This window comes from Muscardinus avellanarius (assembly GCF_963383645.1).
Source record: "Muscardinus avellanarius genome assembly, chromosome: 16".
Lineage (NCBI taxonomy): Eukaryota > Metazoa > Chordata > Mammalia > Rodentia > Gliridae > Muscardinus > Muscardinus avellanarius.
In genome coordinates, this window is record NC_137802.1 from 2,362,035 (window position 1) to 2,420,838 (window position 58,804).

The 58,804-nt window shown below is 61.9% G+C and overlaps 4 protein-coding genes across 4 annotated transcripts; 1 reads left to right on the forward strand and 3 right to left on the reverse strand.

Annotated features, from left to right (window-relative positions):
• Positions 1 to 2,579: 2,579 nt before the first annotated feature.
• On the forward strand, positions 2,580 to 25,176 carry APC2 (APC regulator of WNT signaling pathway 2; the record flags this gene model as incomplete). Its single annotated transcript, XM_080713892.1, has 16 exons — positions 2,580 to 2,615; positions 9,644 to 9,793; positions 9,879 to 9,969; positions 10,067 to 10,247; positions 11,379 to 11,487; positions 11,591 to 11,707; positions 12,678 to 12,755; positions 12,874 to 12,972; positions 13,419 to 13,800; positions 14,384 to 14,479; positions 16,838 to 16,977; positions 17,212 to 17,289; positions 17,956 to 18,072; positions 18,212 to 18,426; positions 20,445 to 24,924; positions 24,985 to 25,176. The coding sequence occupies exons 2-16, from the start codon at positions 9,653 to 9,655 to the stop codon at positions 25,174 to 25,176; spliced, it is 6,516 nt and encodes a 2,171-aa protein (XP_080570018.1). The 5' UTR covers positions 2,580 to 2,615; positions 9,644 to 9,652.
• Positions 25,177 to 29,092: 3,916 nt separating this feature from the next.
• On the reverse strand, positions 29,093 to 30,993 carry LOC308275409 (UPF0449 protein C19orf25 homolog; the record flags this gene model as incomplete). Its single annotated transcript, XM_080713660.1, has 2 exons — positions 29,093 to 29,319; positions 30,864 to 30,993. The coding sequence occupies 2 exons, from the start codon at positions 30,991 to 30,993 to the stop codon at positions 29,093 to 29,095; spliced, it is 357 nt and encodes a 118-aa protein (XP_080569786.1).
• A 2,742-nt stretch (positions 30,994 to 33,735) lies between these two features.
• Positions 33,736 to 41,192, reverse strand: PCSK4 (proprotein convertase subtilisin/kexin type 4; the record flags this gene model as incomplete). The annotated part of the gene is made up of 13 exons (XM_080714188.1): positions 33,736 to 33,862; positions 34,390 to 34,569; positions 34,782 to 34,899; positions 34,971 to 35,074; positions 35,155 to 35,255; positions 38,250 to 38,462; positions 38,547 to 38,719; positions 38,940 to 39,028; positions 39,108 to 39,184; positions 39,274 to 39,402; positions 39,477 to 39,569; positions 40,694 to 40,798; positions 41,004 to 41,192. 13 exons carry the CDS (start codon positions 41,190 to 41,192, stop codon positions 33,736 to 33,738), a joined length of 1,698 nt encoding a protein of 565 aa, XP_080570314.1.
• Positions 41,193 to 53,603: 12,411 nt separating this feature from the next.
• Positions 53,604 to 58,536, reverse strand: ADAMTSL5 (ADAMTS like 5; the record flags this gene model as incomplete). The annotated part of the gene is made up of 11 exons (XM_080712360.1): positions 53,604 to 53,905; positions 54,117 to 54,423; positions 54,515 to 54,675; positions 54,778 to 54,864; positions 55,208 to 55,319; positions 55,671 to 55,798; positions 57,088 to 57,196; positions 57,323 to 57,383; positions 57,604 to 57,695; positions 57,793 to 57,865; positions 58,481 to 58,536. The coding sequence occupies 11 exons, from the start codon at positions 58,534 to 58,536 to the stop codon at positions 53,604 to 53,606; spliced, it is 1,488 nt and encodes a 495-aa protein (XP_080568486.1).
• Positions 58,537 to 58,804: the final 268 nt, after the last annotated feature.

A 58,804-nucleotide genomic window follows, 5' to 3' on the forward strand; every position in this document is an offset into this window, starting at 1 on the left:
GAGCAACTTCACACCCAGAGTGGGTGTCCCCTGAACCTGCAAGCCCCATCCCCAGCTCTGCTGCTTAGGCCCTCCCTTGGGCCTAGCCATTGCTCCTGCCTGGCTGGACCCCTGCACCTCTGACCTGGACATCAGCGTGAGCAGCGTAGCACCCTTGTCATTCCAGAACATGGGATGCTGAGACAGGACCACAGGTTCAAGGACAGCCTCGGCTACTTAGTAGGACCCTATTTCAAAATAAAAAACCTGAGTGGTGGTGCACGCTTGTAATCCCAGCATTTGGAAGCTCAAAACCAGATAGATGATTGCGGTTCTGGACAGCCTGAGCTACTTAGACCCTATTTCAAATAAAAGGGCAGGGGGTGGAGCTTGGAGGTAGAATGCCTCTGGACCCCTGGGTTCCAGACCCATATATATGTATATATATAGCAGTTTAGACCAGGCTTGTTCCAGTACTTGAGAGGCTGAGATAGGAGGTTGCAGTAAGACCCCCCAATTAAAATAAATAGGGCTGGGAGCCCAGCTCCAAGGTAGTGTGCCCCTGTGCTCAGTCTGTAGCACCACAAACATTTTTGGGGTTAGGGGACTGGAGATTGGACCCAGGGGCATTCTACCTCTGAGCTACACCCTGGTACTGGAAATAAAACCCAGGGACTTTACTTCCAGGCTACACTCCCAGACCTATTTTATATTTTATTTGGAAACGGGGTCTCACTAAGTTGCTGAGAGCCTCACTCAGTAGCTGAGGCTGGCTTCGAACCTGCGCGATCCTCCTGTCTCCGCCACAGCCTCCCAAGTATTGGGATTACAAGTGTGTGGCACCATGCCCACATCCTATTTTTTATTTTATTTATTTGCAGTACTGGGGATGGAACCCAGGGGCATTCTACCTCCAAGCTACACCCCAATGCTATTTATTTTTTGGTTTTGTTTTGCTTTTTTTTTTTTTTTGAACCCAGAGGCATTTGACCTCCTAGCTACACCCCCTGCCCAATTTTTTATTCTTTATTTTAAAACAGGGTCTCACTGAGTTATGAAGGGCCTCACTAAGTAGCTGAGGCTGTCCGTGAGCCACCATCCTCCTGTCTCAGCCTCCCGAATGCTGGAATACTGTGGGCCTGGGGATGGAACCCTTCTACCTCCGGCCTACACTCCCGGATATATATATATATATATATATATATATATATATAGTGTCTCACGCCAGCGCGGCATCCTCTTGTCCCCACCTCCCAAGTGCAGGGATTACAAGCGTGCGCCACCACGCCTGGCTATTTTAATTTTTGCAGGCCTGGGGATGGAACCCAGGGGCATTTGACCTCCAAGTAACAACGGCCGCCCTATTTCTTATTTATTTTGAGGCAGGGTATCACTACATCACAGAGGGCCTCCCTAAGTAGCTGGGGCTGTCTGCGAACTGCGATCCTCCTGTCTCAGCCTCCGGAATGCTGGGATTACAGCGTGCGCCACTATGCTGGGCCCTTATTTTAAACAGGGCCTCGCTGAGCTGCTGGGGCTGGCTGCAAACCTGCTGATCCTCCCGTCTCCACCTCCCCGATACGGGATCGCCGGCCTGCGCCCCAACCCGGGCCCGCCTGGCCGGGCTGCCTGCCCGCCTCTCCCCCCTCTTCTGTTCCTCCGACCCTGGGCCCGCGCCATCCCGACCTCCGGCCGCTCGCAGGGCCCCCTCCTCGCCATCAGCGCCCGCCTTCCCCGGCGGTCCCCCCGGCTCTCCAGCCTGAGCGCCCCGCATCCTTCCGGGCGGGCGTCCGCTTCGCGCCTGCGCAGTCCAGCCGCGGCTCCTGCTCCGCCGCGTGTGCTCGCTGCAGCCGGCAGGGGGCGCCGCGACGCCGCCAGCCCATGCACAGCCGCGGCGCTGCTCTCCTGGGTGGGAGGGAACTCAGGCCCTGGCCTGCTGGCGTCCTGGGCGCCGCCCGCGGTCATGGTAAAGCCCAAGCCCCTCGCAGGCGCCGCGCCCGGCCTGGGCGCTCGCCGCTCAGCCAGGGCTTCTCCCGTTGACTGGCCACTTCCCCCAAGGAAGGGACTGGGACTGTTCGCTGTACGGGAACCAGCGCACAGCAGGCGCTCAGTAAATGTTTAATGACGGCCGCTGCCCTGCCGTGTCACCCCTGTCGGCGGCTGCCTCCCAGCCTGGGCGCAGGTGAAGCGCAGCAGGTGTTTGTTGAGTGACTAACGAACCGCGGCTCCAGGCAGGGGCGGAGCCGCGTCCCGAGGACCACGGCACAGAGAGGCGGCCCTCTGCCCCTCCACCAACTGGGCTGCTGCGGGGTCCTCCAGCCCGCACGGGGCCTCCCCAGCGCCCCTCTGCCCCCTCGGGTGTTCGTGTCCCGCCCCCATCACAGCATAGCACCCCCGCCAGGCCCCCCAGGCTCCGCGGGCCCCCTCCTCCTGGCCTGGGGGGGAGCCCCGCCCTGGCCCGCCGAGCGGCCCCTCCCTGAGCGGCCCCTCCCGGCCTGCCTCCGCGCAGGCGCAGGGCGGCGGCCGCCCCCGCCCCCACCCGGCCGAGGGGTGCTGCGCGCTGTCCGAGCGGCCGCGGCTCCATGGGGCTCCTGGGGCTCCTGAGCCTGCTGCACTCGGCCTTCTTCGGGGACCAGGTAGGGCGCGGGGTCCCCGGGGGCGGGGGCGGGGGCGCGGCTCGGCACGCACAGGCCGGCCCACCCGACGGGATGGGTCGGGGTCCGCGCAGTCGCCCTGGAAACGGTTGCCGGGGAGACGCCGCGGTGTGGGGGCTGCAAGCCCTCCTCCGCGCTCAGCGACCCCGGCACGGTGTGCGCAGGCGCAGCCTGGGGGGCCAGCGCCGACCCCCGCCCACCCCGCGGAGGGTGGGCGCCCCGGGCGCGCGGCCGGCCCTTGGCCGAGGCCGCCATGCGTCGGTCCATCCCGCCCGGCCCGAGCGCGCCGGCCTTCGGCCTTCGAGCTAGGTCTGCGTCCTGCGGGACGGCTCCCATCCCGGGGGAAACTGAGGCAGACGCGGAGTCCAAGGTCAGCGCGGGCCGGGCGCTGTCCGCGGTGCTGACGGGCTGCGCGTCCTCCCGCCGGCCGCGGGGAAACTGAGGCCGGACGCGTGCCCAGCCGCGGTGGCCCCGGGCCCCGAGGGCGCAGGAGGGGCCAGGCCCAGGCCCAGGCTGCGGCCGGATTTGAGAGGTCCAGTGAGAGGTCCAGTGACACCCCAGGACGGCCTTGCAAACGGGCAGCGGGCTGGGAGGGAGAGGTGCTGGGCAGGGCTTAGGACGCGCCACCCAGGACCGGGGGCTCCCCCATCCCCTGAGAGTTGGGCCTGGAGTCCTGAGGGACTATGGGAGTTCCCGAGGCGCTCGTGACCCCAAATGTCCACTGACGCCTGGGCCTGGCTGTGGGTCACGGGCTGGGAGAGGCCTGAAGATGCGGGGCCAAGCCGGCGTGGTGGTGCACCCTGTGATCCCAGCACTCGGGAGGCTGAGACCGGAGGATCCCGGTTCTCGAACAGCCTCGGCTACTTAGTGAGGCCCTGTTTCAAAATAAAGAATAAATATAGGGCTGGGGGTGTCGTTCGGAGGTAGAGTGCCCCTGGGTTCCATCCCCAGTATCGCAAAAAAAAAAAAAAAGAAAAGAAAAGAAAGTAGGCTGGGAGTGTGGCTCAGAGGTCGGCTGCCTCTAGATTCACTCTCTAGTAACACAAAAATTAGTAAAGAAGCAAGCCAGACCCTGGGCGTGGCGACGCACGCTCCTCATCCCAGCACTCAGGAGGCTGAGACAGCTGGGTTCACGGCCAGCCTCAGCTACTCATCGAGGCCCTCTGCAACTCAGTGAGACCCTGTTTCAAACTAAAGAAGAAAAAATAGGGCTGGGAGTGTAGCTCGGAGGTGGAATGTCCCTGAGTTCCATCCCCAGTATCGCAAAAAAAGAAAAGAAAAGAAAGAAAAGAAATTGGGGCTGGGGGCGTAGCTTGGAAGTAGAATGCCTCTGGGTTCAAGCCTCAGACACACACAAACAAAAAGAATAAAATACCCTTTGCAACTCAGTGAGACCCTGTCTCAAAATAAAGAATAAAAAAGCCAGGCGTGGTGGCGCACGCTTGTAATCCCAGGGCTTGGGAGGCTGAGACAGGAGGAGCGCACAGGTTCGAAGCCAGCCTCAGCAACTTAGTGAGACCCTGTTTCCAAATAAAATAAAAGTAAAAATAGGTCTGGGAGTATAGCCCGGAGGCAGAAAGACCCTGGGTTCTACCTCCAGTACCACCAAAAAAAAGGGGGGGGGGGGTTTGGGGTGTACCTCGAAGGTAAAATGCCCCTGGTTCCATCCCCAGTATTGCAAATAAATAAATAAATAAATAAAAAATAATATAAGACTGAAGTTTTAGCTTAAAGGTAGAACACACTTGGGTTCAATCCCCTGTACCGCAAATAAAATAGGGCTGGTGTGTAACTCAGAGGTATAACGCCCCAGGGCTCAATCCCCAGTATGTATCTGACGCACACACACGCACGCTCACGCACGCGCACGGGGCCAGGCATGCTGTGGGTATCAGCTCCCATATTCCTTCAGCCTGAAGACTGAAGCTTCCATCCCAAGCCCCGGCCCCACCCAGAGGGGAGGCAGGGTGCCCGGCCCCACATGAACTCAGCGATGTGCGCCCGGCCCGGCCTCAGTTTCTCCCAGGGGCAACAAGGTGGACGGACTAGCCACTGGGACTCTCCCCCCAGGCCCCTGCCCCAGAGGGTCGTGAGGAGCGGGGCTCCCCGACACTGGGCGGGGAGCCGGGGCTTCATTCTGTTGGTCAGGAGGGGGTGTGGGGTGTCCGGAATTATACAATCCACTCCCCCAGGGAATAAAACAAGGCAGAGGCCTGAGGGGCCCGCGGGGGACACACAGGGAGATGTGGGCGCAGTTGAGGCAGCGTCCGGGCTCCGTGACCCCACCCAGTGTCAGCCGGCTCAGCTCTGACCTGGGCTCCCCCAGTTCCCCTCCAGTGGGACTGTCCCTGCCCCACCCTTGACGGATCGCCCTAGTCAAGCCCCATCGCCTCCCGGCCCCTGGGTGGGTACCAACCCTCCACCAGCCCGGAGCCTAACCCCCCTCCGACCACCTGGCCGACTCTTTTTTTTTTTTTTTTTTTTTTTTTTTTTGCGGGTCTGGGATGGAGCCCAGGGCCATTCGACCTCCGAGCTACACCCCCTGCCCTATTTTCTATTCTTTATTTTGAAACAGGGTCTCACTAAGTTGCAGAGGGCCTCACTAAGTAGCTGAGGCTAGGTGAACCGCGATCCTCCCGTCTCAGCCTCCCGAATGCTGGGGTGATAAGCGTGGGCCACCAACCCCTTCCTAGCTCCACCGCCCCTTTTAGTTTGTGACAGTACAGGCAGCGAGGGGAGCTGCACAGAAGCCACAGGTTTGGCTCTGGGAGTTAAACCCTCAAGTGGCCTCTGAGGACCCATCATGGCCCAGGGACAGCTGTGGACAGGCTCCCGGGACTCCAGCCCCTCCCTCTCTGGCGTGTGTCTGCGAGAACAAATTGTCTGTGAAGGAGCAGAAACATGGACTGGTAGCCGGGCATGGTGGCGCACGCTCGTCACCCCAGCATTCGGGAGGCTGAGCCCGGAGGATCGCGGTTCACGGACAGCCTCCGCTACTTAGGCCCTCTGCAACTCAGTGAGACCCTGTTTCAAAATAAAGAATAAGAAATTTCTGCGAGTTTAGCTTGGAAGTAGAATGCCCCTGGGTTCCATCCCTAGTACAAAAAGAAAAGAAAAAAAGTTAGCCAAGTGTGGTGGAGCATGCTGTAATCCCAGTACCTGAGAGGCTGATACCGGGGATTGCAGGTTCGAGGCCCGCCTCAGCAAGTAGTGAGGCTGTAATACCCTGTTTCAAACAAAAAGAAATAGGGCTGAGGGTGTAGCTCGGAGGTCGAATGCATATAGGTTTAATCCCTGTACAGAATAAAGGAAGGAAGGAAGGAAGGAGAGAGAAAAAGAAAGAAAGAAAGAAAGAAAGGGGAAGGGTCCCCCAGGCGGTTTCCGACGTGCCTGCCCATCCCCCACCGGCCCCATCCACACAAAGCTGGGGCTAGATGTTGGGGAGGGGGCTGGCCTGGCGCTGCTTCTGCCCTGGGAAACTCTACCCCCCTCATACACAGCTACACCAAGATTCTGATGTAATAATGAAGATTTGGTGTTTTACTCAAATTCTGTGAACCCAGAAGTGGGAGGTTCTAGAGGCCTTTCCCCCTTGCAGTGGGTGGGGAGTGTGGGGTCCTGGAGATGTCCCCTTCCCTTCGGAGGGGCTCACCTACACCCCCCTCCCCGCACACACACACAGAGCCCCTGATGCCTAGTAGAGGCCTGACGCCCCGCGGCCGCCAGCAGTCCCCGCCTCGGGCCTCCATTGGCTGTTGCCATGGCACCAGTCCGTCTTCCTGCGCCGCCATTGGCCGCCGCTCCTGCATCCCGCATCCCGCATCCTCCCCCGCTCGCGGTGGTCTCGCCCAGCGCCGGGAGCCGCGGCGCCGCCTGGCCAGGCCCGGATTGGGCTTTGTCCGCCCAGCAGCCCCCTGCCCGCGCCGCCGAGAGCCCGGAGCCCCGGAGCCGGCGCCCCGTGGCCGCCCGGGCCCGGAATTTCCGGCGGGGCCTGCGGAGCTCCTGGAGGGAGGAGGCTCCAGGCCCGGGGGCCCCAGCCAGCCTGGTTGCAAGTAAGCGGGTTCCTGCTCGCCAGGTGGAGGGCAGGGTGGCGACCCCCGCCTCCCCTGGGGTCTCCATCCCCATCTCTAGATACGCCTTTTGCGCAGACTCAAACCTCTGCTCGTTCAGATGGGGGAGCTGGGAGAAGAAACTGAGTCCCAGAGAGGTGGGCGTCTGTGCCGCACTGGTCCCGTGCGCACACCCACTGGCGGGCTTCCCTGCGGGATCTTCCGGACCCAGGGGAGGGCAGGCAAGGAGCGGGTGAGAGTCTGGGCCGGCTGCTGTGGGTCTTGGAGGGGGCTGCTGCACCTCTCCGGGCAAGTTTTGCAGAGAGGATTGGAGGAATGAGATGGGCCCCTTTGGGCCTGGCTGCCCTACATGTGGCCACCAGATCCGCCCCCCTCCCGAAGGCTTCAGGAGGTCACTGGCGAAACCTAGGGGCAAGGGGCAGGCAGGAGGGCTTCCCGGAGGAAATGACAGCACTTAAGCGCTCTCGGTTGGGGGTCTGCAGGTGGAAGGGGTCCCTGCGTATGCAGACAAGCCAGCTATTATTGTGGGGGCGCTGGGAAGCCATGGGGGTACCTGAGCACACCCCTCCCTCTGGCTGTGCGGGAGGAGTGGATGTGGGAGGCCGGAGCGGGAGGGCCCAGCCGGGCAGAGCCCTGTGAATGGATGAGCCCTCCCAGGCTGCATCCCACGGGGACGCAGGGGTGACCGCTGTCGGTGGGGAGGGTGAAATCGTCTGAGGTACGACCGGGGCTATTTGAGCCACTTGGGGGGACATGGCTTCCGGGGTTCGGAGGTCTGGGTGCGCAGAAGGGATGTGGGGGGTGTTGCCCTTTACCCATTTCTTCCTAGCTGGACACAGCGCGGTGGTCTTGGCTAGAACACGGGGCTCAAGCCAGACTCCCAGGATCTTACTGAGCACGGCCCCAACCCCAGACCCGGCCCTTAGACAGCTTAGACCCCTGCGGGGCCCCCGGCATGATTAGTAATGGGGTGAAGGCTCTGGTCCCCGGGCTGTCTGCCATTCCATTCGAACGGGAGGCCGAGGGCGGGTGGGCGGGCGGGCAGTCGGGGTTCCCCCACTCCTCGCATGGGCAGAAGGATGCTCGGAGGGGGTGGGTCTTCCTAGTCCCTCCAGGGACAGGGCCCGTGTCCCCCGGGCCTCACTTTCTCCCCCGGGGAACAGCGTTAAGGATGGATGATCCCCAAGGCTTTAGGACCATGACAAGGGAGAAGTCAGAAGACACAGCCAGGCATACAGTAGGTCCTCCGAGGAGGTCATGGCCTGATGCCATCCCCTCGGCTGGGGCCGGGTCCCTGGCGGCCCCTCCGCGGCATCGGCGTGGGTGAGGGGGGCGCTGGGGTCGGAGGGGCAGGGTGTGTGCCATTGGGCAAATATACGTATGGCCCGGTGGGCGGGGGAGCAGGTGTCGCCCCGCGGGCGGGGCTGATTCCCCCCCCCCCCGCAGGCAGGGGGAGGGGGCTCCCAGGAAGGGGTGGCAGAAGGGCCGACCTGCCATTGGTGCGTCTCAGACAAAGACAGAGGGAGGCTGCAAGTGGCGTGGGAAAGAACAAAGGGGTAAGGGCTCGTGGGGCCGGACGGTCCTGGCGGCCAGGCCGGTGCTGGCCGGCTGGACCAGAGTGAAGCCGGACGGCCCGAGGCACAAAGGAGCAGTTGCTGGGCAGAGCCGGGGGAGGGGCGGGGCACGGGGCCCACCGCCCGATGCCAGGCTACGAAGCCAGCTTCCCTGGACGCACGCACTGACCGGGGAGGGTGTAGGGCAGCAGGGGGCCCGGGTCACAGACCCCTGGGCAGTCATGATGGGCTTGGACCCATCCGTCCCTCTCTCTGGCTGCAACGGGCTCCCTGCCATCACCGGTGACATTATTTTTTGCAGTACTGGGGATGGAACCCAGGGGCATTCTACCTCTGAGCAACACCCCCAGCCCGATTTTTTTATTCTCTTTCTTTTCTTCTTTCTTTCTTTTTAGCAATGCTGGAGATTGAACCCAGGGGCATTCTACCTCCGAGTGACACCCCCAGCCCGATTTTTGTATTCTTTATTTTGAAACAGAGCCTCACTAAATAGCTGAGGGTGGCCGCGAACCACAATCGTGCTGTCTCGGCCTCCCAAATGCTGGCCCCCTCCAGCTCTTTTTATTTTTATTTTTATTTAGTTTTTTGTGGTACTGGGGATGGAACCCAGGGGCATTCTACCTCCGAGCTACATCCCCGGCCCTATTTTTTATTTCAAAACAGGGTCTCACTGAGTTGCAAAGGGCCTCACTAAGTACCAAGGCGCCACACCCACTTTATTTTAATTTTGAAACGGGGTCTCTTGGAATTGCTGAGGGCCTTTGCTAAGTTGGTAATGCTGGCCTCGAACATGTGACCCTCCGGTCTCAGCTTCCCAAGTATTGGGGTTGCAGGTGCACAGCTGCCCGCGGCTTCCTTGGACATTGCCCATCAGCCTTCCCCGGGTTCTTGAGCAGCTGGGCCGGCCAGGGTCTGTGCACCTGGCCTCTCTGGCCACCTGCCTCTGGGCAGGCTGGAGTCCAGCAGGGGAGGGTCCTGTCTGTCTGTTTCCTCCTCTGGCTGTGAGCCGGTGGCCTGGGCTCGCTGCTCCATCTGTGGGTTGGATCTGGGAGAGTCTCAGCTGTCCGTCTGTCTTTCTGCCTGGCTGTCACCACGCAGGAGGCGCAGGCCTACCCGCCTGCCTGCCCGTCAGGTGTCCCCGTGTCTGAACGCCCATCGGCGGCCTGTTCCTCTCCGTCCTGCCGTTACTGGGCATGTCTGTCACTCCATCTGCCTCGCCGTCTGTCTCCCAGATTCCCCGGACCTAGTCTGTCGTGGTCCACGCCCGCCTCTCCCACCTGGGGCCGGGATGGCGGGCCGGGACTTGGTTCCAGGGCTGTCTGCGGCCCGGGCTGAGCGCTCTGCCCCCGGGCCCCAGGTACTGCAGGAGCTCAAGATGACGAACTCCGTGGCGTCCTACGAGCAGCTGGTGCGGCAGGTGGAGGCCTTGAAGGCCGAGAACAGCCACCTGAGGCAGGAGCTTCGAGACAACTCCAGCCACTTGTCCAAGCTGGAGACAGAGACCTCGGGCATGAAGGTGGGGCGCTGGGGCCGGGGCGGGGGGCCCGGGCAGGGCTCGGGGCATCTCCTGAGACGCTCCACGCTCTGTCCCCGCCCCACAGGAGGTCTTGAAGCACTTACAGGGCAAACTGGAGCAGGAGGCCCGGGTGCTGGTGTCCTCTGGACAGACGGAGGTGCTGGAGCAGCTGAAAGGTGAGGCCCCCCCATCCCAGAGGCAGCGGGTGGGGGGGGACCGTGAGGGTCAGGCAGGGGCGCGCTGACCTCGGCTTTTTCCCTCCCGCCCATCTAGCGCTCCAGATGGACATCGCCAGTTTGTACAACCTCAAGTTCCAGCCACCCGCCCTAGGCCCTGAGCCCACTGCCCGGACCCCCGAGGAAAGCCCGGTCCATGGCTCAGGGCCCTCCAAAGACAGTTTTGGGGAGCTGAGCCGGGCCACCATCCGGCTGCTGGAGGAACTGGACCGGGAACGGTGAGAGGCCGTGGGAACAGGGCCCTGGCTGGCCCCTCATAACCCGCCCACAGTGGCCAAGACCCCGCCCACCTATCAGGCCCCGCCCCCTCAGTCTGACTCCTCCAGCCCCCCCCCCCCCCAGCTGGTGGACAAAGAGAAAGGGGGCCATTCCTGGCAGAGGGGAAAGCTGTCCCCAGGGTCTGCGACAGGCAGGCGTCACTGGGGACAGGACTGTGTCCAATACCAGGCCTAGGGCCAGAGGGTCTCAAGGCAGTCTTTGTAGAAAGAGGGACACAGCCCAAGAAATCCGGGATCAGGGCCAGGAGGAGGAGGCAGGCCCTGGAACCCGCTGGGCTCGGCTGGGTTGCGCGAGGTCAGGAAGCTGAGATCAGAGCAGCCTGGAGTTGATTCTGCACTTGTGTGTGGCCTCAACCAAGTTCCCGAGACCCTCCCAGCCTCGGAGCTCGGGTCTGTAAAATGAAGATGGGGTTGTGAAGCGGGGACTCTGTTGCGTCTGGGTCTGAAGCCTGCTCTGTGTAAACTGCACGAAGATGGGCAAGCGCGCAGGGTATTCATTAGTGTCCTATCAGCCCCTCACAGTCTCTGTCTGGGGACGGGAGGCTAGACAGGACCTGCTGTCTGCCGGATGTACTGCTGTACACCTGTAAGCCTAGTACCTGTGAGGCTGAGACAGGAGGATCAAGGTTCGCGGCCAGCCTCGGCTACTTCATGAGGCCCTGTGCAACTCAGACCCTGTTTCAAAAGAAAGAATACAAAATAAGACAGGGGGTGTAACTCGGAGGTCGAATGCCCCTGGGTTCCATCCCCAGTACCACATAATAAAATAAAATAAAAAATAGGGCTGGGGGTGTAGCTCGGAGGTCGAATGCCCCTGGGTCCATCCCCAGTACCACATAATAAAATAAAATAAAAAATAGGGCTGGGGGTGTAGCTCGGAGGTCGAATGCCCCTGGGTCCATCCCCAGTACCACATAATAAAATAAAATAAAAAATAGGGCTGGGGGTGTAGCTAAGAGGCAGAACGCCCCTGGGCTCCATCCCCAGTACCGCAAACAATAAATAAACAACACCCACACCCGGCGGCTGCCCGCTGCAGCCCGCTCCCGCCAACCTGCCCGCCCTTGGCAGGTGCTTCTTGCTGAGCGAAATCGAGAAGGAGGAGAAGGAAAAGCTCTGGTATTACTCTCAGCTGCAGGGCCTGTCCAAGCGCCTGGACGAGCTGCCGCACGTGGAGACGGTGAGCGCCGGGCGGGGCGGCGGGAGGGCCCTGCCCCTGCCCCCTGCCCCCTGCCCCCTGCCCCCTGCCGGGCGCCCTCTCAGCGGCCCGCCGCCCTCCCCAGCAGTTCTCCATGCAGATGGACCTGATCCGGCAGCAGCTGGAGTTCGAGGCCCAGCACATCCGCTCGCTGATGGAGGAGCGCTTCGGCACCTCGGACGAGATGGTGCAGCGCGCTCAGGTGCCGCGCTGGGCGGGGCTCCGAGGGGCGGGGCCGCAGCCGACGGGCCAATCCGAGGGCAGAAGTGATTGTGGGCGGGCCCGTGGTAATGGGCGGGGTCTGGCGCCAGAGGGCTAATCAGAAGAGTTTTCTGAGGGCGGGATCTGGCCCCGGAGGCAGGCGGAGTCAGCTCAGGGGCGGAGTCACAGCAGGAGGAAGGCGGAGTCAGCTCAGGGGGCGGAGTCACAGCAGGAGGAAGGCGGAGTCAGTTCAGGGGGCGGAGTCACAGCAGGAGGAAGGCGGAGTCAGTTCAGGGGGCGGAGTCACAGCAGGAGGAAGGCGGAGTCAGTTCAGGGCGCAGAGTCATACTAAGGAAAAGGTGGAATAAGCCCCGGGTCGGGGTGGGCGGGATCCTGACAAAGAGAAGGCTCAGTCTTCTGAGGTAGGACCAGGGACTGGGTCCTACCAGAGAAAAGGCAGGGTCAAGGTCAGGGGCGGGGCCATGCCAGGGAGAAGGCGGAGTCAAGGCCAGGGGTGGGGCATACCAGGAGGAGGCGGAGTCAAGGTCAGGGCGGGACATACCAGGGAGAAAGCAGGGTCAGGGGCGGGGTCATACAAGGGAGAAGGCGGAGTCAAGGCCAGGGCAGGGCATACCAGGAGAAAGCTGGGTCAGGGGCGGGGCCATGCCAGGGAGAAGGTGGGGTCAAGGTCAGGGGCGGGGCCACACAAGGGAGAAGGCGGAGTCAAGGCCAGGGCGGGGCATACCAGGAGAAGGTGGGGTCATGCCAGGGAGAAGGCGGAGTCAAGGCCAGGGGTGGAGCATACCAGGAGAAGGCGGAGTCAAGGCCAGGGCGGGGCATACCAGGAGAGGGCGGGGTCAGGGGCGGGGCCATACCGGGAGATGGAGAAGTCACGGGGAGGCGGGGTCGGCCCAAGGTGGGTGGGGTGTGGGGCCGTTTCTTGGCTTAAAACGTGCTTTTCTCCCTCGCAGATCCGCGCCTCCCGCCTGGAGCAGATTGACAAGGAGCTACTGGAGGCGCAGGACCGGGTGCAGCAGACGGAGCCCCAGGTATGGGGGGGTGAGCCAGGGCCGCGGAGGGCAGAGCCGGCCTGGTGGGCCCCAGCAACCCACCCACACCTGCGGGGGCTTCCACGCCGAGCCCTCAGGCCGGGCGCTCTCCCCGCAGGCCCTGCTGGCAGTGAAGTCCGTGCCCGTGGAGGAGGACCAGGACGCGGAGGTCCCCACCCACCCAGAGGATGGCACCCCGCAGCCCGGCAACAGCAAGGTGAAGGGGGGAAGGTGGAGGGCTGGCAGCCATTGGGTTGGGGCGAGACGCGGCCTGTGCACCCCGCACCCCCGCTGCAGGGGCGCTGGCCTGGGATGAGCCCCAGAGGAAGCTGCCGGGCAGCTGCTGGGCTAGGGGCCTGGAGAGGTGGGGGGATGCCGGCCTTCAGGTTGGGGTCACTCTAGACTCTGGGGGGCCACCCGCAGGGCTGCCCAGTGAGGCCAGTGGGGCGGGCACTGGCCCGCCTGGCCCCGGGCTGCACCCAGCGGCTGGCCGCTCATCGACAGCCCAGGTTGTGTGGCCACCCCGGGTGGGGGTAGCGAGCGGCTCCCCGCGCTGGGGTCTCGCCCGGTTTCTTTCGGGGGAGCCCACGGGGGAGGGGGGGCGCGGTGGTCTGGCTCGGGCGGGTGCGACCCGGACCCCGCCCTCACCCGCTCGGCCCGCAGGTGGAGGTGGTCTTCTGGCTCCTGTCCATGCTGGCCACGCGCGACCAGGAGGACACCGCGCGCACGCTGCTGGCCATGTCCAGCTCGCCCGAGAGCTGCGTGGCCATGCGCCGCTCCGGCTGCCTGCCGCTGCTGCTGCAGATCCTCCACGGCGCCGAGGCGGGGGCCGGGGGCCGCTCGGGGACCCCCGGCGCGCCGGGCGCCAAGGACGCGCGGATGCGCGCCAACGCGGCGCTGCACAACATCGTCTTCTCGCAGCCGGACCAGGGCCTGGCGCGCAAGGAGATGCGCGTCCTGCACGTGCTGGAGCAGATCCGCGCCTACTGCGAGACCTGCTGGGACTGGCTGCAGGCGCGCGAGGGCGGGCCCGAGGGCAGCGCGGGTGAGTGACCCCGGCGGCGGCGCCCCAGGCTGGCCGAAGCTTTGGGGAGGGAGGCTTAGGAGACTTTGGGAAAAGAATACCCAGAGGGAGCCGGGCGTGGGGGCGCACGCTCGTCATCCCAGCACTGGGGAGGCCGAGACCCGAGGATCGCGGTTGGCGGCCAGCCTCAGCGACTTAGTGAGGCCCTCTGCAACTCAGCGAGACCATGTTTCACAATAGAGAATAAAAAGTAAGGCTGGGGGCGTCGCTTGGAGGTAGATGCCCCTGGGTTCCATCCCCAGTACCGCAAAAATATAAATAAATAATAAATAATAAATAAATAAATGAGGGTTATGGGAGCTGGAAGGCCCCTGGGTTCTATCCCGGGACAAACTTAGAAGGCTAGAAGAAGCAGGAAACCTCCACCGCACGTGAGGGAGGTCTGACCAAGAGACCCCGCTGCTCTGGAAGGACCCGGCAGCCAGCACCTCGCAGTTCGCAAAGCTCCTGGGATCCAGGCCCGCCCTTGCAGTGGAGCTGGCAGGGGCTGGGGACGACTTCCTCAGGACAGGGACTCTGACCTCGCCCCCTCGCCCCCCCACAGCGCCCGTCCCCATTGAGCCTCAAATCTGCCAGGCCACGTGTGCGGTGATGAAGCTGTCCTTCGACGAGGAGTACCGCCGGGCCATGAACGAGCTGGGTGAGTGGCCCCCTCGGCTCCCGTACAGCTGTCCACGCTGACCGCTCAGCTGCCCAGGGTCAGAAGCACGGCCACCTGTGTTTGTCCACTCAGGCCGGGCGCTGAGGGCCCGAGCCACCCTGGGGTCACACAGCACCTCTGTGACCCCCCAGAGCCACACTCCACTCCCCCTGCCTAGCCCGCAGCCTTGGGCCTCATTCTGCCCCAAATTTAGCAATGAAGTGGGATTGTTTTGTTATGGGGTTCAAGACAGGGGAGTAGACGACTTCAAGGGCAAGGATAAACAATCCAACTTAGTGCACAGAATTTAAAAGGTCAGGGGGAGCTGGGCGTGGGGGCGCACGCTTGTCATCCCAGCATTCGGGAGGCTGAGACCGGAGGATCGCGGTTCGCGGTTTGTGGAAAGCCTCAGCTACTTAGCGAGGCCCTCTGCAACTCAGGGAGACCCTGTTTCAAAAAAAAAAGACAAATAGCTGGGTGCGGTGGCATGTGCTTGTAATCCCAGTACTTGGGAGGCTGGGACAGGAGGATGGCACAGGTTCGAAGCCAGCCTCAGCTACTTAGTGAGGCTCTCAGCAACTTAGTGAGACCCTGTTTCCAAATAAAATATAAAATAGGTCTGGGAGTGTAGCTTAGAGGTAAAAAGCCAATGGGTTCCACCCCCAGTACCGCAAAAAATAAAAAATGAGTAAAAAAATAAAAAGACCAAAAAAATAGGGCTGGGGGTGTCGCTCAGAGGTAGAATGCCCCTGGATTCCATCCCCGATGTTGAAAAAAAAAAAAGTCAGGTGGATTTGGACACTTGGCACAGCTGAACTTTGTTTTAGCTCTGGAGACATCATTTTTTGGTCAATATAAAAGAACTCAAGGGAGTGGGCAGTGAGAGCCTCGCTTGTCATCCCAGCATTGAGGCTGGGACAGGAGGACCCGGATCGGTGGCCAGCCTTAGCTACTTAGGCCCTGTGCAACTCAGTGAGACCCTGTTTGAAAATAAAGAATAAAAAATAGGGCTGTGGATGTAGCTCGGAGGTAGAATGCCCCTGGCTTCCATCCCCTCTACAGCAAAACATACAAGAAACAAACAAGGGGAGGCTGAGACCAGAGATTTGCAGGTTCCAGGCCAGCATTAGCAGTTTAGAGAGACAGCAATTTAGCGAGATCTTGTTTCAAAATAAAAAGGCCTGCCAGGCATGGTGGCACACACTTGTAATCCCAGCATTTGGGAGGCTGAGACAGGAGGATTGCAGGTTTGTGGCCAGCCTCAGCTACATAGTGAGGCCCTTTGCAACTCAGGGAGACCTTGTTTCAAAATAATAAAAATAGCCAGGCGTGGTGGTGCACGCTTGTAATCCCCGCGCTTGGGAGGCTGAGACAGGAGGATCACACAGGTTCGAAGCCAGCCTCAGGTACTTAGTGAGGCTCTCGGCAACTTAGTGAGACCCTGTTTCCAAATAAAGTACAAAATAGGTCTGGGAGTATAGCCCGGAGGTAGAAAAGCCTCTGGGTTCCACCCCCAGGACCACACACACAAAAAAAGAGCCGGGTGTGGTATAATTGTAATTCCAGCATTCAGGAGGCTAAGACATGAGGATTATGTTTAGCAGACAGCCTCAGCTACTTAGTGAGGCCCTTTCAACTTAGTGAGACACTGTTTCAAAATAAAGAATAATAAATAGGGCTGGGGGTGGAGCTCAGAGGTAGAATGCCCCTGGGTTCCATCCCCAGTACTGCCAAAAAAAAAAAGGGGGGGGGGTCCTGGAGTGGATTGCCAGATTAAAGAACATTAATATTTTTTAAAACTCCCCAACCCCAACTCCTAACATATATATTATTTTTGTGGCACTGGGGATTGAACCCAAGGGCATTCTAACTCTGAGCTACACTCCCAGCCCTATATTATTTTATTTTATTTTTGCAGTACTGGGGATAAAACCTAGGGACATTGTACCTCCGAGCTATACCCCCAGTCCTATTACTTTCAAACAGGGTCTCACTGAGTTGCAGAGGGCCTCACTAAGTAGCTGAGGCTGTCCACCATCCGCTATCCTCCTGTCTCAGCCTCCCGAATGCTGGGTTTACAAGCGCGTGCCACCGCCCCCGGCTGTTTTTGGTTTCTGATACTGGAGATGAAACCCAGAGGTATTCTACCTCAACCATCACCCCCAGCCCTATTCTTTTTATTTGGAAACAGATTCTCGCCAAGTTGATGAGAGTCTCACTATATATATGCTAAGGCTGGCCTCCCGCCAAGGCCGGGCCTCCAGAGCGGAGGCTGGGAGAGAGGGAGGCATGCCGGGGGCCGGGCTCTGCACGGGTTGGGCCGGGAGCGCTCAGAGCGGGAACATGGCGGTCCCGCAGGCGGGCTGCAGGCCGTGGCGGAGCTCCTGCAGGCGGATTACGCGATGCACAAGATGACGCGGGACCCGCTGAACCTGGCCCTGCGCCGCTACGCCGGCATGACCCTCACCAACCTCACCTTTGGGGACGTCGCCAATAAGGTGCCCGGGGACGGGGCGAGGGGCGGGCGTGGGGTCCGCTGTTCCCGTGTCTAGGAGGGCACCGGAGGCCAGCCGGGCAGGGCGCACGCAGCCGGGCCCATGGCCTCCCAGCTACCCCGCTGCTGGCCCATGGACTCTGGGGAGCCCCTGTCTGCACCCCGGGGTGGGAGGAGGAGGGTGGTCACTCTCCAGCCCACCCGCCGTCAACATGACTGCGCCGTGTCCTCCTCGCAGGCCACCCTGTGTGCCCGCCGGGGCTGCATGGAAGCCATCGTGGCCCAGCTGGCCTCGGAGAGCGAGGAGCTTCACCAGGTGAGCCAGGTGCCCGGCCGGCTGCGCCCCCCTCGCCGGCCCCTTCAAAATAAAGAATGAAAAGTGGACTGGGCGTGTAGCTCGGAGGTAGAATGCCCCTGGGTTCAATCCCCAGTGAACCCAAAAAACAATAATAGTTAAACCAGGCGTGGGGGCGCACGCTCGTCATCCCAGCATTCGGGAGGCTGAGACAGGAGGATCGTGGTTCACGGACAGCCTCAGCTACTGAGTGAGGCCCTCCGCAACGCAGTAGGCCTGGCTTCAAAATAGAGAATAAAAAAAAATAGGGCAGGGGGTGTAGCTCGGAGGTCGAATGCCCCTGGGTTCTACCCAAGACTCGCAAAACAAATAAATAAATAATAAAAACTCGGGCTGGGGGTGCAGCTCAGAGGTAGAATGCCCCTGGGTTCTACCCAAGACTCGCAAAGCAAATAAATAAATAATAAAAACTCGGGCTGGGGGTGCAGCTCAGAGGTAGAATGCCCCTGGGTTCCATCCCCAGTAGTGCAAATAAATAAATAAATAGATAGATAGATAGCAGGGGGTGCTGGTGAACACTCAGAATCCCAGTCAGTGCTTCCTGGCTAACACAGGAAGTCGCCTCTCTGTGGGGGGCGGGTGTGGCTGGCCCTGGGGTCCCACCTCACCCGCCTGGCCCCACCGCAGGTGGTCTCCAGCATCCTCCGCAACCTGTCCTGGAGAGCCGACATCAACAGCAAGAAGGTTCTCAGGGAGATCGGCAGCATGGCGGCCCTGATGGAGTGCGTCCTGCGGGCCTCCAAGGTGGGCGCCCGGCAGCCGGGGGCGGGGGCGCGAGCCTTGGGGCGGGGAGGCACTGGCGCCAGGGGGTGAGTTCCCAGTGCTGGGGGGAAACCAAGCCTCAGGCGAGCCGGTGTGACCGAGGCCGCCCCTCCCGCCCCAGGAGTCCACCCTCAAGAGCGTGCTCAGCGCCCTGTGGAACCTGTCGGCCCACAGCACGGAGAACAAGGCGGCCATCTGCCAGGTGGACGGAGCGCTGGGCTTCCTGGTTAGCACGCTCACCTACCGGTGCCAGGGCAACTCCCTGGCCGTTATCGAGAGCGGCGGGGGCATCCTGCGCAACGTGTCCAGCCTCATCGCCACCCGCGAGGACTACCGGTCAGTCCGTGTGGGCACCTAGGGTGGACGCTGGGGGCCGGGACAAGGCCCCGTCCCCTGGACACTGTCCTTCTGTGACCAGGTGTCCCGATGTATCCCCAGGGACTCATTGGTCAGGATAAATATATCCCCCAAATGCCATGGGTTATTTCTATTAAAACTTGTGCCCCAGGCATGGTGGCGCACGCCCGTAATCCCAGAATTTTTAGTTATGTGCCTATTAGGGCAACCCTCAGCAATTTACCAAGATTCTGTTTCAAAATAGGCCAGGTGAGCTGGGCGTGGTGGTGCACGCTTGTAATCCCAGCATTTGGGAGGCTGAGACAGGAGGATTATAAATTCACAGACAACCTCAGCTATGTAGTGAGGCCCTCTGCCACTTAGTGAGACCTTGTTTCAAAATAAAAAATGGGGCTGGGGTGGTGTAGCTTAAAGGTAGAATGCCCCTGCGTTCAATATCTGGTATCACAAAAAATAATAATAATAGAAAAATTAAAACAAGTTGGGCGTGGTGGCGCACCCTTGCAATCCCAGCATTCAGGAGGCTGAGACTGGAGGGTCACGGTTCGTGGACAGCCTCAGCTACTACTTAGGCCCTCCACAACTTAGTGAGACCCTTTTTCAAAATAAGGAATAAAACATAGGGCTGGGGGTGTAGCTTGGAGGTGGAATACCCCTGGGTTCCATCCCCAGACCCGCAAAAAAAAAAAAAAAAAAAAAAAATCAGGCTGGGGTTATAGCTCGGAGGTAGAATGCCCCTCAATCTCCAGTACCAGTAAAATAAAATAAAATAAATAGCCGGGCGTGGTGGCGCACGCTTGTAATCCCAGCATTTGGGAGGCTGAGACAGGAGGATCGCACAGGTTCGAAGTCAGCCTCAGCTACTTAGGCTCTCAGCAACTTAGTGAGACCCAGTTTCTAATTAAAATATAAAAGAGATCTGCGAGTGAAGCCTGGAGGTAGAAGGCCCCTGGGTTTCATCCCCAGCACCACCCCACACTAAAATAAATAAAATAAATAAATAAAATGGGGATTTGGCTCAGTGAACCCAGAACACCTCTGGGTTCAGTCCCTAGTAAACACACACACACACACACACACACACACACACACACACACACACACACGGGGGTGGGGGATAACTATTTAGCAGAGAGAGGAAGATCTTAGTTTTGTTTTTTTTTTTTTAAAGAGTCTCACTGAGTTGCAAAGGGCCTTGAAAAGTAGCTGAAACTGTCCATGAACCACAATCTTCTTGTCTCAGCCCCCCAAATGCTGAGATTACAAGTGTGTGCCACCATACCTGGCTAAAATAACTATCAATTTACTTATTGATTTGGCATCGGGTATTGAACCCAAAAGCATTCTACCTCTAAGCTACACCCCAACCCTTTTATTTATTTTTGTTTTGTTTTTGTGGGTCTGTGGATGGAACCCAGGGGCATGCGACCTCTAAGCTACACCCCCTGCCCTATTTTTTATTCTCTATTTTGAAACAGGGTCTCACTAAGTTGTGGAGGGCCTCCCTAAGTAGCTGAGGCTGTCCATGAACCGCAATCCTCCGGTCTCAGCCTCCCAAATGCTGGGATTACAAACGTGTGCCACCACGCCTACACCTCCAGACCCTTTTTATATTTTATTTGGAAACAGGGTCTCACTAAGTTGCTGAGAGCCTCACTAAGCTGCTGAGGCTGGCTTCAAACATGCGATCCTCCTGTCTCAGCCTCCCAAGCGCTGGGATGACAAGCGTGCGCCACCACGCCCGGCTCTAAAATTATTATTTTGAAGCAAGGACTCACTAAGTTCTTAAGGGTCTCACTAAGTTGCTGAGGCTGGGCCTTGAAACCTCGAGCCTTCTGTCTCAGTCTCCCAGTACTCAGACGGCAGGCCTTTGCCCTGGGGCCCAGCTCAGCTCCACCTTTTCATTTGAGACGTCCAGCCGCCCTGTGTGTGGTACGGCGGGCAGGCGCGGTGAGGGCCGGTGGCCAGCGCCTGACCCCCTGCCCACCCGCCCGCAGGCAGGTGCTTCGGGACCACAACTGCCTGCAGACTCTGCTGCAGCACCTCACCTCCCACAGCCTCACCATCGTGAGCAACGCCTGCGGCACGCTCTGGAACCTCTCCGCCCGCAGCCCGCGCGATCAGGAGCTGCTGTGGGACCTGGGCGCCGTGGGCATGCTCCGGAACCTGGTGCACTCCAAACACAAGATGATCGCCATGGGCAGCGCCGCCGCGCTGCGCAACCTGCTGGCCCACCGGCCCGCCAAGTACCAGGCGGCGGCCACGGCCGTGTCCCCGGGCACCTGCGTGCCCAGCCTGTACGTGCGCAAGCAGCGGGCGCTGGAGGCAGAGCTGGACACACGGCACCTGGCACAGACGCTCGGCCACTTGGAGAAGCAGGGCCTGCCGGAGCCGGAGGTCACATCCAAGAAACCGCTGCCGTCCCTGCGGCACCTGGACGGGCTGGCCCAGGATTACGCCTCGGACTCTGGCTGCTTCGACGATGATGACGCTCCTTCCCTGGCCACCGCCGCTGCTGCCGCCACCACGGAGCCCGCCAGCCCGGCCGTGCTGTCCTTGTTCCTGGGCAGCCCCTTCCTGCAGGGCCAGGCGCTGCCCCGCACCCTGCCAGCCCGCCACGGCGGTCCGGAGCCCGAGAAGGAGGTCAGCGGGGAGGCGGCTGCGGCGGCCAAGGCGAAAGCCAAGCTTGTGCTGGCGGTAGCACGCATCGACCGGCTGGTGGAGGACATTTCGGCGCTGCATACCTCGTCAGACGACAGCTTTAGCCTCAGCTCTGGGGATCCAGGGCAGGAGGCTCCGAGAGAGGGGCGCGCCCAGTCCTGCTCACCCTGCAGGCTCCCTGAGGGCGGACGCCGGGAGGCCGGGGGCCGGGCCCACCCGCTGCTGCGGCTCAAGGCGGCCCACGCCAGCCTTTCCAATGACAGCCTCAACAGCGGCAGCACCAGCGACGGGTACTGCCCGCGGGAGCACATGCGGCCCTGCCCACTGGCCGCGCTGGCCGAGCACCGTGACGACCCTCTGCGTGCGCAGGTGCGACCCAGCCGGCTGGACCTGGACCTGCCGGGAGGCCAGGCCGAGCAACCCTCCCGGGACACGGCAGCTGCCGATGCCCGGGTGCATACCATCAAGCTGTCGCCCACCTACCAGCACGTTCCCCTGCTGGAGGGGGCGGCTGGGGCCGGAGGGCGGCCTCTCGCTGGGCCGGGGGCCTCCCCGGGTGCCCGGAAGCAGGCCTGGATGCCGGCGGACAACCTGAGCAAGGTCCCAGAGAAGCTGGCGGCCGCCCCGCTGCCGCGGGCGCTCCAGAAGCTGCAGGAGGGACCGCTGTCCTTATCCCGGTGCAGTTCTCTGTCCTCCCTGTCCTCGGCCGGACACCCCGGCCCCAGCGAGGGCGGCCACCTGGATGACAGCGACTCTTCCCTGGAGGGTCTGGAGGAGGCTGGCACCGGGCAGGACGAGCTAGATGGGGTGTGGAGAGGCCCTGGGTCTACTTCGCTCCCCGTGGCCATCCCTGCTCCCCGCCGGAGCCGCGGCCGGGGCCTGGGGGTGGAAGACGCCACGCCATCCAGCTCCTCGGAAAACTGCGTGCAGGAGACGCCCCTGGTGCTGAGCCGCTGCAGCTCTGTGAGTTCCCTGGGCAGCTTCGAGAGCCCGTCCATCGCCAGCTCCATCCCCAGTGACCCGTGCAGCGGGCTGGGCAGCGGCACGGTCAGCCCCAGCGAGCTGCCCGACAGCCCCGGGCAGACCATGCCGCCCAGCCGCAGCAAGACGCCGCCCGCACCGCCGGGCCAGCCGGAGACCAGCCAGTTCAGCCTGCAGTGGGAGGGCTACGTCAAACGCTTCCTGGACATCGCCGACTGCCGCGACCGCTGCCGGCCGCCCTCCGAGCTGGACGCCGGCAGCGTGCGCTTCACGGTGGAGAAGCCAGACGAGAACTTCTCCTGCGCCTCCAGCCTCAGCGCGCTGGCCCTGCACGAGCTCTACGTACAGCAGGACGTGGAGCTGCGGCTGCAGCCGCCCACCTGCCCTGACCGTGGCGGGGGAGCTGGGGGGAGCCACCGGCGGCGGGAGGAGGCCAGCAGCCGTCTCGAAGGTCCGGCGCTGGCGGCGGGCTCCCGTGCCCGCGCGGCTGCTGACCAGGAGCTGGAGCTACTCCGAGAGTGCCTGGGGGCTGCCATGCCGGCCCGCCTCCGCAAGGTGGCTTCGGCTCTGGTGCCCGGTCGCCGTGCCCTGCCCGTTCCCGTTTACATGCTGGTGCCCGCTCCGGCCTGCGATGACGACTCTGGTACCGACTCGGCGGAGGGCACCCCCGTCAACTTCTCCAGCGCCGCCTCGCTCAGTGACGAGACGCTGCAGGGTCCCCCCCGGGACCAGCCCGGGGGGCCGGTGGGCAGGCAGAAGCCGGTAGGCCGTGCAGCCACTGCCAGGCAGGGCTCCGGGCACCGGCCCAAGGGCGGAGGGGCCACCAAGAGTACAGAGCAGGCCCGAGGTGGGAGCAAAAATCGGGCAGGGCTAGAGCTGCCCCTCGGCAGGCCCTCGAGCGCACGTTCGGACAGAGACCAGGACGGGGAGGGCGCACGCCCGGGCAGGGGCCGTGGAGATGGTGGGCTGCAGTCTCTGTGCCTCACGACACCCACCGAGGAGGCTGTGTACTGCTTCTACGACTCTGACGAGGAGCCGGCAGTCACAGCACCACCCCCGCGGCGGGCATCCGCTATACCCCGCGCCCTGAAGCGGGAGCGGCCGGTGGGCAAGAGAGAGGCCCAGGCCCCGTCCAAGGCCGCGCCCGCCGCCCCGCCGCCACCGCGGGCCCAGCCCAGGCTCATAGCGGACGAGACGCCCCCCTGCTACTCCCTGAGCTCCTCCGCCAGCTCCCTCAGCGAGCCCGACGCCCCCGAGCGGCCGGCCAGCGGACCGGGAGGCTGGGAGCCCCTGGTCACCAAGGACCCGGGCCCGAGCAGAGCACGGGACAGCTCCTCCAGCCCGCAGGCTGAAGAGGACCGGCTGCGGCGGTGCATCGGCTCAGCCATACCCAGGCGCCGGCCCCAGGCATCGGGCCCTCGGCGCCGCAAGGCCCGAGCCGCCCGGCCGGACATTCGGCCCGCAGAGGTGCCCCGGGAGCAGAGCGGCAAGGAGGTGGCGGGCTTGGACCCGGCCTCTGACCTGGACAGCGTCCAGTGGCAAGCCATCCAGGAAGGGGCCAATTCCATCGTCACGTGGCTACACCAGGCGGCCGCCGGCGGGGCGTCGTCGGGGTCCGACTCCCTCCTGTCCCTGGTGTCCGGGCTGTCCGTGGGTCCTACCCTGCAGTCCTCCAAGCACAGGAAGGGACGGCAGCCGGGGGCAGGGGCCGACCGTCCAGAGAAACGGACACCAGCCTCCGCCAAGAGCACCGTCAGTCCCCGCTCACCCGGGGGTCCCGAGAAGCCCCGAGGGGCTCCGAAGACCGCCTCCCGAGAGCCAGCGGTGCTCCGGGGACGGACAGTGATCTACGTGCCCAGCCCAGCCTCTGGGTCCCAGCTCAAAAGCGCCCCGGGCTCCCGCACCACCCCGAGAAAGCTGGGGCCTCCTTGCCCGGCACAGCCAGAAGCCCCGGCCAAAGCCACCAGCCCCGGGCAGCAGCGGTCCCGGAGCCTGCACCGGCCGGGCAAGATCTCAGAGCTGGCCGAACCGGGCCGCCAGCCCAGGAGCGCCACGCCCCCCGCCCGCCTGGCCAAGACCCCGTCCTCAAGCTCCTCCCAGACCTCGCCGGCCCCCCAGCCGCTGCCCAAGAAGTCCCCTCTGGCCGCAGGGCCCCTGCCCGGCCCCGGGGCCGCGCCGGCCCCCAAGACGCCAGCCCGGGCCCTGCTGGCCAAGCAGCACAAGACGCAGAAGTCGCCGGTGCGCATCCCGTTCATGCAGAGGCCCGCCAGGCGGGTGCCGCCGCCGCCGCCGGCCAGGGCCGCCCCGGAGCCGGGCCCCCGGGGCCGCGCGGGGACAGTGGGGGCGGGGGCGGGCGGCGGGGCGCGCGGGGGCCGCCTGGGCGCGGGGCGCGCGGCCGCGGACCGCGCGGGCTTCCGCCGGCAGCTGACCTTCATCAAGGAGTCCCCGCCGCGCCGCCGCCGCCCCGAGCCGCCCGCCGCCGCCCCCGCCGGCCCCCGGGGCGCCGCGCTGCCCGCCGTCTTCCTCTGCTCCTCGCGCTGCGCCGAGCTGCGCGCGCCCCCGCGGCCGCCGCCCGCGCCCCCGCGCCGCCCCAGCTCGCAGAGCCCCGCGCGCGCGCCCGCGCCCGCCGCCGTCCGGCGCCACGCCTCCCTGCCGCTCCTGCGGCCGGCCGGCCCCGCCGGCCCCGACGGCCCCGACGGCCCCGACGGCGAGGGCGCGCGCCCGGCCCCGCGCGGCGGCACGTGGCGGCGCATCCGCGACGAGGACGTGCCGCACATCCTGCGCAGCACGCTGCCCGCCTGCGCCCTGCCGCTGCGCGCCACCAGCGACGCCGTGGTGCAGACGGAGGAGCCCGCCGCGCCGCCCGCGCGCGCCCGCGCCGCCCCCGGCCCCGCCGCGCCCGCCCGGCCGCCCGCCGGCGCCCCCGCCGCGGCCCTGGCCTTCCCCGCCGGCCGCCACGGCTCCCCCAGCCGCGCCGCGCGCGTGCCGCCCTTCAACTACGTGCCCAGCCCCATGGCCGCGGCCGCCTCCGACGACGCGGCGGCGGAGAAGGCCTCGGCCCCCGCCCCGGCCGGCCTCCTGGAGTAGCGGCCTGAGGCCGGCGGCCAGAAGGTCCTGCTCGGCCCGGCCCCGTGGGCGGAGCCGGCCCGCAGCCCCGCCCCGCGCCCGGAGCCCCGCCCCAGCTCGCGGAGGCCCCGCCCCGCGCCCGGAGCCCCGCCCCAGCTCGCGGAGGCCCCGCCCCGCGCCCGGAGCCCCGCCCCAGCTCGCGGAGGCCCCGCCCTGCGCCCGGAGCCCCGCCCCAGCCCGCCCGCGATTCCCCCAAGGCCCAGCGCCGCCCCGCCGGAGGGGACAGGACCTGCGGGGACCAGCTGGGGTAGGGCGGCGCCATTCGCCTTGCCAGCTGGGGCCATGGTATCCGCCGCAGCTCAGGATGAAGCCTGTAATTATGGCTCCTGGTAATGTGTTAATGAGGGCTTTGCTGGGTTTGTTTTCCATCTCAGCCCGAGCTGGGGGAGCGGGGAGTGAGGGGGGTGGCTGCGCCCCAGAGAAAGGGCCCCGCACCCACTCAGACAGCAGGTGTAGGGAGCCCCAGCCGGGGCGCCCGACAGGGGAGGGGCGGCCAGCTGGCCCCGAACAGGGAGAGAAGGGGGTGCAGGCGGGCTTGTGGACTGATCTCTTATTCCCGCCTGCCGTCCAGTGTCAGAGGCCCCTCCCGCCCTGGGGTCAGTGAGCAGGCCCAGCCATGCTGGTTAAGATAGAAAGGTCCCCACAGGGAGCCCCAGGGGGGCTAGGCCACGGGGAACTCATCCCTGCCCCGGGCGCTGCCCCTGGCCTTCCCAATTCTCTCCTTGTAATGGCGAGTTAAGCATGAGGCCCCGTCTTGCACCACTGGGGCCTGGAGCCGGGGCAGGGCTTTGGGGCAAGGGACAAGGTGCAAAGCCCAGGTTGCTGCAGATGCTGGCAGGCAATCGGGGTGCTGAAGTGGGTGGTACCAGATATGGTGGAGATAGACTGGGATCCTGGGGCCTAAGCTGTACCATCCAGCCCGAGGCCTAGAGGTCAGAGAGGCAGCTGGCAGGGTGCTCGGAGAGCTGGGCTCCAGGGGACCTGGATGCCTGGTCTTTCTCCCCCAGCATGGGGCTCACGATGGGCCCCGCGCTGCATGGGTTTAATTTCAGCTCTAAGTGTCTTCCTGCAGAGAGAGCCTGTGACCTTTCCCCTGCAGGACCCTGGCCCTAGAAGGAGCTGTTCTTTGCAAAGAGGGCTGCTGCCACGGCCCTCTGAGAGCCGCTCCTAAGGACAGGCACTGCCTTGGGCTGAATTTAAGCCCCTTCTGTGGGAGGGAGGTGGTTTAGCATCGGCCAGGAGGCGCTGTGAAGGAATCCTCGTTCCCCATGGGCACCCCTGCCGGACCCTGTCCAGTCTCTGGCGCAGCGGGCTGAGGTCAGAGCGCCAGCAGCAGGTGCCAGCCACCCTGCGTGGCGGCTGGGCAGCGGGAGCTGACCTCAACCCAGGTCCCCTCACGATGGATGCTACCCAACACCGGAGCCGAGGCGTCCTACAGATACCACCATGCCCTGCAGGACACGTGTGGACTCCGCCTGGCCAGGCCCGACAGGCCGGACGGCTGTGCCCCTCAATCCCCAAGGACCAACTTGGCAGCAGGAGGGGGACCGCCGGTCACTCATGGGACTCTGCACACCTTACGGGGCTGCCGGGCAATTCCTGAGGGTGAGTGGCCTCTGGGTGTCCAGGAGGGGGGACCTCCCGCCTGCCAGAGACCCTCAAGGCTGGTCTCAGACACCCCCATCCCCATCTGTGGCTGCAGGGGCTGGCTCGTGCTTGCCGCAGGCCAGCTGCACCCAACGTGGCCTGGTGGTAAACACAGGGTGCAGCCCCAGCCCCACCTTCCAGCACTGTGAGACCCTGGGCGCTGCTCTCACCGCTGGGTGCCTCGGTTTCCCCACGTGGGCCGTGGGGAGAACTCCCAGAGCTACCTCTCGGGTGGGCAGAGCGGCAGTCGTGATGGGGAGGCGCCAGGTGCCGCTCACAGCCCGGTGCCAGCACGGGAGTGGGCACGCTGGCCAGCTGCCGCCTCCTGCCCGCGGCCATATTTGCCTTCCCCCACCCGGCCCAGGGCAGGAGCCCACACGTAAAGGTGGACTCCAGGGGGCGGTCACGCTCTGGACAATCAACCCAGGCCAGGCGGGAGGCCTGGGCTCGAGACCCCAGCAATGTCTCCCTCAGGCCGCCCCTCACCGCCAGATGTTGTCCTGCCTGCCGGGCTCTGGGGCCTCCCCAGGCTGGCCCCAGGGGGACGGACATAGGGCCTGGACCCCGAGGGAGGGCGAGGCCTGCTGTCCCGAGGCTGGAGATGCCTCTGGCACCCCAAGATCAAGACTGACGAGCACCACCGCCTGGGTGCTCAACTCCAGGCACCGTTACCTCATCTCCAACCCTGTCTTGTCGCAGGGGCCTGAGCCGCCCCCGCCCCCGCCTGGTCTGTCTGGGTCATGCCGCCGCCACCCCCATGTCCTCACCCCAGGTCTCCCGTGTTAAATGGACTTGTACATAGTTTCAGATCCCGGCCCTGTCCACCCTGTTAAATGTAAAGCCATTGTGTGGTAGAAAGATGAGGCCAGTCGGGGCCAGGCTTTGTGCACCTTTAATAAACGGAGCTGTTCAATCGCCCCCCACTGCCCGGCCCCGTTTTCAAGATGGGCTGAGGACAAGCGGTGACTCTTCGGGGCCTTCTGTCCTGGCCACAGGCCGGGCCTCCTGCTGAGTGGACACCTCTGGTCAGGTCCTGGGAAGCCGGGCCGGGGTGTCGAGGTCCAGGGCCAGCAGGAGCCAGGAGGGGGGACGGCCCCAGTCGAGTGGCCCCTGTGCCCGAGAATTTGTACCTGGGCACCAGTCCCCGGTTGTCGGCCGGAGGGTGACTGCTGGTCACTGGGGGCTGGGGTTGGGTGGGCCCTGGACGGGGCAGCCACAAGGTCCGTTGCAGTCACAGCCCAGTAAACAGATATGGTCGATGGTGCCCGGCTGGCCGCATCCGGAGGGCAGCTCCGTGGCTTCTCTGGTCTGGTTTGCGATAAAATGAGTTTTTCTTTCCTTTTATTTTTGTTACTGGAGGTTGAACCCAGAGGCATTCTGCCTCCAAGACACACTCTAGCCCTGTCTTCTTTTAATTTAATTTGGAAACAGGGTCTCACTAAATTTCTCAGGGTCTCCCTAAGTTGCTGAGATTGGTCTCGAACCTGGGATCCTCCTGTCTTGGCCTCCCAAGTACTGGCGTCACAGGCATGTGCCACCACACCAGGCTCAAAAAGCCCTATTCAGGATCCTCCTGCTCTGCCTCCCGAGGACAGGGCCAGAGTCTGCGTGGATGGCCATGCAGGGCCTCAGCACCCCAGGCAGGCTCTGGTCAGGGAGGGTGACCAGCCCATCTCCTTAGCCAGGAGATCCGAGCGCTGTGGCGCTCAATCCAAGCCTGGCCAGGACCTGGGGCTTCTCTCCTGGGGCCGGTGAGGTGACCACAGCGGACTGGCGTTGTGATAATCAAGCTTGGGGGAAACAGAAGGAGGTGCGAGCAGAGGCCCAGCCGGCCCTCGGCCCCGCTGCCGGGCGGGCGCTCACCTGACTGGATCACAGTCCACAGGTCAGTCCTGCACCCCGACCTCCAGCCGGGCACCGGGACCCAGGTGCACAGAAGGGCCAGCCCGCCCTAGGAGCCTTAGGTCAGGTGTCCTGGGGGAGGATGGCGTGGCCCTGCCCCAGAGGCCCCATCTCGGATCAGAGGCCAGCGTGGTCACCCTCTTCTGGAACCTCAGTAGGTCCTACTGTCCACGCAGAGGCGGGGAGCCCGCTGTGTGGGTCCCGCCAGCCCAAGGTCAGGTGTGGACCGGACGACCGGGAGCCGCCAGAGTGCGGGGAGATGCAGGCCGCGCGGCCCGCAGGTGCTGGGCCCCACGGGGGATGCCGGCCCTGGCGCTCAGGGTGCCAGTCACCCTGAGGAGGTGGCTGGGGTCCCGGGCAGTGCCGCCCGCGTCACCTGGCAGACGTCCCGCTCCAGTTCCTGGCCGGCTAGCTGCAGCGCCTCCCGTTTCTGCTGCAGCTCGTCCCTGGCCCACCGCAGCCGCTCATTCGTGGCCACGTAAGCCCGGCTCTGCTGGTACAGCAGCTCCCACTGAGCCCCAGGGTCCTCGGCCGGGATGGAGGGGTCTGGAGGGTCTGGGGACAAGACAGAGCGATGCCACTCATGGGTCAGGGAGAGGCCCTATACCCGCGAGCCTCCACACCAGGGCCACCCGTGGGTAGGGGGCTTCGTTTCCCTCAAGGGACCCCCGGGGCAGGGTCTGTCTTTTTATTTTTTTGGTGGTACTGGGGATGGAACCCAGGGGCATTCTACATCCGAGCTACACCCTCAGCCCTATTTTTTATTCTTTATTTTGAAACAGGGTCTCATTGAGTTGCAAAGAGCCTAAGTAGCTGAGGCTGGCCGCGAACCTCGATCCTCCCGTCGCAGTCTCCCAAATGCCGGGATTACACGCGTGCGCCACCACGCCCGGCTCCCCCAGCCCTATTTTTTATTCTTCATTTGGAAACAGGGGCTCACTCAGTTGCAGAGGGCCTCACTCAGTAGCTGAGGCTGGCCTTGAAATGCGATCCTCCTGTCTCAGCCTCCCAAATTACTGGGATTGACTGTAAGCATGTGCCACCTTACCCGACTATGTGAATCTTCCTTTTTTTTTTTTTTTTTTTTTTAATCTTGTGGTACTGGGACCCCAGAGATAATCACCACTAAGCCACTTCCCCAGCCCCCCCTTTTGTAGTGCCAGAAATTGAACCCAGGGGATTTCTACCTCTAGGCTACAATCCCAACCCCCCCACACACTTTTAAATTTTTGTTTGTTTTTTTGAAAGGGTCTCACTAGGTTTCTGAGTCTTGCTACAATGCCAAACAATGCAATCCTGCTGTCTCAGCCTCCTAAGTACTGGGGTTACAGGTGCACGCCACCACCCAGCCCTTTTTTTCTTTTTTTTGGTGGTACTGGGGTTCCTGGAGGCCCTCCTACCTCCGGGCTATGCTCCCAGACCTATTTTATACTTTTTTGAATTTGGAAACAGGGTCTCCTAAGCCAGTGCTCGCGGCTGGCTTCGAACCTGCGTGATCCTCCTGTCTCTGCCTCCCAAGCGCGGGGATGACAAGCGTGCGCCACCACGCCCGGCCACCCAGCCCTTTTTGAAACAGGATCTGGCTGAGTTGCCCAGGCTGATCTCCAACCTGTGATCCTCCTGTCTCAGCCACCGGAGTAGCTGCAATGACCACGCCGGCTCCAAATCCCATTTCAAATTTAAAAAGGGGGACTGGGAGCATAGCTCGGAGGTAGAATGCCCCTGGGTTCAATCCTCAGTACCAAAAGAAAAACCAGCGGGGCGTGGTGGCGCACGCTTGTCATCCCAGTACTTGGGAGGCTGAGACAGGAGGATTGCACAGGTTCGAAGCCAGCCTCAGCTACTTAGGCTCTCAGCAACTTAATGAGACCGTTTCAAAATAAAATAATTGATATGGGGTATGGCTCAGTGGGGGTGGTGGAGCGCTTGCCTAGTGTGCCCTGGGTCCAATCCCCAGTGCCACATGAAAAAAAAAATAATAAAAGTCCTGCCTTACTTCTGGCGGCGGGCAGGGTTTGGGGATGGTATTTTAGGCCATCTGGAAGGTTACCCACTTCCCGCAGGCTCCCGCCTCCGGGCTCAGGCCCAAATCGCCCTACCTTCGGGGCCCAGCGCGGTGAAGACGGGGTCCTGGGCCGGCGCCCCGCGCACGTCCTCCAGGATCTGCTCCACCGTGGGTGGCGCCGGGCGGGTGGGCAGCACCACGCGCTTCTTGGCCTTGGATCCCATCCCTGGAGGGGCCCCGGGATCGCCCCCCCCGACGCAGCCCTCTCTCGAGGGGGCCCGCCGCGCCCCGGCCTCCCTTCCGTCCGACCGCGGGAGGCCCGAGACTCCAGAGTCCAGCTCGACGTCCGCCCGCGTCCTCGCCCAAACCCTGGAACCTAACCCTGCTCGGGCGCTGCACTCCACTTCCGCTTCCGGCTGCAGCGCGGCTCCGCCCCGGCTTGTGACGTCGGCGCTCGGCTTCCTCCGCTGGCCGCGAGGCTCCGCCTCCTCTTAAAGGGGCCGGCCCTCGAGAATGCGGTGTCCGCACAGTGGAGATGCGAGTGGACCAGAGCGAGCTCACCCTTTCCGGGGCGCAAGCCGGCTCGGGGTGTAGCTCACGGGCAGAATGATACTGGGCTCAATGCCCGGTACCAAAACTAAACTGTGCAAAAGTTGCCGGGCATGGTGGCAGGCACCTGTAAATCCCCGGTATTTGGGAGGCGGAGACAGGAGGATCACAAGTTTGAGACCAAATGTAGCAACTTAGTGAGGTTGTCAGCCATTCGTGAGATCTTGGTTGTTTGTTTTGGTGGTACTGGGGGTGGAACCCAGGGGCTTTCTACCTCCGGGCTAGACTCCCAGACCTATTTTATATTTTATTTGGAAACAGAGTCTCACTAAGTTGCTGAGAGCCTAAGTAGCTGAGGCTGGCTTTGAACCTGTGTGATCATCCTTTCTCAGCCTCCCAAGCGCGGGGATTACAAGCGTGCGCCACCACGCCCGGCTGAGATCTTGTTCTTAAATAATGAAATATAAAGGGCTAGAGATGTACGCGGTAGAATACCCGGGGGTTGCAATCTCCAATACCACACACACACACACCTAGACACATATGTTTGTGTGTCTAGGAGTGTAGCCCAGAGGTAGAATGCCCCTGGTTTCAGTATCCAATACCAAAAATAAAATAAAATAAAATAAAGGGCAGACGTAGTGGTTCGCACTTGTTATCCCAGTACTTGGGAGACTAAGACAGGAAACTCGCAAGGGTTTGGGACCAGGGTGACACCTGGCTCTGACTGAAACTTAATGAGACCCTCTCCTAATGAAAAAATACAAAACTGGACTGGGGGTGTAGCTCAGAGGTAAAATGGGTTTAATTCTGGGTTTAATCTGGGTTTAATTCTGGGTTTAATCCTAGGTTTAATCCCTAGAACCACAGAATACATAAATGGCTAGGGGGTATATCTTGGAGGGTAGGTCAGCTCTCAATACCAAACAACAAAAGACGAAAATCTCTTTCCTACCTGGGATGAGTGATGGAGGGTCATCTTGAAGTTGGGATTGGGGAAAATAAAAAGCAGAGGGTGTGGCCGGGCGTGGCGGCGCACGCTTGTCATCCCAGCACTTGGGAGGCTGAGACAGGAGCCTCAGCTACTTAGTGAGGCTCTCTGCAACTGAGGGAGACCCTGTTTCAAAATAAAGAATAAAAAACTAGGGCTGGGGGGGGTGTGGCTTGGAGGTAAAATGCCCCTGGGTTCCGTCCCCAGGACTAGGGAGGAAGGGAGAGAGAAGTTTGTGGGGTTTTTGCTTTTTGGTACTGCGTCAGAGCCTCGGTCTTCTTCACAGCTGAGGCATAGTCCAGTGTCTGTGTCCAGTGTTTCTCTACCAACCCACTGATGGTCATCTGGGTCACTGCCACTTTGGGGCTGCAGTGAGCCCCGGGAGGTTTTTGTGTGGGTGCTTTTTAGTTCTCTTGGGTGTGTGTGTGTGTGTACACCCACACTACCTCCGTGTGTGTGTAGAACCACTGGACTGTTCCAAAGAGGCTGCTGTAGGCTGGCCGTGCGCCAGGCCGGGCGGGGAGGGATGGGAGTGTGGCCGGGGTGGCCAAGGGCCCCACTGGGTGCTCAGTGTCAGCAGTATGGAGGTTTCCCTGGGCCTGGCCCTTCTGTAGTGGGAAGAATGTCGGCGTCGGGGAAGGTGGTTTCTGAGGGCAGCGTGGGCCCGGGGCACCTGCCCACCCACAGCGGGGCACAGGCGTGGCACCTTCAGTTCAACCTTTATTGGCAAATGCTGAGGACAGACACCTGCTCCAGGCTGGGAGGATGGCGATGCCCAGGGGCCAGGAACAATGGTCGTGGTCTGGCCTCTGCCTACCCCACCCCAACCCCAAACGGGTAATGACGCTGTCTCTTTAGATCTGAGCCACCGAGTCCAGGCTGGGCGGCCCCACGGGGCACACGGCCTGGCCTGCGGCCGCAGTGCCCGCCCCACCAGGACCTTTTGCAGCAGTCTCTGTTCCTCGGGGCCCCTACTCACACTTCTCTAGGTCCCAGCCCCCACCTGGGCCTGGGGCGGCTCTGGGCCCTGGGAGCCCAGCCTGCACGACTGGGAGGGGCTGCCAAAGGCCACGCCAGCAGGACCATGCACCGCAGCCTGGGCCGGGCCACAGTGGTGGCGGCAGTAGCCGTTCCGGGGCAGGAACCCGGGCGCTCAGCGGCGTGGGGCGGCGGGCAGGCGGGAAGCGAGCAGCTGGAGCGTCACTGCCTGCTGGGTGCTGTTGAAGTTCCTGGGTGCACAGTAGGAGAAGCAGAGGTGGCCCTGGAGGTAGGCGGGGCCGTTGCATTCTGCACCAAGGGACGGGGTCCAGGTGAGAAGCCGCGGCCTGCTCCGGCCACCCGCCGCCAGCCCACCCCAGGCCATGGTGCAGGCACTCTCTGCCGCCACCGCCTCCTCCCAGCAAGTGGACCACGTGGTGCTGGCCACTCACCCTGGCAGAGCCCCTCTGGGTCCCGCTGCACGCGCGCGCGGCTGGTCACCTGGGGGCCTGGGGGCCGCGCCGTCATGTCCTCGTCCGTGCCGTAGAGCAGCAGCGTGTAGCGGTACAGCGTTCCTGGGCAGGAGTCAGGGCTGTCGGCGGCCTGGGGCTGTCAGGCCTTGGGCCTCTCCTCCAGCCACTCCCACCATGAGCCCCAGACCCGGTGGTCCCCACCACCAAGCCTACTGCAGCCACTGGACTCTGTCCTGCACTGGATAGGCTTGAGCACACGTTTGCTCCAAAGAGACACTGGGGGCCCCTGTGGCAGTAGGGTAAGGGGGTTTCCCCAGGGCCCCTGCCCCAGGGGGAGGTGGAGGCGAGCAGCCCGCACCCCAGCTCTCACCAGTGTTGAAATAGTAGCCTTTGTTCTCCAGACCCAAAGTCCACGTGCCGAGCGGGTCCTCATCCCAGAAGTGGGTGGACATGAAGATCCAGTTGTTGTAGCCTTGGGTGCTCACGTCCAGGGGCCTGGGCCAGGGCGCAGGCGGGGAGAGCAGGGAGGGAGGGGGCACACCGCCAGCTCAGCCCGGCCGCCCCGCCCAGGGAGGAGGATGCTTGGGAGGGACACGGGCTAGTCCACCAGGCCCGCCCTCTCTGCACACCTGATGGCCACCAGCGTGGAGCGGGTGCCCATGGGGCTGGTGAGCGAGATCTCCAAGTCCCCTCGACGGCTGTAGGACAGCGTCAGCTTCACCTGTACGTGCTCCAGAGAGCGGATGTGGTTGTGGTGGCCGCCGCAGGCCGACACGTTCTTGGCCACCTCCATGAGCCGCAGGATTGGGCTGGGGGGCGGGTGTGGCGGTGAGGATCCACCGAGGCCTCCAGCACGAAGGTGGGCTCTTCTCAAAGACCCTGGGGCCCGCCCTCTCATTTTACAAATGGGCATCCTGCAGGAGTGGGGGCTCCTGTCCCCCCCCAGGGGTAAAGTCCGGGTGTCAACAGTGGGTAGGAGGGGGAGGCGGCACGGGCGTGCAGTGGGCAGGGCCTCGCTCACGTGGGGGCGTGGACAACCAGGACCGAGCACTTCTTCTGGGGTTGCGTGGGCAGCCAGGTGCGAGCCAGGCCCACCAGCAGCCCGGCGTCCAGCAGCCCATAGCCGTAGTGGTGGCTCACTGTGCGGGGGAGTGGCTGTCACTAGCCCTGCAGGCACAGCACCCCCGTCCCCTGCCTGGCCCCGCCGCACCTTGGCGCCCCACGCCATTGAGCCTCCAGTCATCGGCCTGCAGCTGTGCTGGCTTGGACGCCCGGACCACGAGGTGCTGCATGTCCCTCCAGGTCAGGAACGGGCTGCGGGAGGGCGGGCAGGGCGGGCAGTGAGCTTGGGCCTGTGGGCTGTGGGGGTGGGCAGGGTCTGCACAGCCACATACTTGGCCTCCAGAGCCAGAGCGATCATGCCCGCAGCGAGGGGGGCTGAGGCTGAGGTGCCTGTGTGCTTGTCTGTGCACTGGTGATGCAGGTCTGTGGTGACCTAGGGGCAGAGAGGGGGACATGAAGCCCAGTGCTGGTCCGTGCACAGCTCTTGTTCAGGTGTACTAAGATGCCCACGTGGTGGTGCACGCTTGTCATCCTGGCATTTGGGAGGCTGAGACAGGAGGATCGTGGTTCCCGGACAGTCTCAGCTACTTAGGCCCTTTGCAACTCAATGAGACCCTGTTTTAAAAACAAAAAGACTAAAAGTAATAGGGATAGGGTGTAGCTTGGAAGTACAATACTCCTAGGTTCCATCCCTGGTACCGCAAAATAAATAAATAAATAAATAAATAAATAATAGGGCTGGGGGTGTCACTTTTGATAGAATGTCTCTGGGTTCCATCCATCTTGAAAGAAAGAAAGAAAGAGAAGGAAAGAAAGAAGGAGAACCAAGAAAGTCAGGCGTGGTGGTACACATGTGTAAATCCCAGTACTTGGGAGGCTGAGACGGGGATTGCAAGTTCAAGGACAGCCTCAGCAATTTAGTGAGGCTCTCAGCAACTTAGCGAGACCCTATTCCCAAATAAAAAACAAGGAAGGGCTGAGGGTGTAACTCAGGGACCGAGGGGTCCACCCCTAATACCACCACCACAACAAAAACGTGTACCAAGAACCAGGTGTGGTAGTTCACTCCTGGAATCCTAGTACTGGAAGCTGAGGGGGGAGGATAAACGGCTCAACACCAGCTGCAGCAGCTTAGCAAGACCTGATTTAAATTTTAAAAAAGGAGAGCCAGGTGTGGTGGGCATGCTCATCATCCCAGCATTTGGGAGGCTGAGACCAGAGGATCATGGTTCACGGATAGCCTCAGCTACTTAGTAAGGCCCTCTGCAACTCAGTGAGACCCGGTTTCAAAATAAAGAAAAAATAGGGCATGGGGCCGGGCGTGGCGGCGCACGCTTGTAATCCCTGCACTTGGGAGGCGGAGACAGGAGGATCGCGCAGATTCGAAGCCAGCCGCACTGGCGTAAGAGACCCTGTTTCAAAAATATAAAAATAGAGCCGGGCGTGGTGGCGCACGCTTGTAATCCCCGCGCTTGGGAGGCTGAGACAGGAGGATCACGCTGGTTCAGAGCCAGCCTCGCTGGCTTAAGAGACCCTGTTTCCACATAAAGTTAAAAAAATAGGTCTGGGAGTGTAGCCCGTGGGAGTGTAGCCCAGAGGTAGAAGGGCTTCCAGGAACCCCAGTACCACCAAAAAAAAAATAAAAAAATAAAAAAAAAATAAAAATAAAAATAGGTCTGGGAGTGTAGCCCGGAGGTAGAAGGGCTTCCAGGAACCCCAGTACCACCAAAAAAAAAAAAAAAAATAGGGCATGGGGGTGTAGCTCAGAGGTCAAATGCCCCTGGGTTCCATCCTCAGACCCACAATAAATAAATTAATTAATAAATTAATTAATTTTAAAGAAGGAGAGCCAGGCGTGGTGGCACAGGCTTGTAATCCCAGCATTCAGGAGGCTGAGACAGGAGGATCTCAGTTCAAAGCCAGCCTCAGCTACTTAGTGAGGCCCTCCACAACTCAGTGAGACCCTGTTTCAAAATAAAGAATAAGCCGGGTGTGGTGGCGCACGCTTGTAATCCCCGCGCTTGGGAGGCGGAGACAGGAGGATCGCGCTGGCTTAGAGACCCTGTTTCCAAATAAAAATGTAAAAATGGGTCTGGGAGTGTAGCCTGAATGTACAAGGGTTTCCAGGAACCCCAGTACCACCAAAAAAGAAAGAAAGGGAAGAAAGAAAGGAAGAAAGAAAGAAGGAAAATAGGGCTGGGGGTGTTGCTTAGAGGTAGAATTCCCCTGGATTCAATCCCCAATACAAAAAAAAAGGGGGTGTGCCAAAGACTGAATTCAAAAAGTACTAAAGAGCTGGGTACAGTGGTGTGCCTGCCCATAATTCCAATACTTGGGAAGCTGAGCTAGGAGGATCGTAGGTTCAGCTTTGAGGCCAGTCTCAGCAACTTAATGAGTGCCTGTCTCCAAACAGAAAGGTAAAAAGGGCTATGCAGCTTAGGAGTAGAACACCCCTGGATTCAATCCTCAGTACCAAGGAAAAATAAATAATAGAAAGGATTAAAAGCTGGACACGGTGCTGTGCCTGCCAAAATCCAAGTACTCAGGAGGCTGAGGTAGAAGGATTACAAGTTTGACACCAGCTTGTACTGGGGATGGAACCCAGGAGCATTATACCTCAGAGCTACATCCCCAACCCTATTTTTCAGTCTATATTTTGAAACAGGGTCTCACTAAGTTGTCAAGGGCCTCACTAAGTAGCTGAGGCTGCCCCCCCTCCCCCCGCAAAACTGCGATCTTCGGGTCTCAGCCTCCCAATGCTGGGATTACCAAGCCCAGCTCTTAACTCTTTTATTTTGAAACAGAGTCTCACAGAGTTGCAAAGGGCCTCACTAAGTAGCTGTGGCTGGCCACGAACCTAGGATCCTCCTGTCTCAGCCTCCAAGTACTGGGATGATAGGCAAGCCACTGGGCACTGGCTGTGGCCGGGTTATTATTATTATTATTACTGTGTGTGTGTGTGTGTGTTACTGGGGATGGAACCCAGGGGCATTCTATCTCCAATATACAACTCCACCCCTATTTTTTATTCTTTATTTTGAAACAGGGTCTCACTGATTTGCAAAGGGCCTCAGTAAGTAGCTGAGGCTGTCTGTGAACTGTGATCGTCCTGTCTCAGCCTCCCGAGTGCTGGGATGACCAGCGGATTTATTTTGCGGTACCGGGGACGGAACCCAGGGATATTCTACCTCGGAGCTACACCCTCAGCCCTGTATTTTTCAGTCTTTCTTATTATTTGAAACAGGGTCTCACTGAGTTGCAAAGGGCCTTACCAAGTAGCTGCGGCTGGCCGTGAACCTGCCATCCTCCTGTCTCAGCCTCCAAGTACCAGCTTACAGGCGAGCGCCGCGCTGGCTGTGGCCAGGTTCTGCGAGCAGCTTGGAGGGGCGGGGGCTGGCCTGGGGGCCCGGGGGGGGGGGACACTCACAATCTGGGGGTCGGTGGCGACGCCGCTGCTGTAGGTGGTCGTGAGCGTGGAGGCGCAGGCCTCGCTGTACCAGGGCACGTGGCCCTGCAGCGTGGTGCTGCCCACGGACAGCGTGTGGATGCTGTTGGTGTACCCGTCGCAGTTACAGTTGTCGTAATGGAGGCCGCCATTGCCCGAGGCCCAGACAAAGAGCGTGCCCAGGCCGCCACGGCCCTGCAGGGGCGAGAGGGGCAGAGCGGGGACATGGGCCTGGAGGTTCCCGCCCGGCCCCGCCCGCCGCCCCATCTCCCGGCTCACCTTGGTCACGCCCAACCTGAAGGCCTCCCGGGTAAGCACGCCCGGGCCGTCCACGGTGCGGCCGTCGTCCTCCGGGCCCCAGCTGGCGCTGTAAATGTGAATGTGCTGTGGCCGCAGGCTCAGCGACTGCGCCTCGATGACGTCGGTGATGGTGCCGTCCAGCATGCGCACGCCTGCGGGGCAGGTGGACGCAGAGCCCCTCGCACAGCCGCCCGGCGCCTCCTGGACGGGGCCAGCTCCCACCCAGCGCCCCCATCCCTCTCTTCTGCCACCTGCCTGGGGCCCCGGCACCCCCCATGCAGGAGAAGCGGGTGTCAGAGCGTTTCTCCCCAGCTACCCGGCATCCCCGCTCTACCCGGTTCCCAGGCTGTGCTTTGGGGGGGCCCTGGGTACCTCCAATCCGGGCGTTGAAGGCGACACCCGCCCCGCAGAAGCCATTGTTTGCTGTGGCTGCCACCTCCCCGGCGCAGCGCGTCCCGTGCCTAGCGCCAGAGCCAAGAGGTGTACCCAGCACCGCCCACAGAGTACCGGGCCCCTCGCGCCCGAGGGACCAGGGCTCACCGGTTCTCATCGCTCGGCGTGTAGCGAGGCTGAGGGTCGGGGTCGTAGTCATTGAAGTCGTAGCTGGCCAGGGGGTCCTGGGCGCAGGCAGGGACAGGAGGAGAGGGCGTGAGGCGTGTCCGGCCTGGACACCGGGGGCGGCCCCTCCCGCTGCCCGGGCTCTCACATAATTCTCCCAGAGGTCTGGGTGGTCCTTCTCGATTCCGTCATCCAAGATAGAGACGACCACCCCCTGGCCTGTGACGCCCTGGCTCCAGACCTGGAGGATGTTGAGGTCCGGCTGCACCCTGTTATTCTGCGGGAGGCGGGGGCCCCGGGTCAGTGGGTCCGGGCTGGCCCCGGCCGCCCCGCCCCTGCCTGGCTGCTCACCATGTACCACTGCTTGGAGAACCAGGGGTCCGTGGGCATCGCCAAGGAGCGCTTCACTCTCCGCTGCAGTGTCTGCTGCTCAAACCACTGCACCTGCGGAACGCGCGGCTGGGTTCACACTGCTGGTCCCCGGGGGCCCCCCGGGTGCGGGCCTCCACAGGTGGAGGGACCCCACGATTATCGGGGCTGATCTTCAGGGTGTCCGCAAGCCTGGGGGCTCTCTCCTGAGTCATGGGGGGCTTATCAGATAAGTGGGGTGGCTCTGATTCCAAAGCTTAGCACCCCCCTCCCTGTTCTAGATCCTTCTGCCCCGGTCTTTCTGGTTCCCTCCTGCTTCACCCACCAAATCACCCACTTTTATATCTCCTCCCCATCCAAGAGAACTCCCAGGGCCCCGCCCACACCTGCCCGGGCTCCTGTGGCCCCGCCCACCGCCCACAATGCCCTGCCTGTCTGCTCCTCACCAGCCTTCCTACTGCTCAGTTGAGGACAGCCACAGTGATCACTGTGGTGTGCCAAGAGTCCCTGAGTTCACTTCCAGCCCCAGGACCTCGGCATGTACCTTTCTGCCAGCCAGGACTGAGTTCTTTCCTTATCCTCTCAGCACCTCCCGATTCCTATCTCAGTGATCTGGGGCATCCCCCCCCCCCCAGGGTTACTTAGCTCCAGACATGGCAGTTGGCCCTGATTCATTCCACCTCCCTCCCTCCCTCTCTCTTCCTCTCTCCTCATACACGCATTTGCTCCATCTGCAAGCTGGACTTCTCTGGGCCCCTGGTATTCCAGGTGGAAGCCCTGCGGTGCAGCCCACACCCCGGCACAGCTCCCCCGGGGCTTCCCAGATTCCAGCCCAGCTCCTCAGCTTAGCATCCAAGGCCTCTCCCGGAAGGGGCCTTCTGTGGCCCAGGCACCTCTCTGAGCCCACAGAATTCATTCCTAGAGTGACTTCAGGCGTCTACTCCGCGGCTCCTTTCCTATGGAAAGGCAGAAGGGCCGATGCCCTTCTCTGCATCCTCTGAGCTGGGCAGAACGTTATCTATCCTCCTCATCAGATGTGCCCGCCCTGTGCCTGGCCCTGGTGGGTGTCATGCTTATGCATGCCTTCCCCCATCTTGGGTACCCCACTGCGGCGAACCCGCGGGGACCAAGTTGCAGACAGAGCCTGCAACCCCACCGAAGCAGGCATCTGGCTGGCCGCACAGGGGCAGCAGGCTCACCTCGGGGTCTTTCTTCAGGCGGAGGCGGTGGCCCCAATGGGGCATCAGGGACTGCTGGACCACGCCCCGGTGCCGCAGGTGGAAGTACTGCCCGTCGGGGAAGATCTGGGAATGTGGGGGGTCACTGGGCTGGGGCCGGGGTCCCCGATGGAGACGCCACTCTCGGGCAGGTGCTCGTATCCTCCCAGCCCAGTGCCCAGGAGGGTGCTTCCGGTGTGCGGGGGTGGTGTAGGGATTCTTGATATTTAGGGGGCCTTGGAAGACCCGACCTAGCTGTCGCCCACTGCCCATCCATCCGGGTCCCGCCCACCTGCCCCAGGTTGACGAAACCGAATTTGCGTGCCAGGCGCTCGGCCTCCCGGGAGCCCTGGGTCACCCGCACTGCCCAGCTGCCGACATAGATGGGGGCCCGGGTTGAGGCCCACCCCCCAGCCAGGGGGCCGACGAGGGCCAGGCCCAGGGCCAAATGCAGCCAGAGCGCTGTCGGGGCGGGCCGCATGGCGGGGGCGGGGCCGGCGGGGGCGGGGCCTCGGGTAGGCCCTCCCCCGGGGCAAACCGCCAGGCGTCCGCCCCGCCCCTAGCGCCATAGCAACCCGAAGGGCTTCAACTCCCAGAGGACTTTGCGGTATCCCGGAGACGGGCGGGAAGACCCCACAGTCCACTGACGGGGGTCCGCACGCCCACAGACCTAAGCCCTCAGTCTCCCCATCACTGCTAGGTCCCAAATCTGGCCCAGAGGAGCAGCTTCATTGTTGCATCAAACCCCCCAACACTTTTTGGCCCCGCCCACTATCTCACGCACCCCCCACCCAGCCTCCAACCAGAATTGTTTCTTCGGGTAAGTCCCGCCTCCCGCCCTGGCCCCGCCCCTCCGCTTCCACCCGCCTCCTCCACGGTCACCCCGCCCCGCGGGCCCCTTCTCCAATCAACTCCGGCCTTTCCCCGGCCCTCGCATCCGCTCCGCCTCCCCGCGCGCTTCACACCTGTCCCGGCTCCACCCCTTTCAGCCGTGCAGCCAATAATCCCCGGCCTTGACGCCGTCCCTCCAATCAGCTACGTCCTACTCCCACTCCGCCAATCGCAGCGCTCGGCCTCGCCTCCGCGCCCCGCCCCCTCCCGCGTGCCGGCCCCGGCGGCCGCGGCCCGCCAGAGGGCAATGCGGCCGGGGAGAGGGGCCAGGCCCCACCTCCTTTGTCCGCCCTGCCCTCCCATTGGCCCGAGCGCGGGGCGGGGGGCGGAGACCGGCAGCCTGGGGGCGGAGCGGGGCGGGCCGCGCGGGGGCCAGGCGGGGCGCGAGCGGCGGGGCGGGTGCGCGGGGCCGCGGGCGAGCTCCACCTGCCAGCCCCGGGCCCGCCGCAGCCATGGACGGCCTTCGCCAGCGCTTCGAGCGCTTTCTGGAACAGAGGAACTTTGTCACCGCGGCGCTCGGCGCGCTCGAAGCAAGGACCGGGGTCGAGAAGCGCTATCTGGCCGCGGGTGAGCCGTCGGGGCGCCCGCCCCATCGCACCGACGGCACGGCGAGGCCCGGGGGCCGAGGGCCCGGCGCCTCTGCGGCCCGGGGTCCGGCCCGGGCGGGGTGCACGCCCCGCGGCTCAGCGGAGAGGCCCCGGCCCTGGGGAGGGGGCGTCTCGGACCCCGATGTGGAGTCTGCGGTGGCCCCCGCGCGCGACCCCGGGCGAGGGCCGCCCTGGCTCCTGCAGCCGCTGTGCGCCTCGGTGGCCGCCTCGCCCTGGCCCTTCGCCCCCGGGGCCCTGGGTCCCCGCCAGGCCGAGTCTAGTTCTTCCAGTTGCCCAACTGCGCCCCGGGGGCAGGGGGGAGGTCGGCCGCCAGCGCTCGGAGTCCTTCCCCAACCCCAGCTGGGGGGGTTGGGGAGCTGGCCGCCAGGAGGAGAAGGGCCCCAGCTGGGGTCGGCCCAGGACCCTCCTCTTGGCCGGCTCTCCCCCTCCCCCCGGCGCAGCAAGCTGGCCGGCTTTGGTCAATATTTGTGAAGCCGCGTTTTTTCCAGCTGTGGCGGGGCCTTGGGGGAGGGGGACTCCAGGCACGCCCGTGTCAGCTTTACTGCAGCCCCTTGCCCCTTCCCAAGCCGTCTAGCAGGCATAGGCTAAGCCCTCGAGGCGTAAATGCCCCCTTCCCGCTTTTGAAGCTGTCTGCACAGGCCGCTGTCTCTTCCGGGAAGCCCCCCCACCACCACAAGGACCCTTTGTCTGGACCCTGGTTGTGTGTGTGTGTGGCGCGGGGGTTCTGAGAGTTAACTTTTTCCTATTTCCCACCCTCGGGAGGAGCCCCCCTCCCCCAGGTGTAGCGCAGCCCAGGACTGGCAGCCTGCCAAGTAAGCCTGCCCCAGGAGAAGGCTCCCGACCTCTGCCTGGGCTTTCTACATCCTCAGCCCCAGCGGGTGGAGAATTTAGGTCATAGGGCACCTGTTGGGGGGGAGGCAGGGAAGGGTCATATTGGGCGTCGTCAAGAAGGAAACTGAGGCAGCCAGGTGCCCGTGTGGTGGCGCACGCTTGTCTTCCCAGTGCTTGGGGAGGCTGAGACAGGAGGATCGCGGTTCGCGGCCAGCCTCAGCTGCCTAGGGAGGCCCTCGGCAACTTAGCGAGACCCTCTTTCAAAATAAAGGAAAAAAAAATAGGGCTGGGGGTGGAGCTCGGAGGAATAATGTCCTCTGCAGCTTCAGTCCCCAGTACTGCAAGAAAAGGAAACTGAGGCCCAAGGACTCCTGTCTGGAGCATCTGGCTTCCCCACCCCCTCGCCACCTGTCACTGATCTCCGGGGGGTGACCCCCATAAACTGTACCCGAGGTCATCCCGCTGTTGCTGAGCCTGCAGGTTTAGGAGGGATTTGGGGGCAGGGTGCCCGGGAGGCCCCTCCTTTCCCTTCGGCAATCCCAGGGAAGGTTTGAGGTTTTCTCCCCCCCTCCGTCCACCCTGGCTGGGATACGGGGATCCTCGGGTATCACCGTCCCCAAATCGCTGAATCCCAACTTGGGAGGCAGACACCTGAGCCTGTAGGGTCAGCTGGGGCCCCCCCCGGCCAGAAGACAGAGGGGGGTGATCCCTCGGCTCTGCCCTTTGGCCCAGAGGTGGCCTCTATCTCTGCAGATAACAGCCTCTGGGGAGGAGGAAGAGGGCGGCCAGCTCTGGGGGCACAAAGGTTCTCCCAGCGACCTTGGGCAGGCTGTTCCCCGACTCCTTAGCATTCACTGCCAAATGCGATAAGGTAGAGAAAGTACTAAGTCTGGTGCACAGTAAGTACTTGAAAGATGTAGTAATCAGCCCGGGATGGGGACAGTCATCCTCGAGCTTGGGTAGGCTGATGATAGGAGAGGGCCCAAGGCCTCAGCCACTCAGTAGACCCGGTTTCAGAAATTAAAAAAGAATAAAAAATAGGGCAGGGGGTGTCGCTCAGAGGTAGAATGTGCCTGGGTTTTATCCTCAGTGCTACAAAATAAATAATTAAACAAATAAGTAAATAAGTAAAAAGGGCTGGGGGTGTCGTTTGACAAAATGTCTCTGGTTTAATCTCTAATGCCACAAAAAAAGAGAAAGAAAGGCAGAGATAGTGAAAAGGAAGATAGACCCCGCAGTTATCACTTAAGTGCAGGATGCTGGCTGCTGCCCCTCCCTTGCTGTGGGATTTTTGTTGTTGTTTTGTGTGTGTGTGTGTGTGTGTGTGTGGGTTTGGGGATGGAACCCAGGGGCTTTTGACCCCCGAGCTATACCCCCTGCCCTATTTTTTATTCTTTATTTTGAAACCGGGTCTCACTGAGTTGCAGGGGGCCTCACTAAGTAGCTGAGGCTGTCCGCGAACCGCGATCCTCCCGTCTCAGCCTCCCGAGTGCTGGGATTACATGCGTGTGCCCGGGCCCCCCCACCTGTTTGTTTGTTTTTTTTTTTCTTTGAATCTTCCTTGCTGAAAGAATGTTTCAGAGGCCAAAGGTGTAGACAGAAAAAAAGGCTACAGAGCTGGGCGTGGTGGCGCACGCCTGTGTTCACAGTACTTTGGAGGCTGAGACAGGAAGATCGCAGTTCACGGCCAGCCTCAGCTACTTAGGGAAGCCTTCCATGACTTAGACCTTGTTTCAAAATAAATAAAATAATACTGAGTGTGGTGGGCACACTTGGAATCCCAGCATTCGGGAGGCTGAGAACAGAGGATCAGGGTTCGCGGACAGCCTCAGCTACTTAGTGAGGCCCTCCTCAACTCATTGAGACCCTGTTTCAAAGTAAAGAATAAAAAGTAGGGCTGGGAGTGTAGCTCGGAGGTAGAATGCCCCTGGGTTCAATCCCCAGTACTAGGAAAAAAAAAAAAAAAGCCAGGGCCCCCCTAGCTCTGGGGGACTCCAATGCTGGGCTTTGCTGCTTCTGTTTAGGCTGGAGGCTCTCTCCTGGGATCCTGGGTGATGTTTGGGGCTATTCGAGGTTGCTCCTGGTACAGACTGGGCAAAGGTCAGGGGCACTGCTCAGCACCCTGCAGAGCCCAGGACACCCAGCAGAGATTGAACCAGCCCCAAATATCCACAGTCTGAAGGGGAGAGACCTTGCACAGCGCGGACCCTGCAAGTGTGGGACCTTTGAGCTCACCAGGAGTCAAGTTTTCAAATAAGGTCTCACAAGCCCGGCGCGGTGGCGCACGCTTGTCATCCCCGCGCTTGAGAGGCGGAGACAGGAGGATCGCGCAGGTTCCAAGCCAGCCGCGCTGGTTTAAGAGACCCTGTTTCCAAATAAAAATATAAAATAGGTCTGCGAGTGTAGCCCGGAGGTAGAAGGGTTTCCAGGAACCCCAGTACCACCAAAACAAAAAGTTCTCACTGGGTGGCTGAGAGCCTTGCCAAGTTGCTGAGGATAGTTTCTTCTTTCTTTCTTGGTGGCACTGGGGGTGGAACCCAGGGGCTTTCTACCTCCGGGCTACACTCCCAGACCCATTTTATACTATATTTGGAAACAGGGTCTCACTAAGTTGCCGAGAGCCTCACTCAGTAGCTGAGGCTGGCTTCGAACCTGCGCGATCCTCCCGTCTCCGCCTCCCCAGCGCAGGGATGACGAGCGTGCCCACCACACCCGGCCATGAGGCTAGTTTCTTAAACCTGTGATTCTCCTGTGTCACCTCCTAAGAAGCTAGGAATCAAATCTTTTTTTTTCTGTAGTACTGGGGATCGAATCCAGGGGCATTCTACCTCCAACCTATATCTCCAGCCCTATTTACTTATTTGTTTTTGCGGTACTGGCGGTGGAACCTAGGGGCATTGTACACTCCCAGCCCTAATTTTTAGGTCTATGTTTTTTGCTGTTGTTTATTTTTTTGGTGCTGAAGATGGAACCCAGGGGCATTCTGTCTCCGAGAGACCCCACCCCAACCCCTAGTTTTATGGTTTATTTTGAAACCGGGTCTCACTGAGTTGCGGAGGGCCTCACTAAGTAGCTGAGGCTGTCTACGAAGCGCGATCCTCCAGTCTCAGCCTCCCGCACGCTGGGATGACGAGCGTGCGCCACCACGCCCGGCTACGCCTGGCTTATTTTTTAGTCTTTATTTTGAAATGGCCTCACTAAGTTGCAGAGGGCCTCACTCAGTAGCTGAGGCTGTCTGCAAACGGGCAGCCATTTCCTACTCACCCACACGACCCCTGAGCCGAGGCCCCCGGGGTGCTCACAGCCCCGCGGGGGAGGCAACTCCCACATCCCGGGGTCACCACGGCTCCGGGAGGAGGTGTTGGGCCGGTCCGGGTGGCGGAGGCCGGGCCCCCACCTATCTCCCCTCTCCCCGGTAGGAGCCGTCACTCTGCTAAGCCTGTATCTTCTCTTCGGCTACGGGGCGTCTCTACTGTGCAATCTGATCGGATTTGTGTACCCCGCATATGCTTCGTGAGTACCTGCGGGCCCCGCGAGGGAGGGGGCGGGGGGGGGCAGCCCCTGAGCCGGCCGGCATCTCCCAACAGCATCAAAGCCATCGAAAGCCCGGGCAAAGAGGACGACACTCTGTGGCTCACGTACTGGGTGGTGTACGCCCTGTTCGGGCTGGCCGAGTTCTTCAGCGATCTACTCCTATTCTGGTTCCCTTTCTACTACGCGGGCAAGGTGGGCAGGGGCAGCGGGGCCGCCCCGGGGACGGAGCCCGGGGAGGGAGGGAGGCTGGGCAGGGCGGAGGCCGCCCAGGTGGTGCCCGGGCCAGAGGGCCAGGCGTGACGGCCCCGCACCCCACAGTGCGCCTTCCTGTTGTTCTGCATGACTCCCGGACCCTGGAACGGGGCGCTGATGCTGTACCACCGCGTGGTGCGCCCGCTCTTCCTAAAGCACCACGCGGCCGTGGACAGCGCGCTGAGCCAGCTCGGCGGCCGGGCCCTGGACGCGGCGGCCGGGATAACCCGGGACGGTGCGTGCTCGAGGGGCGCTTGGCTGGCTCTGTCTCCTGGGCCTGGGCTTGAGGGCTGGCGCCTGTCTGTCCTGGTCCTTCGTCTGTCTCGGGGCACCCCCCCATTGCTCTCTGGCGTCTCCACCAGCCCCCTCCCGAGCTCCGCTGACCCCGCTCACGGTTCGCCTCTCTCTCCTACGCTTTCGGGAAGCAGTGCTGCAGGCCCTGGCCCGCAGCCGGGCGCTCATCACCCCGGCAGCGGAGGCAGCGGTGGTGGTGGCGGAACTCCCCGCCGCCCTGGAAGCCAGCCGTACGTAGCCTCCTGGGGGGTGTCGGGCTGCGCGTGTGTGTCCGCTTGTGTCTGGGGCGGAAGTGCGTGCCCAGCCAGGCGCGCTGGCACACACCTGTCATCCCAGTGCCCGGGAGGCTGAGACCGGAGGCAGGTTTGAGGCCAGCCTCCGCAACTTAGCCAGGCCCTCAGTATTTATTTGGAGGCTCTGTCTCCAAATAAAAAATAAAGTAGGGCCAGTATTTGAGAGGCTGAGATAGGAGGCTCACAGCTCGGAGGCCAGTCTCAGCAATGCAGCCAGGCTTTGGGCGACCTGCTTCAAAACAAAAATTAAAGTCGGGCGTGGGGGCGCACGCTGTAATCCCAGCATCCGGGAGTCTGAGACAGGAGGATCGCGGTTTGTGGCCAGCCTCAGCTACTTAGGCCTTTTGCAACTCAGTGAGACCTGGTTTCAAAATAAGGAGTAAAAAATAGGGCTGGGGGTGTAGTGCAGAGGTAGAGTACCCCTGGGTTCAATCCCTAGTATTGCACACGCACACGCACACGAAAAATACATATATATGAAAGAAAAGATTAGGTCTGTGCCCACAAATGCAAACGTATGTATGAGTGCCAACCTGCGTGTGTGTGACCTCTCGTGCCTGCGGGTGTGTTGAGGTGTGTGTGTGTGTGTCTGCGCCCCTGCGCACAGCTCCACTGTCTCTACCCAATGGTGGCTTCGGCCTCTGCTCCTCCCGGCAGCCCGCGGCCCGCCCTCCGGCCCCCGGAGCCCCACCCGCCTCACCGCTGCCCCTTTCTCCACAGCCAAGGCAAGCCTGAGCCCGCCGCAGAAGAACAGATGAAGCAGGCCTCCGGGACCCGCGCCGACACCCTGGCCGGGGAGAAGGGCTGCACGCCGCCACTCCAGCTCTCTGCTGGGCCCTTCCCGGCCAACTCCCCGACGGACACCCGCCCCAGTCCTTCGGACCCGGCCCAGTCCCCCGGCTCCCCGGCTCCGGCCACCTCAGGAGAGTCCCAGCCTCCGGCTGTCCCCGGCTCCACGTCCAAGGGCCAGCAGGTGCCCGGCTCCGCCAGTGGCTCCCAAGTGCCCACCAGGACCCGGGGCCAGCTTCGGAAGCCTGGAAGCAATGTGAACCAAGCCCAGCAACGGGCGGGGCTCGCCAGCCCTGCCCAGGGTCCCTCCCGGCCGGCCCCCCAGTCCCCGGGGAACACCCAGTCTCCCAACACCTCCCCGGCCCCCGAGCGCCCCTCTGTCCAGCTTCCCAACGGTGCCGCCACCCCCACAAAGACCCGCTCCAAGGCCCCCAGTGAGCCAGGGGACGCGGTCCCCAAGACCGGCCGGGGCCCCCAGACACGGGCCGCCGCCTGGGCCGCCACCGGCACCTCAGTGACCAAGCCGATCGGCTCCTGCTCCTCCGAGTCCTCTCTGGACTACCTGTCCGAGTGCACCACCGAGGTCACCTGCAACTGGCCGCACCACAGACGCCGGCCGCGCTGCCCCCGCCACTGCTGGCTCCTGAAACACCTGGCCCACTAGGGCGGACGCCGCTCAATAAACTCACCTGCCCTGGCTGCAGCGTGTCCCTGCTGCGGGTCCCACGCTGCGGGCTCCCCACGGGGCCAAGACCACCCAGGGGGGGCCCTATGGCTGACTCCCCCACCCCAGGCTGTGGTTGGGTATATTGGTGTGAACCCCCCGTTTTTGGGTACTGAGGGCTGAGCTTAGGTTTTTTTTTGTTTTGTTTTGTTTTTTTGTGGGCCTGGGGATGGTATCCAGGGGCATTCAACCTCCTCCGAGCTACATTTTGAATTTTTTACCCCAGCCCTATTTTGTATTCTTTTTTTTTTTTTTTTTTTTTTTTTTTTTTGGTGGTACTGGGGTCCCTGGAAGCCCTTCTACCTCCGGGCTACACTCCCAGACGTATTTTTACATTTTTACTTGGAAACAGGGTCTCCTGTTCCTGCTTCGAACCTGCGCGATCCTCCTGTCTCTGCCTCCCAAGCGCGGGGATGACGAGCGTGCGCCACCACGCCCAGTGTATTCCTTTTGAAACAGGGTCTAAGTTGTGGAGAGCCTCACTAAGTAGCTGAGGCTGGCTGTGAACCGCTGTCCTCAGGTCTCAGCCTCCCAAATACTGGGATAACAAGCGTGTGCCATCACGCCCGGCTTCAGAGTTTTTTTTTTTTTTAACACTAGAGATTGAACCCAGGCACAGTCTACCTCCAAGACCCATCTCCAGCCCTTTTTATTTTGAAACAGGGTCTGGCGAAGTTGTTGAGGCTGGCCTCGAACTCACCGTCCTATCTCAGCCTCCCAAGGCCTAGGATTACAGGTGTGCCTCGCTGTGCCAGGTAGAAGCGTGTGTGTGTGTGTGTGTGTGTGTGTGTGTGTGCGCGCGCGAGTGTGTGTGGTGTGATAGGAATTGAACCCAGGAGAATTCTACCTCCAAACTACGCCCCCAGCCCTTTTTATTTTTATTTATTTTTCAGTACTGGGGATGGAACCCAGGGGCATTCTACCTCCAAGCTACACCCCCAGCCCTATTTTTTTAGTCTTTATTATTTGAAACAGGGTCTCACCGAGTTACAAAGGGCCTCAATAAGTAGCTGAGGCTGTCCATGAACCGCGATCCTCCGATCTCAGCCTCCCGAATGCTGGGATGACAAGCGTGTGCCCCCCACGCCTGGCTCAGGCCATGGGTTTGATTCCTAGCACTACCAGAAATAAAAATTATAATAAGAACATTTTAACCTGGCAAGGTGGTGCACGCCTGTCACCCCAGCATTCCGGAGGCTGAGACGCCAGGAGAATCTTAGGCCGGAGGCCAGCCTCGGCAATTTAGAAAGACTTTGGTCTCTCTCTCGTCACTTCCCAGTGGCGGAAGCGGACTCTGGAGGCAGAGAGGCAGAGTCCTGGGCGTGCCCTTGGCCACCTGATGGCAGAAGGAGGACTTTGGTTTTCCTCCCGAGGTAAGACTGAACAAGACGGAGGCTGGAGGGTAATCATTAATTAGTCCTCCTGCCCTTTGGGCCCTTTCCACACGGGCACTAAGCGCAGGCCTCTCCGATGTGCTGGCCATTGGCCCAGCCGGTCTGAGGAATAGTTTGAGCCGGGTGTGGTGGGCACACTTGCGATCCTAATACCTGGGAGGCAGAGACAGGAGGATCGCAGGTTCAAAGCCGGCCTTGGCGACTTAGCAAGGCCCCCAGCCGCTTAGCAAGACCCTATTTCAAAATTTAAAATTATGCCGGGCGTGGTGGCGCACGCTTGTAATCCCCACGCTTGGGAGGCGGAGACAGGAGGATCGCGCAGGTTCGAAGCCAGCCGTGCTGGCGTAAGAGACCCTGTTTCAAAAATATAAAATAGGTCTGGGAGTGTAGCCCGGAGGAAGGAGGGCTTCCAGGAACCCCAGTACCACCAAAAATAAAAAATTTAAAATTAGGAGCCGGGCGTGGTGGGCACCCTTGTCATCCCAGCACTTGGGAGGCTGAGACCGGAGGATCGCAGTTCACGGCCAGCCTCAGCTACTTAGGCCCTCTGCAACTCAGCGAGACCCTGTTTCATATAAAGAATAAAAAATAGGGCAGCGGGTGGAGTTCGGGGGTCGAATGGCCCCTGGGTTCCATCCCCACAAGCGCAAAAAAAATAATTAAAATTAGGGCTAGGCGTGGTGGCGCACGCTTCTAATCCCAGTACTTGGGAAACTGAGACAGGAGGATTGCAGGTTTGAGGACAGCCTCAGCAGGTAGTGAGACTTATCCACCTAGTGAGATCTTGTTTCAAAATAAAGAATAAGCCGGGTGTGGTGGTGCACGCTTGTCATCCCCGTGCTTGGGAGGCGGAGACAAGAGGGTCGCACAGGTTCAAAGCCCTATGTGCTGGCCTAATAGACCCTGTTTCCAAAATAAAAATATAAAATAGGACTGGGAGTGTTGCCCGGAGGTAGAAGGGTTTCCAGGAACCCCAGTACCACCAAAATGAATAAATAAAATAAAATAATAAAAAAAAGGCCAAGGACAGTGGTCCATGCCTGCACTCTCAGTACTTGGGAGGCTGATACAGGAGAATTACTGGCCTCAGGGAGGGTTTGTTTCAAAAATAAAAAATTGCTGGGCGTGGTGGTGCAGGCTTGTAATTCCAGGACTTGAGAGCCTGAGACAGGAGGTTCACCAGCTAGAAACTGGCTTAAGAAGTGAGGACACTCTCATCAGCCTAACAAGACCCTGCTTCAAAAATAAAAATAAAGCTGGTGGTGGTGGCACACGCTCGTAATCCCACATTCGGGAGGCTGAGACAGGAAGATCACGGTTTACAGCCAGCCTCAGCTACTTAGTGAGGCCCTTTGCAACTCAGTGAGACCCTGTTTCAAAATAAAGAATAAAGCCGGGCGTGGTGGCGCATCCCCGCGCTTGGGAGGCAGAGACAGGAGGATCGCGCAGGTTCGAAGCCAGCCACGCTGGCTTAAGAGACCCTGTTTCCAAATAAAAATATAAAATGGGTCTGGGAGTGTAGCCCAGAGGTAGAAGGGTTCCCAGGAACCCCAGTACCACCAAAAATAAATTAAAAAATTGAAAAATAAAAAATAGGGCAGCGGGTGTAGCTCAGAGGTCGAATGCCCCTGGGTTCTATCCCCAGACCTGCAAAAATAAATATATAACTAACAAATGAAAATATATAAAATAAAATAAGGTTGGGGTGTAGCTTGGAGGTAGAACCTCCTAGATTCGACCCCCTGTGCCCCCCCCCCCACACACACGGTAGCGGGGTGCACGGAGGCTCCTCTCTGGCTGCGCCTGTGCTGAGGTCGCGGGGCCTTGGTCAGGGCCCCGAGTCTCTTGCCCGCGGGAGGAGAGCTCACCAGGGTTCGGTCCCAGGCTCGGTCTCTCCCGATCTTTATGGAGACTCCCCTGCCTCAGTCTACCCTGCAGGTATCAGGCCACAGCGCGGGCCGTGCCCAAGGGGAGCCTGCGCCGGGCGCTCCAAGCGCCGCCCTGGGCAGGTGTCCGTCCTGGGGCAGCCCCGGCTCGGCTCCATCCCTGACTGGCCCTCACCCACCGCGCTGCGAGGGGAGGGGAGGGATGGCCGCCAGGCAGGCGGGGCCCCGCCCCGGAGACCCGGGTGCTGTGCTGGACCTCGCTCCGCAGGGATCCTCCCTACCGCTGCCCGCCACCAGGGGGCGCCAGGCACCAAGCTGCTGCCAGAGGGGTGTGTGTGTGTGTGTGTGTCAAGCTGCTGTCAGAGGGTGTGTGTGTGTGTGTGTGTGTGTGTGTATTGAGCCCAGGGGCGCCACCAGGGGTGTGTGTGTGTGTGTGTGTGTGTGTGTGTGTGTGTGTGTGTATGGAGCCCAGGGGCGCCACCAGGGGGCGCCAGGCACCAAGCTGCTGCCAGAGGGGTGTGTGTGTGTGTGTGTGTGTGTGTGTATGGAGCCCAGGGGCGCCACCAGGGGGCGCCAGGCACCAAGCTGCTGCCAGAGGGGTGTGTGTGTGTGTGTGTGTGTGTGTGTGTATGTGTGTGTGTGTCAAGCTGCTGCCAGAGGGTGTGTGTGTGTGTATGTGTAGGGATTGAGCCCAGGGGCAGTCCACCATATATATACATATATATAAATAAATAATTTTATTTTATTATTTTGCAGTACTGGGGATGGAACCCAGGGGCATTCGACCTCCGAGCTACACCCCCTGCCCTATTTTGTATTTTTAGTTTGAAACAGGGTGTCACTAAGTTGCGGAGGGCCTAAGTAGCTGAGGCTGACTGCGGTCTCAGCCTCCCAAATGCTGGGATTACATACGTGCACCACCACACCCCGATTTTTATTCTTTATTTTGAAACAGAGTCTCACTGAGTTGCAAAGGGCCTCGTTAAGTAGGAGCTGAGGCTGTCTGCAAACCCCGATCCTCCTGTCTCACCCTCCCAAATGCTGGGATTACAATCCTGTGCAACCATGCCCAGTTTATTTTCTTTTTCTTTCTTTTTTTCTTTTTTTGGTGGTGGTACTGGGGGTGGAACCCAGAGGCTTTCTACCTCAGGGCTATACTCCCAGACCTATTTTCTATTTTATTTGGAAACAGGGTCTCACTGAGTTGCTGAGAGCCTCACTAAGTAGCTGAGGCTGGCTTCGAACCTGTGCGATCCTCCCGTCTCAGCCTCCCAAGCACGGGGATTACAAGCTGCAAGCAGGAGAGATTTCTGAGCTCCTTGAAAGCCAGAGTGAGAGGGAAAATACTTTAAATTTGAGTCTCTTGGTGCCTGTGGGGATGGCCTCCTCCAGGTGCTCAGACTGGGCAGCGCCGGGCGGCCAGCCGTACCCGGCTGTCCTCGGCGGGGCTCCAGGGCCTGGCGTAGCCGGCGTGCGGCAGCAGCAGCCGGTCCTGGGTCCCTTCGGGGCTGACAAGGCGCCGGACGGCCAGCAGGTACTCTCTTTGCAGGGCCAGCGGCGGGCAGGGGCAGCGGCCCGGTGCCCACAGGTACTCCCGAGTCCGCAGTGGCCAGCGGTTCTTGTAAATGAGCTGGACGTGCACCTCGTAGCGGGTCTCCTGGGCTTGGCGCTGTCGGCCCAGCACGCGGGCCTGGAAAACTGTGGACATGGGGGACCTGAGGCCATCTGGGTGCCCGCCCCACGCACCCTCCACACCACCATCGCCCGAGGAGGGAGCCAGGGGGGCCAGCAAGGGGGCCTCAGAAAGCCCCCTGGGGATGAGGGTCAGGGAGGGATTAGAGGTCACGGGGATGGAGGGTAAAGTCAGACCAGGTTCAGAGGCGAGGGTCAAGGTGGGGGGGGGTCTCACCAAAATCGCTGCCGCAGTAGTGCAGCAGGCGGTGCGCGCGCCCGCGGGTGTCCGGGCAGGCTGGGCAGGGGTCTGCGGGGGGCGCTGCGGTGAGCGCCGCCTGCCTGCCCCTCCCTGGCCGCCCCGCCTCACCTGGGGCCCGGGTCGGGGTCCCAGCGGGCATGGCGGCGGGGGCCTCCACCTGGCGGGGCTGGGGCTGTCGCAGGGGCCAGCCCAGGGCCTGGGTCTGCGCCAGGAAGGGCCCGTAGTGCTCGCGGGGCAGCCAGAACTCAAACTGGACGCCGGAGTTGGGCTCCCGCAGGAGGATCTGTGGTGGGGGACGCAGGCCAGGGAGCTGCCCGAGGGGCCCCCTGGCCCCCGCCTGCACCCTCTGACCCTTCCAGGGGCCCCGCCCGCACCTGCAGCAGCAGGTCTTGCGTGGTGGGCCCCGCCGCGTGCAGCGCCTCCTCTGGCCCTGCGCGGGTGTAGACCACCTGGGTGCCCGCAGCCTCGTAGGTCCCTGGCGGGCTGATGGCCCAGTTCCCGTTGAATACGTAATGCCCATCGGTCCCCGTCAGCGCTGCAAGAGAAGGGTCAGAACCCGACCTCGCCGTCTCCCGCGCCCGGGACCCTTCCCAGGTGTCGGTCTCCCACGCAAAGGGACCCTTAGACCCTATGGTACCCAAGTGGTTGCGGCTCCGCTGGGCCACGTGGATGTGTCTGGCGCCCTCGGGGATCAGGGTCACGTTCCAGTACCCGACGAAGGCACCTGGGCGGGAGGAGAGGAGGGTGTTGGGGTGCCGGGGGCGTGTGTTTGAGAGGCGACTTGAGGATTAAATGAGATACCGTAGGAAGGCCGCTACCCAGAAAAAGGTCCGCGAAGGATCGGAGTTCAAACCCTCGCTAAGGTGCGGCAAGGAAGGAGTTAACATCCTATCCGCTTTGGAGAGGGTGGGACGATCTGCATAGGGCCAATCAAGAAGACGGGAGAGGGGGGCTGGGCCTCGGAGTGCCCAATCAGAATGGGACTCTGCTTCCGGGCTCACAGCTCTTTAAAGGGACCGCCCCCCCCCCCCCCGCGTGCGCGCGGGAAGAACGGGGAGGGCGGTCACCAGCGTCTCGGAATACGCGCTGCACGAAGAGGCACGAGTCGTTGGCCCCGCCGCAGCGGCCACAGCGGTCCTCGAGGGCGCCCGATCCCAGCACCCCGTCACAGCCGGCACTCTGCAGGGGTGGGGGACCGGCCAGGTGTCACACACGCGGGGAGGGGCGGGGCCTGGGGAGGAGGGACGGGGCGGGCCCTGGGCCAGGGCCGAGGTAAAAGAAACCGTGTTTGGGGGGCGGGGCCTGGAAGTAGGGTGGTCAGGGAAGGGCGGAGCCTTTATAAGTAGTGGGCGGGGCCTGTGGAGTCGGGTTGGGGGCCAGAAATAAGGGGCAGGGACCTGTGGGCGGAGCTTGAGTGAGAGGGCGGGGCCTGGGCCTGATTACAGGAGGCTGGGGCGGGACCTGGATGAGAAGTGGGCGGTGCCCGGACGGGAGATGGGCGGGGCTAGGGCGGGCCTGGCGAATCCTTACGAGGCAGCGGCCAGCCACACAGAGGTCCTGGGCACCTGGGCTGCAGGGGGTGCCATCCAGGACGCGGCCAAAGCTGTGGTAGAAGGCGTGTCCCTCGGCCAGGCAGTTGAGGTCGCACTGGTTGGGCGCTGGGGGTGGGAGAAGGGAGTTGGTCGGAGTCCCTCATTGGAGCCCCAGGCCCTTCATCCCCAGCGGCATCAGGCAGCCATCGGCTCGGGCAAATGGGGCCCGGAGACTCAGCCAGGCTGCACAGGCGCGAGGCTGCACGAGGCCGCCGCAGAGGCAGGACTGAGACCTGGGAAGCCTGTTCTCTCCCGCGCGTATTCTGGAGACACGTTCATTCATTCGTGTCTATCCTTACCTCGGAATCCTCTCCTCCCATCCGCTTCTTTCTTTATGTGTGTGTGGTGCTGGGGATTGAGCCCAGGGACATTCTGCCTTCGAGCTACACCTCCAGCCCTACTTTTATTTTGAAACAGGGTCTCGCTAGGTGGATGAGCGTCTCACTACTTGCTGAGGCTGCCCTCGAACCCGTGATCCTCCCGTCTCAGCCTCCCAGGCACTGGGATGACAAGGCGTGCGCCACCACATTCGGTTTCTCCTGCCGTCTTTAATTCCACCATCACCGAGCACCTGCTATATTCTAAACGCTTCTGATCCCTGGGATACAGCGCCAGCTGAAGCCACTGGGCACCAGGGACCCACACCCGGCGGGTGGACAGTGAAACATCCGCCCAGTGCTGAGTCCGAGGCAGCCTGAACGCGTCGCTGCCCTCCCCGTGCCTCGGTTTCCCCTTCTGCCCGGCAGCAGGGCAAAAGGGCTGTCTCCTCACGCCCACAAATGCAGCCCTGCCCCCTGCCTAGCTCTGGATCCGAGCCTGGCTAGCAGAGCCCGCCCAGCCCGCCCTGGTGGGTCTTCCTAGGGTCCCTCCTGGTAGGGTTCCTCTTAATTCTTGACTGGGGGAGGCGGGAGGGAAAAGAAAGCCAGCCCCGGAGGCTGCCGGCTGAACTTTCTGCATTCTAGGCTTTTTATTTTGAACTGGCGCGCCTCTGCCATGGCACCTGAGGATGCCAGCCTTCCTCAAATCTGAACAGCGCCGCCCGGGGCACACGGTTATATAACTTGCTATTTTCAGCCCAATGTAACATTTCCTGTTCCTGGGATAAGTCTGAGCACTGTTGGCCTCCGATGCGGCGCTAAGTAAATCCGCTGACTGGTGCTTGACCCTGTGCAGCTTAGACGGCTTTCCTGGGCCACTGGTGACTTCACCAGCTCCTACGCATCCCCTAGAGGCCCACTGTTGATGCCCCTTCTCTGTGCAACGCTCCAAGTCCCTCTGTTTCCTCTCCCTGCCGACCAGGGGTTGGCCATGGTCACCCTGGGCCATCCCTGGCCCCGGGAGGCCAGCCTACTCACCCCCATGGAAGGGGACCCACTGGTAGGTCTCCTGGGTGCCCAGGACGGGGCGGCCATTGTAGAGGGCACACTGGATGTCTCTGAAGGGCTTGGCCCCTGGGGGGCAGTCCTGGGGGCGGAGATGGGTGGTCAGCTGGCAGGAGCCCAGGGAACCTGGTGGCGCAGCCAGGAAGGGGCAAGGGATGGGTGGGGAAGCCCGAGGGCTCCCGAGGTTGCGCGGGGTGGCAAAGTTTACCGGTAACTGGCAGAGGCGGTACTCATGGCTGCTCCCCCCGCACGGCAGCTCCCCGGGAAGCCTGCGGGAGGGCAGGGGAGGGTGGCCTGAACCCCCAGGGACCCGGCCCCTGCGCGGCCCCGGCCTGGCCCCGCCCCATCGACCCCACCCGCATTCCAGCCGCATCCGCGGGATTAAAGGGCACGGCATGTGTGGGCAGGCCGCGGGAGCGGCCGGGAGGGGCGTGGCCTGATGGATGGAGGCGGGGCCAGGATAAGCCCCGCCCCTCCGCTCCCGCTCACCGGATGCAGCGACGGCTGCGCACCGAGACGCCCCGCCCACAGGAGCTGGAACAGCTGCTCCAAGACCCCCAGGGCGTCCAGGCCCCCGGACCCTACTTGGGGAGAGATGGGTGGGTCAGCCTGGAGGAGGGCGGGAACCATTGGCCGCACCCCCTTCCTCCCTGCCCCCGGCTCCTGCCCCCACCTTACCTGAGCACTGGCCCCCAAGCCGCAGTTCAGGAGGGGCCACAGCAAGAGGAGGAGGGTCTGGAGCGGGCGGGGCCTGGGGGAGCCCGCCCGGCCTGCGCCGCGGGCGGCTGCGAGACAGGGCGTGGGCCCCATCTCTGCCCCGGCTGGCTGTGTGATCTGGAATGAGTAACCAAACCTCGCTGAGCCCCCTTGTCCTCGCTGGGAAAAAAGAAGAAAAAAAGATGAGGTGCCCATTGGTTGGTGCTGGGGATCGAACCCAGGGCCATCCTACCTCTAGGATGCACCCACAGCCCCCCCCCCCTTTTTTGTGGTACTGGGGTCCAGGGCTTTCTATCTCCGAGCTACACCCTCAGCCGTATTTTTCAGTCTTTATTTTTGAAACCGAGCCTCACTGGGTGGCAGAGGGCCTCACTGAGTAGCTGAGGCTGTCCGCGAACCCCGCTCCTCTGGTCTCAGCCTCCCAAGCGCGGACACAACAGGCGTGTAGCACTACCCCGGCTTATAGGACAGCTTGGAGGGCGGGACCGGGCGGGCTACAAAGCTTTGTCGGCCATTATTATGTATGCTAATGATAAGGTACACAGTAGGTGCTGGATGGTTGCAGGAAGCACTCAAGGACAGCACCCAGGTGGCCCCCAGGGCCCGGAGCCCCCTGACCACTCTCCCCCAACGCCATGATTGCATCTACCTTCCCGTGTAGCCAGAGGCCAGCCACTCCGTTCCCCCAGGCCTCAGTTTCCCCATCTGTGCGGCAGGGACCAGCTGGACTCAGTCCATGATTCTAGGAGACCCTGCAGAAGATGGGGTGGGTAGGAGGCCGGGTCAGGAGTGCTCTGTCCCTGACTCGGGGTCCCCCCCGAGCTGCACCCCAGCTCCCAGGGCCCCCTCAGCTCCCAGGCCCAGCGAGGGGGTGACCTGGCCCGGGCCCAGTGCTCCGGCTCCAGTGCTCTGCGCTCAGGCCTGGCCCGGGCCTCCAGGAGGCTGACCTGGGGAGGGGGTGCGGCTGGGCCCT